This window comes from Solanum stenotomum, chromosome 12 (genome assembly GCF_019186545.1).
Source record: "Solanum stenotomum isolate F172 chromosome 12, ASM1918654v1, whole genome shotgun sequence".
Classification (NCBI taxonomy): domain Eukaryota; kingdom Viridiplantae; phylum Streptophyta; class Magnoliopsida; order Solanales; family Solanaceae; genus Solanum; species Solanum stenotomum.
This window is the reverse complement of record NC_064293.1, coordinates 5,481,666-5,553,754: the sequence shown is the minus strand read 5'-3', so window position 1 is coordinate 5,553,754 and position 72,089 is coordinate 5,481,666. Positions and strand designations below refer to the sequence as shown.

The following is a 72,089-nucleotide window of genomic DNA, read 5'->3' as shown; positions in this document are numbered from 1 at the left end:
CGTGGTGATGGTCGTGAACTTGGGGCAGTGTCTTGCTAAGGTTGGGGCAACCTTGGCCTTTAGCTTAGGCTTTGCCCCTTTGTCTTGGCACTTGCCCTTGTAACCCTCAATCAAACCCTATATGGTCTTCTAAACTACGTCATGTAACACGTACCTTGACGTTTAACCCCTAAACCCCTCATTCTAAGTATGGGAAGTCTTATCTATGACTATAATCCTAATATCAAACTCTAGAACCCTAACTTAAGGCTCTAGTTTAGTCTACTAGTTTTCGGGGTATTACAATACACCCCAAAATCTTACATTAGAATAGCTAGTCTTTTCTAGAATCTTACATCAGAAAGCCTTGTTAGAACCAAGCACACCCCCAAAATCATTCATTAGAATAGTTAGTCCTTTCTGTAATCTTACATTGGAATGCCTTGTAAAAACCTAGCACACCCTAGAATCTTACATAGGAATAGATAATTCTCTTTTAATATTACATCAAAATAACTAGTACTTTCTATAATCATACATCAGAAATTCTTATTAGAACCTTGCAGTCCTAGAATCTTACATCGGAGAGGCCGATGCAACTTTAGAATCTTAAATTAGAATTGATACGTCAGAACATAGCTGGTCCCAAAATCTTACATCGTATCATCTATACAAAACCCTTACCTATCCTAGAATCTTACCTCAGAATAGCTACCACAATAACTTTCCCCTTACAGAATCTCACCTCAGGTCAGCTACAATACAAGGGAAATGGGGTCCTGAACAAGTCTAGGTAATCAACTTGCCACAACCATCCAATCATACATACGAGTAAGGCAAATGTCATAATCTATCCTAGAGGGTCGCATCTAACCAATTTCATTTTGACACAAGCCCTGCGGGCCTCAAAACCAATATGTAAAGAAAATCTAGCCAAACCTTGCCTAAGGCTCCACAATATCAATACTAATACCATTCTACCCTATACATAGCTCACGAGAAGAAATTTAGCATCATACTGCTCATGACCAACCTAAAGAGCACTCAAAATACCCAAAATAAGGCTAATTCAATACAAATATGGAAACAACAAGGGTTCATGACAATTGAAAACTCAACACTTACCAAATTATCATGATAAAATAGTCAACATGGAAGGTCTAAGGAGAGTAAGTCGTAGACTACCTAAAAGCCGAACATGCAGGCTCTAAACCTCTAAAGTAGAGCTTCTCACTCCTAAGCTGCCTCCGAATGATTCCACATTATAGAAATAGTGATCTAGGAGTGAATACGATCATTTTCACACCTAATATGTAGAAATAAAAATGGGACTTAAAATGAGCCAAAATGGCATTAATTATGTGACCTGTGTAAGAAATCACAAAATTGACCTTGTCAATGGGCTTGACCAGCTCAAGAAACTTGTGCCTTGAAGAAGGGCACAATCTAAGCTCAAACAAGCCCCGAAACAGCCCATAAAATCTCAATAAAATAGAATTTTAAGAACCAAAATGAGGATATCAAAGAAAACTTACAGTTTTAATGCATGGACAGTGAACCTAGCAACATCCGAACCCTAACAATTCCCAATAAAATTTTCAATGAATTCCCTTCCATTTCTAGATCTCAAAAGATGATCTAAAGGAAAAAGTATACTGGAGTGATCTGGAAAATGTTGAAATTAATTTCCATTTCCTCATCGCGATTGCGGGAACCATGGGTTGTGGAATTCTCAAGCATGGACTGTATCCATTGACCCTTCTATGTGATCACGTGGATCAAAGTCCCCAACCGTGAAGACAAAAAAAAGGACCTTCATTAACGTGGCTCAATGCTTAGGGATGTAAAGAGAAAATTTGGATGCACCAGCTCAAATGGAGTTTGAAATATGCCTCGATGGGGGCTTGAGATTCTCTTGGAACCCTATGCTAAAAAATAAGAAAAGTCTTTCCAGAACCTAGCACACCCCAAATCTTACATCGAAATAGCTAGTCTTTTCTAGAATTGTATATCTGAAAGACTTGTTATAACCGAGCACACCCCCAAACTCTTTCATGAGAATAGTTAGTTTTTTTCTGTAATCTTACATCGGAAAGCCTTGGCAAAACCTAGCACACCCTAGATGCTTACATCGGATAACTAGTTCTTTCTAGAATCTTACATCAGAAAGTCTTATTAGAACCCAACAGTCCTAGATTTTACATCGGAGAGGCTGGTGCAACCCTAAAATCATAAGTTAGAATGGAGACATAAGAACATAGCTACTCCTAAAATCTTACATTGTATCAACTATACAGAGCCCTAAACTATCCCAAAATCATACCTCGGAACAACTACAACACTAACTAGCCCCTCATAGAATCTCATCTTAGGTCGGCTAAAATACAAGGAAAAAGGGTTCCTAAATGAGTCTAGGTAATCAACTCCCCATAACCATCCAATCATACATACAAGTAAGGCTACCTGAAGATCACAATCTATCCCAGAGGGTCACATCTAACCCAATTTCATTCTAACACAAGCCTAGTGGGCCTCAAAAAAGGCAATATGTAAAGCAACTCTAGCCAAACCGAGTATAAGGCTCAATAATATCAATACTAATACCATTATAGCCTATACATAACTCACGAGAATAGATATATCCTCATACTACTCATGACCAACCTGAAGAGCACTCAAAATACCCAAAATAAGGCTAATTCAATACAAATATGGAAACAACAAGGATTCATGACAAATGCCAACTCAACACTTAGCAATTTTTCATGAAAGAATAGTCAACAGTGATGGTCTAAGGATAGTAAGTCGTAGACTACCTCAAATCCAAATATGCAGGCTCCAAACCTCCAAATATGATCTTTTCTCTTTTAATCTGCATCCGAATGTTGCCACATTATAGAAATAGTGATCCTGGTGTCAATAGGATCATTTTCACACCCAAGTTGTAAAAATAAAAATGCACTAAAAATGAGCCAGAATGGTATTGTGAGACCCACACAAGAAATCACAAAATTGACTTTATCAATGGGTCCCGACCAGCTCAAGAAACTTGTGCCTTGAATAAGGGCAAAATCTAAGCTGAAATATGCCCCGAAACATCCCATAAACGCTTAAGAAATTAGAATTAAAGAACCAAAATAAGGAAATCAAAGGAAACTTACAGGTTTAATGCATGAACAGTAAACCTAGCAACGTCCCAATCCCCAACAATTCCTAACAATTCCCAATTAATTTCCTTCGATTTCTAGATCTCAAAAGATGATATGGAGGAAAACATAAGATGGAGTTATCTTACAAATGTTGAAATTAACTGCCACTTCATTCATTATCGCGATCGCAGGAACCATGGGTTGTGGTTGCATTGGTCAAGCATGGAATGCGTCCATTGAACCTTCTACGCAATCACATTGATCAAAGTCCCCAACCACGTAGACCAAAGAAAGGAACTTCAGGAACGTGACTTAAATGTTAGGGACGTAAAGAACAAAGTTGGGTACACCTTCTCAAATTGGAGTTTGCAAAATGCCTCGACGGGGGTTGATATTCGTTTGGAACCCTATGCACAAAAATACTATGTTACCCCACTAAATTTGATAACCCCATGTAACTTTGCACATCCTGTAAACTTACATTGGAATAGCTAGTCCTTCCAAAAATCTTGCATCAGAAAGTCTTGTCTAGACCTAGCATACCCCAAAATCTTACATCGAAATAACTAGTCTTTTCTTTAATCTTGCTTCAGAAAGCCTTGGCAGAACTGAGCACACCACCAAAATCTTTCATAAGAATAGTTAGTCCTTTCTGTAATCTTACATCGGAAAGCCTTGTCAAAACCTAGCATACCCTAGAATCTTACATCGGAATAGATAATACTTTTTGTAATCTTACATTGCAATAACTAGTCCTTTCTAGAATCATACATCAGAGAGTATTATTAGAACCTAGTAGTCCTAGAATCTTACATCGGAGAGGCAGGTGCAGCCCTAGAATCTTTAATTAGAATGGACACATAAGAACCTATTTTCTGCCAAAATTTTAAATTGTATGAGCTATACAGAACCCTAACCTATCCCAGAATCTTACGTCGGAGTAGTTACCACAGTAAGTAGCCCCGCACAAAATCTCACCGCAGGTCAGCTATAATACAAGGAAAAAAGGGTCTTGAACGAGTCTAGGTAATCAACTTGACACAACCATCCAATCAAACATACAAGTAAGGCTACCTAAATGTCACAATCTAGCCCCAAGGGTCACATCTAACCCAATTTCATGCTAACACATGCCCCACGAGTCTCAAAAGTTGATATGTAAAGCAACTCTAGCCAAACCTAGGCTAAGGCTCAACAATATCAATACTAATATCATTCTAGCCTATGCATACCTTACGAGAACATATATATTATCATACTACTCATGACCAACACAAAGAGCACCAAAAATACCCAAATTAAGGCTAATTCAATACAAATATGGAAAAAAACAAGGATTCATGACAAATGCCAACTCAACACTTAGCAAATTATTATGATAGAATAGTCAACAAGGAAGGTCTAAGGATAAAAAGTTGTAGACTACCTCAAAGCCAAGCACTAGCGCTCCAAACCTCTAAATCAAAGTTTTTCTCTTTTAAGCAGCCCTGAATGATGCCACATTATAAAAATAGTGCTCTTGTTGTCAATACGATCATTTTCACATCCAAGTTGTAAAAATAAAAATGGGACTAAAAATTAGCCAAAGTGGCATTATGAGACCCGCACTAGATATAACAAAATTGACTATGTGAATGGGCCCCGACCAGCTGAATAAACTTGTGCCCTAAAAAAGGGCAGAATCTAAGCTCAAACATGCCCCGAAACATCCCATAAGAGCTCAAGAAATTAAAATTAAAGAACCAAAATGAGGAAATCAAAGAAAACTTATAGGTTTAATGCATGAACAATGAACCTAGCAACGTCCCAACCCCCAACAATTCCCAAGGAATTCCCTTCCAATTCTATATCTCAATAGATGATACGGAGGGAAAAAAAAGATGGAGTGATCTTAAATGGTAGAAATTAACTACCACTACATTCTTCATCACGATCGTGGGAACCATAGGTTGTGGTTAGAATGGTCAAGCGTGGACTGTGTCCATTGAACCTTCTACGTGATCATGTGGATCAAAGTCCCCAATCGTGAAGACCAAAAAGAGGACCTTTATGAATGCAGTTCAAAGCTTAGGGACGTAAAGAACAAAGTTTGGTGCACCAGCTTAAATTGTAGTTTAGAAAATGCATCGACGGGGGCTTGAGATTCATTCAGAACCCTATGGAAAAAAAGAAAAACTATGTTACCCCACCAAATTTGATATTCTGGACTTAATAAAGATGCCAAAACTTCCACCGAAGGTAGTCTGGACAAATAGTGGGTCCCACATCAAAGGCTCTATTTTCGCTACAAGGTTGCTCAAAATTAGTTTGAAAGCCTCGAGATCTAAACCAAATATCCATCTAGACCAAATGCAATGTTCTAGAGCTAATGGAAGTCAGTTACCCAAAAAATTTAACCGAAGTCAATCGTTCAAATTTTAAAAGTTCCAAAATAGGAATACTTCCATAAAACACAAATAAACGATTTGGTGACCAAACTATATATCAGTCCCAACAAGTAATAATGACTTGAGATCACTATAAAAAAGCTCTAAATGCTGAAGATACAAAAAACATAGATAATGACCTAGAGGGCTATTACATGTACTACTAATACTTACGATTTAAGGGCATTAGTGGACATTTTTCCTTCGTTTACTTTAATTACACATGTTGAAGATCTTCGATGGGACTGCAAAATATCTCGAGAAGACTACAAGCAGCCAACGAGGTGATTTCAGAATTATTACTTTATGTAGAAACTACAAATACATTGCATCATCGCATACTGCACGATATGTCTTATATGTTTACAGGAATGTTACTTCTTATATTATTGTTATAAAAATAATAATTATTATTATTATAATCATCATCATCATTCATCATCATCATCATCATTATTATTATTATTATTATTATTATTTTATTATTATTATTATTATTATTATTATTATTATTATTATCTACACCATTATTTTCTTTGAGTATGGGTTTCAAGTTTATTTTATTTATTTTTACGGTATTACTATCATGTTCTCTATATTATAATGTATTTTTTGAGCTTAGTAGACCTATGATGCCTACTGAGTACCCCATGTTTTGATACTACTACTCCACTTCAACATCTTTTTCAGAGTACCCCATGCCTACTGAGTACCCCATGCCTACTTGTTTGAGGATCTTTTGTTGTTCGAATTGTGGTGAGCTCTTGGCATCCAGAGGCTTGTTGCTCTTCCTTTTGTATTTACTATCTATATTTTGTGTTTTCTTAGAAACTGATGTTTTTTATAGATTCATTTTGTACATTAGATGTTCTTGTACCGGTGACACTAGGACCGGGGTATTTATTCCTATGTATACATTTATTTTCTTTGTGGTTTCTTAGGTCCCGTATTGTATATTTTATACTGCTATTTATATATCTATTTATAGTGGTCCATTTATCTCTTTGTTTTTGGCTTACCTACTTTAGGTAGCGGGGTTATAATACGTTGTCATGCCTCAAATTTTGGATCATGACAATAAGCTATTAGAATGATCACTGATTGTAACACCCGGAAAACTAGTAGGTGAAACTAGAGACTTACGTGAGAGTTTTAGAGTTTGATGTGTGGATTAATGTTGTAAAATGGCTTCCCGTACTTAGGATGAGGGGTTTATGGGTTAAACATCAAGGTACGACTCCCCAAGGACAAACCAAGGGTCCTTGAGGAGGACCCTAAAGCCTAACCCCAAAACTGCCCAAAAAGGGCCACCTACGGATGGCACCTATGGATGGCACCTACGGCCAGTAGGTGGACCCACACCCTGTCGATGGGTGTCATGGGTCAAAAGCCAAATTGAGGGGCTACATACCATGGACCTACAGATCTGCATGATACCCCGTAGACCCACCCACGGTCCGTGGGTCATGGGCGTGGGTCGTGCATGCATCTCTGTCCAAGTTCGACCAAAGGTAAGGTCTTTTAAGTTATTTCCTTCTTAGTTAGTTTATTGTAGAGTCATTTTACATTATTTTAATAAACCTATATAAGGGTTTTTAGCCATTAAATAACCCTTACTCTTCATAAAGCCCAAACCCAAAATCATAACCAACTTTCCCCCAAATATTTCTATCTCTACAACTCCATAAAAGAAGAAAGTGGATTCTAGGGTTGAATGGGTTGTCTTTTCTACTCAATTTCCTTGTATTATGCATGTTCTTGATAAAATCCATGTTTAGTAAGAAAATGAGTTTTTATGATTGAAGTTCCTCATGTTGCTGTGCATTAAGTATGAGTTGCCTAATTGACTTCATAAGATGAATGGATGAAAATGCTTTTGTATGCTTTTGAAAGTAATTGCATATTGACTCCTTCATGATGTGTTAAGCATTTTTTAAAGCTTGAAGAAGGTAATTCCTCCAATGATATGAGAAATATTGAAGTTTTCATGCATAATGGGTCGTTAGATGTAGTTCCTACTTCCTTATGTTGCATTGAGTATGTTGAGATGGAGTTGATGTTTCCTCCCTTGAATTGAGCATTGTTTGATGTTTCATGAATGTTGGGCTGCTAGTCTTGAGTCTTTAATTCCGTAAGGTGCCTAGATAGTCATTTGAGGACGAATGTTTCCAAGGGAGAGATATTGTAACACCCTGAAAACTAGTAGGTTAAACTAGAGCCTTACGTAAGAGTTGTAGAGTTTAATGTGTGGGTTAATATTGTAAAATAGCTTCCCATACTTAGGATGAGGGGTTTAGGGGTTAAACGTCAAGGTATGACTCTTCAAGGACCAACCAAGGGTCCGTGAGGACGACCCTAAAGCCTAACCCCAAAACTACCCAAAAAGGGCCAGCTACGAATGGCACCTACGACCAGTAGATGGACCCACGCCCCGTGGATAGTTGTCGTGGCTCAAAAGACAAATTGAAGGGCTGTAGACCATGGACCTACGGACCTGCAGGACGCCCCGTAGACCCACCCACAGTCCGTGGGTCATGGGCTTGGGTCATGCCTGCAAATCTGTCAAAGTTCGGCCAAAGGTAAGGTCTTTTAGGTAATTTCCTTTTATATAGTTTAGTGTAGGGTCATTTTATATTATTTTAATAGAACTGTATAAGGGTTTTTAAGCCATTAACTAACCCTTACACTTCATAAATCCCAAACCCAAAAATATAACCAACTTTCCCCCAAATATTTCTCTCTCTAAAACTCCATAGAGGAAGAAGAAGAAGAAGAAGAAGGTGAAGTCTAGGGTTGAAGGGGCTGTATTTTCTACTCAATTTCATGGAGATTCTTCAATAAGTTATGGCAACTTTTCATCTATGGGTAGCCTTCACCCAGAGAGTCCCTTACTTGTGACTTTACCCAAAAAGCTAGGGTTTTACTCCAAGTCATGGATTCACTTAAAAAATGTTTCTAATGGTTTAATTGCTTTATATTATGATCAAATTAATGATTATTTAATGTTTTTAAGATGAATTCCTCAGGAATCCATGAATTCCCCCAATTTTTCCAAATCAAATCTTAAAGTGTGGGTATTGATTGATGTGAATAGAATGTTATCGAATTATGAATAATATGGATTGATTTATTGAATCATGTATTAATTAAGTAATTTCCATGGTTGTTATGTTGAATTTTCCCCAAGAAACCATGAAGTCCCCATGTCCCCAATTTATGAACTTGTGATGTGGGTGAATTATAGAAAGATGAATATCATGAGAATGTGCTTATAGTAATTGAACTATTTGAATTATGTTGTTATCCATGTCTAATATAGTAATTCTAGAGGTGTTGATGAATCATGATCATGATGTTTATGTACATGCTTTATGAATACTTGGAAAATAATGTTATTATGACTACAATGTAATTGTGATGATGTGAAAGGCTTTCCTCACCTAAATGAATCAGTAGATTAATGGCATCCCTTTTATGTGTGAATAAAAGTAATCTTGATTGATATACCTTGAATTGGTAGGCTAAGGACATCCGCTTCATATGTAATGAAAAGTGATCTTAATGAACCTTGAATCGGTAGGCCAATGACATCCCTTTCATAAATGACTAATGAAGTATTCTAAGACTTTGTCTTGAATCGGTAGACCAATGGCATCCTTTTCATGATGAGTTCATGAACTACTATAATGATGAACCTTGAATCGGTAGACCAATGATATCCCTTTCATAAGGATTCAATGAGCAATTCTAATGATGTACCTTAAATCGGTAGGCTAATGGCATTCTTTTCATATGTGTAATAATGTACCTTTAATCGGTAGGTTAATGACATCCATTTCATGTGTGTGTAATATTGTACCTTGAGTCAGTAGGTCAATGGCATCTCTCATGTGTATGAAAGTTAAAAGGGAATTAACTACTCCATGGGAATTTAATGCTTAGCACCGAGTGGATATTGTGAGGTGGAAGCTCTCCCCATGTTAGGTCGAGTTTCTAGTAACAACCTCTTTATCTCATAACTATTTGCCCAAATAGGTTATTAGCTAGTGGATCCACCTAAGCTGAAATATTACCAGTTTTACCTTTGGTAAGTAGACCAACTCTTTTCAATGTAGGACATGACACCGGATTTCATCATTTTCTCACATGGTCTATGTCAATTAAGGCTTATTCCCATCATGAACAAGAATGTGAGTTATGTACTATGGTTAATCAAATAGCTTTATGAAGTGTGGGTGGGGGTATAGGACTTCATCCATGCATTGCACAAATAGGCTTTGAGAGTGGTTGTGGTGTGTTGCTCAAATGTTCTAATGTCTTATGAAATGAATATGCTTGTAATGATGCTATTGAGAATGTTGATATGGAGGATAAATGTAAGGATGTATGCTTAACTTGGATTGTTGCCATATGTTGCTTTCTTTGATATGACTTGTTAAATATGAATGTTCCTTGTTTATCAGTATGAACTAAGGATGACATCAAAGAATGGTAAGTATGATAATGGGGGCCTAAAAGTGGTACTTAGTGTAGATGGGATTATGGGATCTTTATCTATACATTGCAGAAGTATAACTTAGGTTACTCATGAAATGGGTCTATTATGTTAAAATGTTTTATATGATGAATATGCTTGTGACTTATGCTTTTATACTAATGTGCATGACGATTTCTCAAACTTAGTAAAGTGCATTCTTTTCAACAAAAATGTCCATTTTAGAATGTTTTAAAGGTTTCTATGCATGGCTATCATACTTAGTGCATTTTTGTGCTAACCCATATTTTCTACATTTTTCACAAAATATAGGGTTCGGTGATATCGACTTCCATCCTCGTGGCTAGGATCATAGTAGATCAAGAAGAAGAATTTTGGTAAGTCCTCATAACATTCGAGGGCTTGACCACTATGTCATTTAAGTCTTTGATGTTATGTTTAGAGTTTTTGTATGGGCTGCGTCCCAAAGTTTTAGTCTTAATGGTTATAGATGGTTTGAGACAAAGTCTAGACTTTCGCTTGTTTTATAAAAGACTTCGATTGTAAAAGAAAAAGTTTGAAATTTCCGCACCATTTTCTATTAACTTATGTTATGATATGCTAAGAGACTTGTATGCAGCTTTTCAGAGTCATGTACGCCGTGTCACATCTAGGGGGTACTCCTAAGTCATGACAAACTTGGTATCAGAGCACAAGGTTTTGGGATGGTTCTAGGATTGTCTCAAACCACGTCTAGTAGAGTCTTGTTCATAGTGTAAAGTGCACCACATTTATGAATATGAGGATATTGGATGTTAGGAAATTTCACTTCTTCATTCTCTAAGTCGTTCCATAGAGTTTAACTCTATAAGGTTTCTCTCCTACTCCTTATTCGAGGGTCTTCAGGATATGACCACTTGAAGGGCTCATGCTACTAGGATCGAGGGAGAAAAGGTTGGTAGTGATACCAATTATGGCTATGTGACTAGATGGGGCTTGAAGTGATACATGTAGATGATATCCTTTGGTATGAATAGGTTGCATTATGGTTATGTGTATTGGTTGGTAGAACTCAACTTAGTCATGATGAGTTTTAGGGTTTGTTAGAGGATTTGATGAATAGGGTGTTTAAGTGATGCCTAGAGATGTTGAGTGAGTAGACTCCTTTAAAATAGGGTAGAAGCATAATTCTCCATGGTTTAGAATCATCTTGTGTGAAGGATTAGTGATAATTTGGGACAACCTTAGAGTTGAAAGAAATGGTGCTTAGAAAAGTTCGTATATGTTTACTCCCAAGGGGGAGATAATGTGCTTAGATAGCAAATTCGTTGAGTGTTCTAGATGTTCATGATTTGGATTGGCTTGAAATTCTCACCTTGAGAAGTGTAGTGAGTTTGAGAAGTTTGGTCTCGGTTTGGTAGGCTTATATGAGATCTTGAGCGATGTTGGTAAGGTTGCTTCTGAGCTAGAGTTCTTAAATGAGAACCTATCGAATTTAGAAGTACCAGTAGAGGTCTTAGACCGACAAGTTAAGAAATACAAGAGTGATGAAATTGCTTTCATGAAAGTGTGAATAAGTGATTTTTGAGTGAGGGTTGTAGGTGAGGGTGCTACTTGGGAGGCCAAGGGCCAATGAGATATCCTGATATCCTTATCATTCCTTCTATTCCTCATTAAGCTTGATATGATAAGTTTCCCTTGAATTGTTTCATGATTGAGGAGTATTGGATGTTATATGTGTTCCATAATTTCCTTGTATTATGCATGTTCTTGATGAAATCCATGTTTAGTAAGAAAACGAGTTTTTATAATTGAAGTTCCTCATATTGTTGTGCATTAAGTATGAGTTGCCTATTTGACTTCATGAGATGAATGGATGAACATGCTTTTGTATGCTTTTGAAAGTAACTGCATATTGACTCCTTCATGATGTGTTAAGCATTCTTTAAAGCTTGAAGAAGGTAATTCCTCCAATGATATGAGAAATGTTGAAGTTTTCATGCATAATGGATTGTTAGATGTAGTTCCTACTTCCTTGTGTTGCATTGTGTATGTTGAGATGAAGCTGATGTTTCCTCCCTTGAATTGAGCATTGTTTGATGTTTCATGCATGATGGGTTGCTAGTCTTGAGTCTTTAATTCTGTAAGGTGCCTAGATCGTCATTTGAGGACGAATGTTCCAAAGGGGGAGATATTGTAACACCCAGAAAACTAGTAGGTGAAACTAGAGCCTTACGTGAGAGTTTTAGAGTTTGATGTGTGGGTTAATGTTGTAAAATGGCTTCCCATACTTGGGATGAGGGGTTTAGGGGTTTAACGTCAAGGTATGACTCCCCAAGGACCAACCAAGGGTCCTTGAGGAAGACCCTAAAGCCTAACCCCAAAACTGCCCAAAAAGGGCCACCTACGGATGGCACCTACGGCCAGTAGATGGACCCACGCCCCATGGATGGGTGTCATGGGTCAAAAACCAAATTAAGGGGCTGCATACCATGGACCTACAGACCTGCAGGGTGCCCGGTAGACCCACCCATGGTCCGTGGTTCATGAGCGTGGGTCGTGCTTGCAAGTCTGTCCAAGTTTGACCAAAGGTAAGGTCTTTTAGGTAATTTCCTTTTTAGTTAGTTTATTGTAGGGTCATTTTATATTATTTTAATAGACCTATATAAGGGTTTTGAAGACATTCACTAACCCTTACACTTCATAAATCCCAAACCCAAAAACTTAACCAACTTTCCCCCAAATATTTCTCTCTCTAAAATTCCATAGAAGAAGAAGAAGAAGGTGAAATCCAGGGTTGAAGGGGCTGTATTTTCTACTCAATTTCGTGGAGATTCTTCAGTAAGGTATGGTAGCTTTTCATCTATGGGTAGCCTTCACCCATAGAGTCCCTCAAAACTCAATTTCAAACTTGTAACTTTACCCAAAAAGCTATGGTTTTACTCCAAGTCATGGATTCAGTTCAAAAATGTTTCTAATGGTTTAATTGCTTTATATTATGATAAAATTGATGACTATTTACTGTTTTTAAGATGAATTCCTCAAGAATCCATGAATTCCCCCAATTTTTCCAAATCAAATCTTAAAGTGTGGGTATTGATTGATGTGAATAGAATGTTATGGATTGATTACTTGAATAATGTATTAATTAAGGAATTTCTATGGTTGCTATGTTGAAATTCCCCCAAGAAACCATGAAGTCCCTATGTCCCCAATTCATGAACTTATGATGTGGGTGAATTATAGAAATATGATTACCATGAGAATGTGGTTGTAGTAATTGAACTATTTGAATCATGTTATTATCCATGTCTAATGTAGTAATCCTAGATGTGTTGATGAATCATGATCATGATGTTTATGTACATGCTTTATGAATACTTGGAAAGTAATGTGATTATGACTATAATGTAATTGTGATGATGTGAAAGGCTTTCCTCACTTAAATGAATCGGTAGGCTAATGGCATCCCTTTCATGTGTGAATAAAAGTAATCTTGATTGATATACCTTGAATTGGTAGGCTAAGGGCATCCTCTTTATGTGTAATGAAAATGATCTTAATGAACCTTGAATCGGTAGGCCAATGTCATCCCTTTCATAAATGACTAATGAAGTATTCTAAGGCTTTGTCTTGAATCGGTAGACCAATGGTATCCCTTTCATGATGAGTCCATGAACTACTATGAAGATGAACGTTGAATTGGTAGACCAATGGTATCCCTTTCATGAGGATTCAATGAGCTATTTTAATGATATACCTTGAATCGGTAGGATAATGGCATCCTTTTCATGTGTGTAATAATGTACCTTGAATCGGTAGGATAATGGCATCCTTTTCATGTGTGTAATAATGTACCTTGAATCGGTAGGCTAATGACATCCCTTTCAAGTGTGTGTGATAATGTACCTTGAGTTGGTAGGCTAATGTCATCCCTCTCATGTGTAAGAATGTTAAAAGGGAATTAATTACTCCATGGGAATTTAATGCTTAGCTCCGAATGGATATTTTGAGGTGAAAGCTCATCCCATGTTAGGCCCGGTTTGTAGTAACAACCTCCTTATCCCATAACTATGTGCCCACATAGGTTATTAGATAGTGGATCCACCGAAGCATAAATATTACCGGTTCTACCTTAGGCAAGTAGACCAACTCTTTTCGGTGTGGGACATGACACCAGATTCCATGATTTACTCACATGGTCTAGTCGGTTAAGGCTTATTCCCATAATGAACTAGAATGTAAGTTATGTACTATGGTTACTCAAGAAGCTCTATGAAGTGTGGGTGGGGGTATGGGACTTCATCCATGCATTGCACAAGTAGGCTTTGAGAGTGATTGTGGTGTGTTCCTCAAATGTCATAATGTCTTATTAAATGAATATGCTTGTAATGATGCTATTGAGAATGTTGATATGAAGGCTAAATGTAAGGATGGATGCTTAACTTGGATTATTGCCATATGTTGCTTTCCTTGATACGACTTGTTTAATGTGAATGTTCCTTGTTTATGAGTATGTACTAGGGATGACATCAAAGAATGGTAGGTATGATAATGGGGGCCTAAACATGGTACTTAGTGTAGATGGGATTATGGGATCTTTATCTATACTATGCACAAGTATAACTTAGGGTTACTCATGAAATGATTCTATTATGTTAAAATGATTTATATGATGAATATGTGTGTGACTTATGCTTTTATACTAATGTCCATGATGATTTCTCAAACTCAGTAAAGTGCATGTTTTTCAACAAAAATGTCCATTTTAGCATGTTTTAAAGGTTTATATGCATGGGTATCATACTTAGTTTGTGCTAACCCATATTTTCTACATTTTTCACAAAGTGTAGGGTTTGGTGATATCGACTTACATCCTCGTGGCTAGGATCATAGTAGATCAAGAAGAAGAAGTTTGGAATGTCCGCATAGCAATCGAGGGCTTGACCACTATGTCCTTTATGTCTTTCATGTTATGTTTAGTGGTTTTGTATGGGCTGTATCCCAATTTTTATTCTTAATGGTTATAGATGGTTTGAGACAAATTCTAGACTTCCACTTGTTTTATAAAAGACTTCAATTGTAAAAGAAAAAGTTTTAAATTTCCGCACCATTTTCTATTAACTTATGTTATGATATGCTTAGAGGCTTTTCGGAGTCTTGTATGTCGTGTCACATATAAGGGGTACTCCTGAGTCGTGACACTAATATATAAAAAAAAATGCACATAGATAATTAAAATTTATAACAATTCATGCTACTATGTTATTAAATAGGATTAGTGATATTGTTTTTGTCACGCCCCGAAGCTATGCGGACACGGGACCTAGGATCACGAGTGACCCCAAGCTAACCCTGCTGGCATATCATAAGCATACTGAATTAATTGAAGTAGGAAAATATTGTGCCGAAGCTAGATCATAAGATAGATTGAAATGATGGGGAATACCCATTTACTGTCTGAATATATGAAAACTGAGATTTTAACAACGGCTGAAAAGTCAAACTCAAATACTGAAGCTGAAACTAATTATGTCTGAAATAAGCCTCTAACTGACTAGAAGTGTTGGGACATGCCCCAACTAAATCTAACAAGAACTGAAACTAAAGATTAAAATAGAAAAGATAATCATGTCAATCGTCCTCGAAGAATGAGGACTCACCACTAATGCTGCTGAACTGGAGATCGGGAATCGATCTATACGTGATCTGGAAACTGAGGACCTAAACCTACATCACAAAGAGATGTAGCGCAGAGTATGCGTCAGTACTTGAAAAGTACTGAGCATGTAGGATAGAGTAAAGTTGAATAATAAACATAACTGAACAAACATATAACTGAGCAATGATATAAGGTAAGCATGAATGCTATACTGAAAATACTGAAAATGAAATGACTGAATGCAATGACCAAGTTTATAACATGCTGAGGCTGAAATCTAACTGTAACTGATAACATGGTCAATGCAATAGAATTTGGCCGTAAGGGAGCTACTAATAATCGACATAAAACCACAGGAGCTAAATGTGGAGTCTGATGTATACGCCCTATCGAGAGGACCCAATATACCCTGCTAGAGGTATAGAGGCATGACTAGTGTGATCACTAAATTGATGCCTACAGAGGGGACTTAAAACCTACGGGGCACGTAGTTCTGGGACTTGAGGGTGACTGACCATAGTCCACTCGGTATTAAGCTACTCCTAATTGATTATGAAATTAACAATTTATGATTTGAATTTCTGTAATACAAGATAGCTCAAAATGCTGACATGCTAACTGAAAATGCAACATTAATATACTGATAAAAAGACATTCAAATCTGAGGCATGTACAACTAAGATAACTGACCTAGCATGTGTAATTCATGAACTAAAAGAACTACATAGCTAGGGTTTCAAATTTATGAAAGAATCTATGCAAAACAATACTAATATCATGATAATCTGATTAGGAACATCAATTAGCTAATTCATAATAATTTGCTGAAATTCTAGAAACCCTAGGTCTAAATAATATGGAGGGAATCAAGAATCTGACTGAATTCTAAAGACCTAATGGGTGAAAGGAACTCACTAGTGAAATTCAACATACCTGGTGACGAAATTCACAGAGAAATCTTTCGATTTTGGGGATGGAACTGATGAAAACTCGCTACGTTCTTGAACTAGGGATGCTCGACTTTCTCCTTTATTTTGCTCTAAGTTTGATGAATTTTGGTGAAGAATTGATTAGGATAAGTTCTAATCAGTTTACTAGGCTAAAACTGACCAAAACCACGTAGTTTAGGGGTCCAACACATAAGTAAAAGACCAAACCACCCCTGACTTAAAAGATGTTGAAGCCACCGACGGACAGTGGATGGACTGACGGTCCATGCTGGTCGGCCGTCATTTACCTTCTGAGACTTGATTTTTGAGGGTCTAACCTACGGCCCTAGACCACGGACCGTGGCCTGACCTATGATCCGTAAGTCCTGGCGCGGGCTGACCCACGGCCCTGGACCTCGGACCGTGGCCTGACCTACAGTCCGTAGGTCCCGGCGTGGGTGGACCCTTAGCTGGATTTTTGGACTGCTTCTGGAAAGTGTTGCAGGTGTGCATCCACAGACCACCAGAACGGACCGTGGGTGACCCTACAGTCCGTGGGTTGCACCTGCAACTTCTGCAAATCTGTTGGTTGATCTGTTTTCGGATACGGGGTGTTACAGTTTTGCTTTTAAGCAATCAAAATTGTGCATCGCTAATTTATTTTTAAGAAAATATTATATGTTGTGAAAAAAAAATTATAATTTTATCCATTTAACTATAAGTGAATAAAATTCATTATATAATTAAACATCCAATTATAAATTTTTTCAAAACAAAAAAAATAGAAAAATATATTTCTTACAACAGATGGGAAAACATGAAGAGAATCATTTACAAGTCAAACAAAACAAATATGTAAGTATTGTGTTTTCTTTCAACAATTTTGTGCCAATTTTTTTTAATGAATTATCAAAATTTATTCATAGAGAATTATTTCCAAAAATATCCCTAGAAAAATTTCTTACTTTCACTATTTTTGTAGAAAGTTTTTAGTATTTCTTGTAAAAAATATTGTAACCCCCTGAAAATTTCCAAGCTAAGGCCCAAACAATTTTTCATTTGTGTGTAAGATTGTATCAGTTGATTCTAAAATTATCCTTAGATTTTAAGGACAATTCTTTAGTGTGAGAATGAATTTGTATATGAATTAATGTCACAAGGACCCCCTAGCACAAAGTTGAGTTGAAAGCTTCCTTACCGATTAAATTTTGACATAAGATTCTACATAGGTCAACTTCAAATGATCACATCTCTAAGCACATAAGTAATTTGGTGGCCCATGACCTATCAAATTGAAACTCTATGAGTCCTCTTTCCAACACCACCAAATTTTTTTCATTTAGAGTTCGGAGTAAACAACTATGGCATTTTACCAAATATTTCCACATCAGAGTTTCATGAAGTCAATTCCTACGATCTACCTCTACGAGCCGTAGAAAATTCTACGGCCCATACTGTCAAGTCGTAGGAAAAGTTCAAACAGTCAAATTATGGGTCCAATTCATACAGACCCATTCTACAGGTCGTAGGAACTTTTACGAGCCATAGTTTGGACCTGTCGAATGAACTTTTGAGCCTGAAACTTAAATATAAATTCTACGGATCTACGGTCTGTAAAAAATTCTAGGGGTCATCGATTGGATCCCTAGAATGAAATTTTGAGCCTTAAAATTCAATATAAATTCCACGGATGGGATCTACTATCTTTAGATCAAACCACGAATCGTAGATGTCCCTATGAAATGTTTTTTACAACAATTTAAGAGGAGTAGTTCAAACTTTTCTCACCCCTTCTAAGCCTAAACCCCAATGCTTTACACCTAAATGAGGTTTTAAATAATATTAATCGACCTTATTACTCTCATTAACATTTCCAAATCTTAGAGCAAGGGTCCAAGAGGAGAAAGCTAGGGTTTTCAAGTGTTCTTCCAGTTTCATCAAGTGCTTTGTTCTTCCATGTATGTGCGGATATTCATAGTGTTAGACTAGTTAATCCTCACGCCCTACGTCTAAATTCAGTTAGTAGTAAGTTAATCTAGTGTTCTTTCCTAAGTTATATGAAACTCTTAACTTATGAGATTTCGATACTTTATGCATTGAACTCCTTGAATTATTGTTTATTCTTGTCGTTCCACATGAAAACTATATATTGAATCTTTCCAAAAGTATTTTGAATTGGTAAGTTCCTTACATTGATTTTGAAAACTAAAGAGAGTTTAAGAGAAATTTTAAGCATGGTTTTCAAAGAGAATTTAAGGGGACATGATTGGTTTCGAAAGTGTCAGTTTTACCTTGAAAAGAGAACACTATTTTCATAAAAGTACATAGAGTTTTCAGAGTAATTTAAAACTACTTAGTACAACTTTAGTCACTTCTTAAAGAAGTCTTTGAGAGATTATCTCAACCCAGAGAATAATGTACATGAGCTTTTCAGTTATATATATATATATATATATATATTTGGGACTAGTATTGAGCATCGATATGGGGTAGGAGTTCATAAAACTCAATTCCCATAAACTACATAACCCGTGTATAATAGGATTATACCGACATTCAAAGGACTCTTCATTGCCTCAAGAAGACCCTTTTAATGGATCCATCATTTTAGTCACCTTCTATACTACAACTAGATATATGATAGCTCTACCAACGTGGATAAAATGTTGTATCATCACAAGGCTCATAGTGATGGTTGTTAGTTAAAAAACTTTCTGGTAAAGTAAAGAGTATTACACTACAACAAATGTGATATATTGCTACGAAATAATTAGCTACAATATAAAATTTGTCACTAATTGTTCATTTTTCGTGACGAAAGTTATATTTTGTATTTAAATACATGAGGAACATACTTTTAGTGACGAAACACAAATATTTGTAGCTAAGTTTTGTCCATTATAATTTCCTTCCAAAGGATAAGTTGGCGCCATTTATTGAGTACTATTAGCTACAAATCTAAATTTATCAGTGACACATTATTTTGTCACTAAATGAAGTAGTACCCAATATATGACAAATCATTTTTTATCCTAAAATTAATTAAATTTTGGACATAAAATAGTTTCGTCACAAAAATTATGTTGATACAATAGCAACGAATTATAAATCGTAGTTAATCATTGAAGAATTTAACCATAAAATTTATGTTTTAATTGTGACCTTATTTTTTGTCACTAATAATTTGACAATTAGTGACAATTATATCATTGTCTCTATTTAACCTACAATTTAGCCAAAATAATTTTTGTCACAAAAAAATAGAATTTTCAATTGACTACAACTTTAATTTCGTAGTTGATGAATAGTGTAATTATTGGCTACGAAAAATATAGGAAAAACTGCATATCTAAGCAAACATAGCTTGTATATCTACTCAACTAACCTATAGTTTTGAAAAGGAAAAACTACCTTATTAGATATACATCCATACCACATATACTTATTCTTCCAATACTTTCAAATAATTAGATATCTTACCACTAATTAAGAGTTTCCTACCATCTTTTGAGGAAGATATATACACCTATATATAGCGTTTCATCTACCAGATATACTAGAATAATAGTGAGTGAATCAAGCGAGATTGGAAGGGAGATACTCATGTATCCCAGATAAATAGGAGAGTGGCAAGTGAGATGGGAGGGAGACAAGCGGGATTCGTTTATGTATCCAAGATATATGTGAATCCACTTGGATACAGTGTATTTAGAACAAATTACACCAAATTGACCCAATGTATCCCAAGATCCATGTATATGGAAATATCTGGACGCACCAAAATCTTATAAGATTCGTAATATTATAAACTAGAGCGTATCTAAGTAATTAGCTCATAAACTAGTGAAATTTATGTAAGTTTTCCATTAAAATGAATAATATGTGAAGGTTCTAAACTTCATTTAATTTGAAGTATACATGTAATTAATGGCAAACAGTTTAACTACATATTTAAATAATACTGTTATAAACCATTAAATACATTCAATTTGTTATAAATAATTTTATCCTTGGATATTTATATAATTTTAAAAATCATATTTTGGTCGCAATGCAAAATGGTATTCTTTATCTATAAAAAGTAAATCATATTACTAATGTTTTAGTTGTCACAAATTAATTGTATTCAGTGATAAATCTAATTTATTCCAAAATAGCCTTCAATATTGATAGCATAATTATATTTTTAGCAAAAAATTAACTTAAATGTATCTAATTGAGACAACATAGAGAGACAAATTATTCGTCAGTAACACCATATAGAGAAACAAATTATTCATCACTAATACCATAAAGAGAGACAAATTATTCGTCATTAATATCGTATATACTATATCACAACTAATTTTCAGCCACAAAATTAATATCTTTTAGTGACGTAATAACACTCTTTTAACTACAAATTATGCGTAGCTTTAAAGACAATTTATATCGTCACTAATTAAATTTATAATTAGGGACAAATAAAATTTGTCAGTATTAAACATATTTTTAGTGACGATATGAGTTTCTAGCTACAAAATTTTACGTTTTTTAAGACGATCAAATTCGTCATAAATGCTACATATTTGGAGATGAATTTTATTTTTGTAGTTAATAGAATCTTTTTAGCGACAAAACACTAAATTGTCTTTGTAAACTTTTAGTGACCCACGTTTAGAGACGAAAGATTGACGAAATTTTTTTCGTCATAAATTTTTTTTTGTGACGAAATATTATCTTTAAGTGACAAAATAATTTGTCACTGATAATCAAACTTCTTGTAGTGTTATATATATTATGCTTATGCTTTACTTCAGTTGAGTTATATTTCATCCTCTCAGTTTAGTTATTATTTCACTCAGCCATATTATATACTCGTATATTCAATGTACTAATGTCATTCTAACTGCATCATTTTATGATGGAGTTATAGGCATTTAGGATCATCAACAAGCATTTCATTGAGATCACCCGGTCACTCATAGCTTTCGGAGGACACCAGTCTTTAGTTTAATTTTAGCAGTTGTTTAAGGTTGTTTTGGGTCTTGTCCCAACGCTTATCTTAAAATAATAAAGGCTTCACATATAGATAGTATTGAGAGTCTTTCAGTATTGCTATTGATATGTTTTGTTAAAGCTATAACTACTGTCATTCAGTATTTTCAGATAGTTTAATTGAGTACATTGACTTAATGATTTAATTCAGTTTGAAAGTCTATATCTACTTGAGTCAGTCTTCCACTATGTAGTCAGTCAGGTCAAGTGTTCACTTAGGGACCAACAATGGTTCTTGAGTGTTGCTCACGTCCAGGGTGTAAGCTTGGAGCGTGAAAAATATTTACCGATATTTATAAGCAGAATCAAAATTTCCAAGTAATTGACTTAATTATTTTCTAAGTCATAAGTAATGATAATCAAAGATGGTTTCTCCATCGAACTTTTTGATTGGTTAATTTGCAGGAAGCTAAATTACTTGAGACTTTTGTATAATCTCCATGAAAATTGTCAAGTAATTCACATTTTTCTGGTAATATGCATATTACATAAATGAATGGAATATCCAAATGCTACAACATATAGTCATTTATTCAATATACTAGCTACCTCCTTTCTTTATAACAATATATATTTCCATAAAATCAAAAATTCATACTTGTTGATTTCCATTTTCAATCTAAATGGAATAACAAATTCTAGACTCTGGATCTACTAGGTTCTATATATAGGTATTACCTTTTTATTTTACAAATGTTTTGCAACTTGCATTTCTAAGCTTTCAATCACATGCTCCAATTCAATAATCTCCTCAACAGATGAGATTTGTTGCTTGAAGTGGTGAATTCCAGATTCAATTTTATGTCCCATTTCCTCCAAACTTGCATGCATTTTCATGTTTTCCTCATGTGCATTCTTCCATTTCCTCTTCATTGATCGATAGCCATCAAGTGACCTCAACAATTGTTTAGAGAGTGCCTTATTTGTTTCTACCTTTATCTCTTGTTTTTCTTTACTACCTTCATGTAATCTTCCTACTAAACACTCATTTTTATCCTTTAATTCATTAATGAGATCCTCCATTTCATTGACTTCATGAACCTTTTTTGATAACTCCGATGCCATAATTTCTTTTTCCTTCCCTAAGCTCCAACACATGACTTCAAGTCTCTTTCTTGCTACCAAGCTTGCGTTTAGCTGCCTCTTTAATCCTTCTTTTTCATCGATCATTGCCTCATCCTGCTTTTTTTCCTTTCGAACATTATTAGTAAGCTTAACATCTGTGTAACACCGCCTTAGTTTAGATTCGGATGATCTCTTGTCACCAAACGATTGACATTTCTTAATTCGTGTCCTAACATTATCAAGAATTGTCATCATAGTTGCCACCCTCAACATTTTTAGGCCATCTGTGTTTTCTTTATTACAAGCATCTTTTTGGTCTTGAATTAACTTTAACAATAACTTAAAATTTGCTGCAACACCTAAAAGAATTAGCAATTGGAAAAAGAACAATGAGAAAATATGGTGATCAAATTATTAAAATTATGTCAATACTCTGCTTTATAGTTGATTACAAATAATTTAAATTCTTATAAATATATGTTGGTGATGCACATGTTTTCTTCTAATAAAATAAATGTCTTAGGTGTTAAACTCTTTTTTTCTTCTTCGTATTTATTATTTAAGAAAATTCTTATTCAGATGATGGAGGAGTAACTAAAGAAAAAAAAATATAACAAGCCAAACATAGAAAGAAAAATATAAATTAAGATAACCATCAAGAAAAAATATAAGAGAAAATATTACCTTCTAAAGAAGAATCATTATAGGATTGTTCAGACGTTGGAGAAGGAACTAAATCATGAAATGAATTTTCCTGAACACTATTCATGGTACAAAATGTCAATTCTATAAAGAAGCAAAGAAAATTTGAAAGATGATTATGAGGAAAATATTGAAATGAGAAGAAAGGTTATTCTTCTTAATTTTGTGTGTTTTCTTTTTGTGTTTTAATATTATTAGAGAGATCCAAAGAAGATAGGTTGCTTTGCAGACCTTCTCTTTGCTTCTCTCTTCCTTCTTTCTACCATTCGTACATGAGATTTGTTTTTTCTTTGTCTTTATTTTAGTTATTTTTTGTTGTTTTTTTAGCATTTTTCTTCTTTGTAATTCATTGGTGTTAGATCATCATCAAATGGTTGGCTTAGGAAAGTTATTGTTGTTAAATGTTTGGTAATTATTTAATGTATTCATTGACAGTTAGTTTTTTGATTTCATGTTACGTGAAGGTATTGACATATAATTTAAAAATAAACAAAAAAAATTGACATCTAAGTCACATATATAAAAAGTATCAACATTATCTTTTTTAAAGAGTATAGGTGAGAATCTCACATGTCTTTTCCAGTTCTTTGCTCTATATAAAAAATATTTTTTTATATCAAGTAGATCCATGAAATTAATATTATCAAGGAAATTATATAATTAAATTACTACTTCTAAAAATTACATGTTATTAGTGTACAACACTTATACTTTAGAATTAATTTCAGAAATTTACCTTTATATTTGCATTAATCTGTAATATTGTGTACGTTAATATTAACATGACTAGTCAAATAATGATAAATAATTGTGAAATTGAGAGAAAAAGGTAAATGTATACTTATATAAAAGTTGGATACATCAATAAACATATAAATTTTGCACGACTTTCACTTCGACACCTAAACTTAAAAATGTTCATATTGAACATTCAGTGTATTCAAAGTATATCCCATTAGACCCACATATTTGTATGAAAAAAGGTGTTGCTCACTTTTCTTAGGAAGCATTAATGAGTCTCAAATAATAGTTTATTTGTTTATTGGGAAAATTTATTATTTTCTCTATCACTAGTAATCACGAAGTCATAAAAGTTATAAGTAATTTTCTTAAAAATATCATATAAATTTAGAATATAAAAGATATTAAACTTTCATATACAGTAAAATCTCACTAAATTAATATAGTTAGGACCATGAAATATTAGTATTTTGTAGATGTATTATTTAATCGATAAATTGATATTTATTAATTTAAAGAATGTTTTGAGATTCAACCTTCTGATAATAGGATAATAAGAGCTTTCTAGATGAATTATTGCAAAACTTTTATCTTAGGATATTAGAAGGCTTATGAAGTGAGACAAAATGATCCATGAAAAATTAATGTTTTGGATGATATCAACATCGCAATGTCGGCTTGGACGACAAATTTAATGTTCAGCCAGAGACAATAACAAATTATTTTTGACACTTCAGTAAAATTTGTTTGAAGGATGAAATCTCAGAGAATTTGAATGAACCCACTTGTGAAAACATCAATTATGAACCTGAGGTCATGATTACTGAAATAAAATGGACGTCAATAACCTATTGGATTACCATGTGAAAATAATACATGTTTAGAGGTCCGGGACTTAGAAGAAATTGTGGATCTCATAAAAAAAATATTGATGATGAAGTTGAAGATGATACAATACCTTTGAAACCAATTACGCGTAAGGGAACACTTATCGGATCTAGAACTCTTTGAAATTTTATGGTGCAGTTTGAAAAGACAACATCAAAACTTTTGGAAGCAAAGAGAAAAGTTAGAGAAGAACTTCAATTATATTTAAAGTTTAACTGTAACACCTCGGTCTTAGAAAGTGTTAATTTTAGAAAGAACTAAATTAGAAATAGCCAATTTGAGATTTGTGCAAGTTAGTCTTCAATTATGAATTTTGGGTCAACTTCAAACGACCATAACTTTCAGTAGAGAATGAGTTAGGTGGCCCATGAGATATCAAACAAAAGATCTTTGAGTCCTCTTTCCAACGCCATCGAGTTTGCTAAATTCCGAGTTTGAATGAAGGAGATATGCCCGTTTGAGTACAACCTGTCTAGTTAAGAAATTTTGTCTATTTTAAGGAGGGGTATTTTGGTCTTTTCCTTACCCCCACTAGTCCCACACGTTTTTTCACCCAATTAGGGGTCAAAGCTAATTAAATTCAGTTTACGCTAAAGTCTAAAAACGTTTGGAAGGATAGGGCAAAGTTCAAGAAGAGTAAAGGGACAAAAGCTTCAAGCGTTCAAGATTTCTTGGGATCTTTGAGGAATGTTGTCAAGGGTTTGATCCTTTTGAGGTATGTAAGCTTTCATAGTGAAGGGTTTGTTCACCCTCACGTCAATCATGAGTTTCCAATTCCGAGTTCACCCATGAGATTGAGTATATTGAGTTCTTGATTGAGTTCTTTGAGGTTTTATTGCTTCATTCTTTAATATAAAGTGTTGATGAGATCTTAAGGTGAGAGTCGTACATTTGAGGATTGTTCTTGAGTAATTATTAGTAGGTCTTCATTTAATTGTGTTGGGTTTATGAATCTAAGGAAATTTTGAGGAAAACAATTTATTCTAGGTGGATTAGAACAAAAAATCGAAGAGGAAAAATTCATCGAATTTTCTGGGCAGGTCTGGGCGACGCGCCACTGATACACCGTGGGGGGGGGGNGGGGGGGGCTGGCGTTCCGCGCCTGTAGTGCACCATAAATGGTGTAATGAAGTTCAAGGGTTGGCGCCCCGTGCTAGGTTTTCCTTCCGCCGTTCCTTTTCCGTCGTTCGTCCCGTCAGAGTTCTTTTAAAACTTATCTTCACTCTATTCCTGATTATAACTATCCAAACTACGTCTAATCATTGTGAAATCCTATATATCCTAATCATAATTCTTTAATTCATATTTCAAATTCAAGATAGAGTTAAGAGTAAAGTTCGAGGGAGTTCTTTGAGTCGTTTTGAGAAGTCTTTTACAAACTTTTAAAACTTATTTTAGGACTTGAGTACTTGAGCATGAGGATGAGGAGAGTTGAGTTTATGTTTCCCAAATGAATATCAGGGAACTATATTCCCGAGTGGAAATGTTTATATTTAAAAAAGAGAGGAAACCTTGATTTCCAAGTCAGTTCATGCGGAATTTCTGAGCATAATCTCTTTTAAGAGAACCTTTTGAGTAATAATCTCAAAGTTTGAGGATGAGGAAATTTTTTAAACATATGAGCATGAGTTATATTATTGGGAGCAGTATTGAGCAAAATGGGGACGAGTTCAAACAACTCAAAGTCCTCATAAACCATGTATGCCAACATGGGTAAAGGGTCATACATTTTAAATGATTCCTTATTGATTTTTAAGAATAACTTAATGGATCCACTTAGTTGAGGATGTCTTATTATCTGGCAAGGTATAAGACAGTTCTGGCAGCGTGGGCGAGACGTTGTATCATCACATAGTTTATAGTGATGGTTGTCGATTAGATAATCTCCCAAATAAGAGTAAAAAGTTTACTATTGTATTTTATATACATTGAGTTATTATCTCTACTATTTTAAAAGCTTTCTTTATACTGCATCTTTATTATTGCTTTTATATTGAATTGAATTGAGTATTTCTGAGTTGAGTGTCCTTGAAGCTAAGTTGAGATGAGGTGAGTATGTTTTTCCCTTTTTATCAGTTCAAGCTTATGTCTGTGCTTTAGAGTTCCCCTTTCATGCTCGTACATTCAATGTACTGACGCCATTTGGCCTGCATCTTTTTATGATGCAGATATAGGTATTCAAGGTCATCAACAGGTACTCTGTTGATACCACTTGTTGTCCCAGTTAGCTTTGGTGAGCCTCCTTGCTTCCGGAGAGTTCCATATTTACTTTTAGTCTTGTTAGGATATCGTGGGTCTTGTCCCGACTTCCATCATAGTTATTAGAGGGTTCATAGACACTAGTGTTTTGAGAAGTCTTTTTCATTTTCAATTGTTAATGTTCAAGACATGAGTTGCCTCTTTTTGCTAGTTGAATGTTTTTCTAAATATTCTGAGTAATTTAATTTGAGACTTTTTGAGAAACCTTTACTTTTGAGTTCATCTACTGTTGAGTAAGTCTTCCGTTGAGTACTGAGCCAGGCCAAGGGTTCGCTTGGGGACCATCACTAGTTCTTGAGTGTCGGCCACATCTAGGGTGTAGGCTCGGGGCATGACAAATTTGGTATCAAAACACAGAGTTCAAGAGTCCTAGGGTGTCTATTAAGTCATGTCTATAGAGTCTTGGTTATTGGTGTGAAGCGCGTCATATCTATAATTAGGTAGATACAACATTTAGGAAATATCTCACTTTTTTCATACTCTTTTCGTGTGATAGAGTTTAACTATATGAAAGTTTCTTTCTAATTTGTGCTTACGCGTATCTTTCAGATCATGCCTCCACGAAGAGCTATTCAAGGTCGTCCTTCTAGGAGAAATGTTGATCCCCAGGATCAAGGGGTCCCTAATACACTAGAAGTGTAGCCCCAAGAAGAGGTCTCTAATTCTGAGTTCTGGGATGCCATCCAGATGTTGAGTGAAGTTGTGACCAACCAAGCCGGTCAACAGAGAGAGATTCGTCAGGATGTGGCTAATACATCCAGGATCCGTGAGTTCTTGAAGATGAACCTGCAAACTTCATCGGTTCAAGTATCATTGAGGATTCAAAAAACTTTGTGGAAGAGTTGTAGAAAGTATTTGAGGTGATGCATGTTGCAGATGCTGAGCATGTGGAGTTAGTTGCATTCCAATAGAAGAGTGTTGCTAGAATTTGGTTCAACCAATGAAAGACGAGTAGAGCTGAAAGAACACCAGTTGTGAGATGGGCTATGTTTGAAAGTGCTTTCATGTGGCGTTTCTTTTCCCACGAGATGAGAAAGGCAAAGGTAAGAGAATTCCCTTACTTTTAAGTAGGAGTCCATGAGTGCATGAGTACAACCTCAAGTTCACTCAAATGTCATGTTATGCTCCGGAGATGGTTGTTGATATAAGGAGCAGGATAAGTGTGTTTGTGGTTGGGTTGTCTCGTCTATCAATCAAAGAGGGTAAGGCTGCAATGTTGATAGTTGAAATGGATATATCAAGGCTTATGATCCAGGTGCAGCAGGTTGAGAAAGATAAGTTGACATATAGGGAAGAGTTCCACAACAAGAAGGCTAAGACAACAAATAATGAGTCTGAGCATCCGAAGGGTAATTGTAACGACCCTCAAAATAATGTAGGATGAAGTAGATCCTCACATGAGTTTTATGCATTAATAACTTGTTAAAATAATGAAGAATAGCCTTGTAAGTCAGTTTTAAAGAGTTTGGAAGTCAAATGTCAAGGGACGACCAAGACGTTCGGAAACTAGTCTTTTACGTATTGGTGTGTTCTAGTATGTTGGTCATGTTTTTATGTGTTGTTTGGAGTCTAAAATCAGAATGTTTTTAGGGTCAAAATATTCGGATACGACGCCCCGGGGGCCACCCTAAGGGTCCCTGAGGAGGACCCTAACCTTGGCCAAGGAAGCTGTCAAGGCAGCTTGAGATTGTGCTTAGAGGGAGCATGTCCGCGTCACAGACTAGCTCCACCAAGGGCCAAATGTTTGTTCCGCATCGGGGACGCTACTGTCTCGGATTTAATTTATGAAAAACTTGTGGGAACACCTCCGTGTCGTGAACTTGTTTCCTGACGAAATCTGCGAAAATAAAACTCAAGTTTGACTTGTTTAAAAGGTCCAACTAAGTGAGGGGGTAGTTTGGGTACTTTGGAGAATTATTATAAACGGTTATTCTACCTATTTTAGGGTATTTTAAGTTGGTTAAAACCCCTAAACCTAAAATTAGACCTCATTCTTAAAATTGACCCTTCCCTCTCAAAATAGATTCTCTCAAAAACTCCATTGAAGACCTTAATGAAGCTCAAGCTAGAAGATTGGTTTTCAACTGATTTCTTCTTCAATTTCATGGGTCATCAATAATTAAGGTATGGTGACTCTTGATTCTTGAATAACCTCTAATTCAAGGAGTTCTATCACAGATTTTCAAAAGTGATTCAAAGACCAAAATTCCCAATTTTCAATCTAAACATGGGTTCCTTGTCAAACGATTTTCTAAATCATTCTATTGATGAATCAATGTGGAATTAATGTTTTTAAGACAATTTTCAAAGGAATTTTAGAAGAACCCATGATCCCCCAAATTCTCAAAAATTGGCCTATGATGTGGGTCTTTGTGAATATGATCTCTATTGATGAAATTATGTTTAGATTAGATTGTATTGATGTTTCCTATGATTATCTATACTTATTCATGTTGAATTGTTGGTATATTGATGAGTTGAGGATTATGGCCTTATGGGCAAAGTTATGGGTTGATCCCTTTGTTTACGGAATTGTACTTAGACTATGTTTATGATATTGAATTACATTGTTGATTCCTATTACTATATATGTCAATTGATTATAAGTTGTTGAGGATTGATCCATGGTGATCATGGCTTGGAGAATTGGTAAGTTGACCTAACTTCTAGTCTATAGTATGAAAATTGATGTTGTGTGGTTTGATCCACTTATGGTGGAGGTGTTTACTTCTTGTCTATCTATGCATCTTGAGATCATGGCCTTGAAGGCAATAGATGTGAAGTGAATTGATGATTATGATGCCTATGTTTATAAAGTTGTGCTATGAAGGTTATGTATGAAATCCTCAATGCTAGCATGATGTTTAAAGTGTGTTGATGATGAGGAGTATAATGTGAATGATAATGTTAGGGATAAGGTGTGGTCTACATGATTGATTATGTTAAGTACTATTATGGAATGACCCCTACTTATATGACCCCTATATGAATGTTTGATCATATACATGTTAGCAGTACTTATTCAATGTTGAATGTGTCCTTGTCTCCTATGATGAAGTGTGGGTGTGTGGTCTAGAATCCCTAAGGGCTTTATATGTGAATTGCTCATGAATTGGGGACATTGTGAATGTGTTGTGACCCTTTAAGAGAAGAACACTCAATATCGATGTTGTTGCTAATATGTCGCTATGAGGACCAATATGCACACACACTCTACATGTATAGCTATGAATATGATGTGTTATGGTGTCTATTGAATGGTTAACTCTTATATGCACCCCTACATCTTATTATGCATGCAAAGTGTATGATTAGCAAAGTATGAATAAGTGTTGTATAAAGGTGTTTATGTGAAAGGCTTTCTCACATATGTACACACACATGAATGAATGAATAAGGTTTATGATAATCTAGTGAAAGTGAGTCTCTTGAAAGGTTTCCTCAATTGTACTCTAAACTAGACTATGGTATGATTATGTGAAAGGTCATTCTCACATAATGTAGGTTCTATGATGAAAGGTCATTCTCATCTTAGAAACCTTTGAGCTATATGATATGCGGGATTAAGTCCATAAAGCCTACTTTATGAACTAATGTTAAATAAAGGCTTAAAGATGTTTAAAAAGGGAGTTGGAGCTTAGCACCGAGTGAACATGAAAAATGAGAGTGGGGGCTTCGTGTTTAGCAAGTCCAGCTTTCCACAAAAGAACCTTCACGTTTAGCAAGTTTGGGTTCCCAACATAGATGTTGTCTCATGAGATGGAAACCTCCACGCTTAGTAAGTCAAGGTTTTCTAGTAGCAATCTCCTTGTTCCATAACTACGTGCACCCGTAGGTATTAGCTTAGTGGATCTACTAGATAGCTATTATGTATGTAGGTCCTACTTTGGCAAGTAGTACCCTCTCTTTTTGGTGTGGGAGTAGAACACCAGATTCCATGTAGCTCACATGGTCTATGTTGGTTATGGAAATGTCTCCCGAAAGTTAAGAAATGAACTAAGATAAGAATATGAACTCTAGTCATGATTTTGAAGAGTTGCTTAGTATAGGTAGGACTATAGACCCTACTTATGCATTGCACAAGTGTACTCTAAGGGAGGTTATGATTAGGCTCTTTATGTAATGAAAACTATGGTCTATGTATGTTAATATGAAAGCATGTTAAGGTTGACTTTACTTATGTCAAGACATGAAGTATGATTATGCATGTGAATTACACTTATGACTTCTTAATGGGTTTGCTTAGTATATATGGGGGTATGGGACTCCATGTGTACATTGCACAAGTGAGCTTGTGAAGGGGTTGTGAGGGTGGTTTATCTATGATATGAACTAAATGGGTTATGACTAATGATGTAGTAAAGGAATGAGTCCTTATATGATGCTATGAGATATTTTGGTCTTATGTCTTATGTTAAATGAAGATGTTATGACTTGTTGAACATGATGTGCCTAGTTTATGGTGGCTTCCTAGGAACACTTGGTATGAGTAGTATTATGGGATGCTACTTGCACATTGCACTAGTGTGACTTGGGGGTTGTCATAGGTGATGGTTCCTATGTGAAGACTATGTATTATGGTGTGCTTATCACTCTATGAATATATGCGGTTGGATTGATGAAGGCTATATGTAAGTTCACCTTTGGTAACCTTAAGGTGATACATTGCACCAAGTATTCCCTAAGGGTTGCTTGAGGAAAGGAGATAAGATAAAGAGAAAGGTAATGTATTGTATGCATTGAATGTGCCTAAAATGTTATAAGTGGTTCTATGTGCTATTATGAATGGTTTCCGTATGTATGATGATGTATGTGGTTTATACTGTGCCTATGTACTAAATGTTCTTAAAGTTTCTCTAAAAAGGCATGATGCATAGTTTCCAACTAAATGTCCTTTTAAAAGCATGTTTTGCATGGTTATCATACTTAGTGCATTCTTGTACTAACACCATTCTTCTTCATCTTTTTACACCAAGTGTAGGTGGTGGTGGCTAAAGGGCCTTTCGTAGAAGTGATGAGCTTGGCTTACTATTTCCAAGTTTGAGTGTGTCCTTAAAGATTCAAGGACCTTTATGTTAAAGAGTTTCCTTAAGTTCTATGTACTAGATAGTAGTTTCTTTTGTATTGTAAGGGTTGTGTCCCTCTTGTGTTGTAGTCATGTTTTAAGATGGCTACCTTGAGACGTAGTACTCCATTTTTTGTATTAAAGGTTTAAGGAGGTGACTTTTATGTCTTGTGTTATATTATAGAAAAGTTTTAAATTTTTCACTATTTTTCTATGATAAATGCTATGACGAATGCTAAGGGCTTGTATAAGACCACTGAGAGGTCGAATATGCCGGTAACGACTAAATCACTCATCTTTTCAACAAAAGCCAAATTGTACCTGCTCCATCATCTGCTAGTGAACCTGCACCAAAGAACAAAGGTGAGTTTAGGAATCAGAATTCGTAGAACTTCAGAGCTCAACTTGCTCAATCTCAAGGAGTCTAGCACAAGGAACCAACTAGACCCCTACATGTGGTAAGTGTGGTAGGAGCATGTCATGATGGCTCCATGGGTTGTTTCAAGTATGGTCAAACAGGTCACTTCATGAGAGCGTTCCCTAAGAACAGACAAGGTAATGGTAATGGGGGAAGTAGAGCCCAATCTTCTTCAGCAACTCCGGCAGACAGAGTTGCACCTAGAGAAGCTACTTTAGGGACAGACGGAGGAGCAAACCATTTGTATGCTATCACCAATCGCCAAGAGCAAGAGATTTCACCTGATGTTATCACTGGTAGGATCAAAGTCTTTACTTTTTATGTATACGCATTGCTTGATCCATATACAAGTCTATCTTTTGTGACTCCATATATTGCTATGAGATTTGATATCCTTCGAGAGCAACTTCTTGAGCCTTTCAGTGTTTCCACACCTGTTGGTGTGTCTATTCTAGCTGAGAGAGTTTATTGTGATTGTGTCATCTCTGTCAATCATAAGGACACCATGGCTGACTTAGTCGAGTTAGACATGGTTAACTTTGATTTTATTATAAGTATGGACTGACTTCATGTTTGTTATGCCTCAGTTGATTGTAGAACTCGAGTAGTTAAGTTCCAGTTTCCTAATGAGACAGTTATAGAGTGGATGAGTAGTTCAACAGTGCCTAAGGGTCGCTCCAATTCATATTTTAAGGCCAAAAAGTTGGTTTCCAAGGGGTGCATCTATCACTTAGTTCGAGTTAATGAATCTACTGTTGAGACACCTCCTATTCAGTTAGTTCTGAGTGAGTTTCCAGAGGTCTTTCCAGATGATGTTCTCGGAGTCCTTCCTTCCTGGGAAATTGACTTCGGCATAGATATTCTTCCTAATACTCGACGTATCTCTATTCCTCCATATAGAATGGCTCCAGTTGAGTTGAAAGAGTTAAAAAAGTAGTTGAAAGATTTACTTGATAAGGGTTTTATTCGACATAGTGTCTCACTTTGGGGCACTCCAGTGTTGTTTGTGAGAAAGAAAAATGGTTCTCTTAAAATGTGTATTGACTACCGAATAAGTATCCACTTTCGAGAATTGATGATCTTTTCAATCAACATCAGGGTGCCACTTGTTTTTCTAAGATAGACCTCAGATTTGGCTATCATTAGTTGAGGATAAGAGAGAGTGATATTCCCAAGACAATATTCAGGACCCGTTATGGTCATTATGAGTTTCTTGTTATGTCTTTTGGCTTGACTAATTATCCTACAACGTTCATGGATTTTATGAACAGAGTATTTAAGCCATATCTTGACATTTTTGTTATTGTATTTATTGATGACATTTTGATTTATTCGAGGAATGAGGAGGACCATGCTAGTCATCTCAGAGTAGTTATCCAAACTCTCAAAGATCAGGAGTTGTATGCCAAATTTTCCAAGTGTGAGTTTTGGCTTGAGTAAGTGGCATTGTTAGGTCACATTGTATCTAGTGAAGGGATATGAGTTGACACTCAAAAGATTGAGGTAGTGCAGAACTGGCCTAGACCCACATCTCTGACTAATATAAGGAGTTTCTTAGAATTGGCTGGTTATTATAGAAGGTTTTTCGAGGGATATTTATCTATTTTTTCCCCGTTGACCAAGTTGACTCAGAAAATAGTTAAGTTTCAATGGTCTGAGGGTTGTGAGAAAAGCTTTCAAGAATTGAAAACATAGTTGACTATTGCCCCAGTGTTGACCTTACCAGAGGGTACACAAGGCTTTGTTGTGTACTGTGATGCGTCTAGGGTTGGAATTGGTTGTGTTTTGATGCAGAATGGCAAGGTTATAGCCTATTCTTCTAGATAGCTTAAGATTCTCGAGAAGAATTACCCAACAAATGACCTAGAGTTAACTGTTGTAGTATTCTCTTTGCAAATATGGTGTCACTATCTCTATGGTGTTCATGTAGATGTGTTCACCGATCACAATAGTATTGAGTATGTTTTCAGTCAGAAAGAGCTTAATCTCAAAAAAAGGAGGTCGTTGGAGTTACTCAAGGATTATGACATGAGTATTCTATATCACCAAGGTAAGGCCTAATGTTGTTGCTGATGCTTTGAGCAGGTTGTCTATGGGAAGTATTGCTCATGTTGAGGAAGGCAAAAAAGAATTAGCCAAAGATGTGCACAAACTTGCACGATTGGGAGTCCGATTGTTGGATTCCAATGAAGGTGGAATGGTTGTGATGAATGGGGCTGAATCATCACTAGTGTCTGAAGTGATAGAGAAACAAGATCAAGACCCTGTTTTGCTTGAATTGAAGGCAAATGTTCATAAGCAGAAAGTGATGACTTTTGAATAAAGGGGAGATGGTATGTTGAGGTATCAAAGTAGATTGTGTGTACCAAAGGTGGATGAACTTCAAGAGAGGATCATAGAGGATGCCCATAGCTCCTGATATTCGATCCATCCTGTTCCACAAAGATGTACTGCGACTTGAGAGAAGTATATTGGTGGAGTAGCATGAAGAGTTCTATTGCAGAGTTCGTTGCTAAGTGCCCAAATTACCAACAAGTCAAGGTAGAGCACCAAAGGCCCGGTGGTATAGCTCAGAACATAGATATTCCAGAATGAAATCGGGAGATGATCAACATGGCTTTTATCACTGGTTTGCCGTGATCTCGCATGCAACATGATTCAATTTGGGTGATTGTAGATTGGATGACTAAATCAGCCTATTTCTTACCGGTAAATACAACTTTTTCAGCAAAAAATTATGCCAGATTATATATTTAAGATATAGTCAGATTTCATGGAGTTCCCATGTCCATCATTTCATATAGAGGTGCACAATTCACCGCACAATTTTGGAAGTCTTTTCAGAAAGGTCTGGGTTTGAAGGTAAACCTTAGTACTGCCTTCCATCCTCTGACTGATGGTCAAGCAGAGTGTACGATTTAGACCTTAGAGGATATATTGAAGGCGTGTGTGATCGATTTCAAGGGTAATTGGGATGATCACTTACCTCTAATAGAGTTTGCTTACAATAACACTTATCTCTCTAGTATCCAGATGGCTCCTTATGAGGCTCTTTATGGGAGAAGATGTAGATATCCTATTGGATGGTTTGAGGTTGGTGAAGCTGGGTTTATAGGGCCATGCTTAGTTCATCAAGCTATGGAGAAAGTGAAGATCATTCAAGAAAGGTTGAAAACAACGTAAAGTCGTCAGATGATGTTAGGTGAAGAGATTTGGAGTTTGAGTTGGATGATTGGGTGTACTTAAAGGTTTCACCCATGAAGGGTGTTATGAGATTCGGTAAGAAGGGAAAACACTGTCCCCGGTATATTGGTACTTACAAGATATTCAAGAGAATTGACAATGTAGCTTATGAGTTGGAGCTACCACTAGAGCTAGTAACAGTCCATCTGGTGTTTTACATTTCAATGTTGAAGAAGTGTATGGGCGATCCTTAACGCATTAAACATACTGAGGATATTGGTATTAAGGACAACCTATCTTATGAGGAGATACCCGTTGAGATACTTGATCGTTAGGTTCGCAAGTTGAGAACAACATCAGTCAAGGTCTTATGGAGGAATCAGTTTGTTGAGGAAGCTATTGGGAGGATGAGGAAGATATGAAGAAGAGATATTCACATCTCTTTTCTTCCGGAGAAATTCCAAACCAAGGTAATGAGTTTTTTTTAAAACATTCCTTAAATTGATATGATATGTTGTGTTAAATTGCATGTTGGGTGTTTGAGTTGGGTGTTAGATGTTCCTACCACCAGTTCTATTTAGAGCGATCTCATTCGAGGACTAATGTTCCCAAGGGGGAGATATTGTAACACCTCGGTCTTAGAAAGGGATAATTTTAGAAAGAACTAAATTAGAAATAGCCAAGTTGAGATTTGTGCAAGTTAGTCTTCAATTGTGAGTTTTGGGTCAACTTCAAATGACCATAACTTTCAGTACAAGATGAGTTAGGTGCCCATGAAATATCAAATGAAATATCTAGTAACATTCCCTTGAGATGTTACTGCGGATTTTGCTTGGGTATAATCTTTCCCGATTTGAGTCCTTTTTCCAACGCCACCTAGTTTGCTAAATTCCAAGTTCGGATGAAGGAGGTATGTCTGTTTGAGTACAATATGTTTATTTAAGAAATTTCATCCGTTTTAAGGAGGGGTATTTTGGTATTTCCTTACTCCCACTAGCCCCACACATTTTTTTCACCCAATTAGGGGTCAAAGCTGATTAAAGTCAGTTTACGCTAAAGTCTAAAAACGTTTGGAAGGTTAGGGGAAAGTTCAAGAGGAGGAAAGGGAGAAAAGCTTCAAGCGTTCAAGATTTCTTGCAATTTTTGAGGAATTTCGCCAAGGATTTGATCCTTTCAAGGTATGTAAGTTTTGATAGTGATAGGTTTGTTCACCCTCACGCCAATTATGAGTTTCTAATTCTGAGTTCACCCATACGATTGAGTATATTGAGTTCTTTGAGGTTTTGTTACTTCATTCTTTAATATGGAGTTTTGATGAGTTCTTGAGGTGAGAGTTACACGTTTGAGGATTGTTCTTGAGGAATTTTGAGTAGGTTTACGTTGACTTGTGTAGGGTTTACTAATCCAAGGAAATTTTGAGGAAAACAATCGATTCTAGGTGGATTAGAACCAAAAATCGAAGAGGAAAAATTCATCGGGTTTTTTGGGTAGGGCTTGGGGCGACGTGCCATTAATGCACCAGAAGGCTGGTTCGCAGAGCCAGGAACGTGCCAGGGTCGCCTGGCCTCGTTCCTTTTCCGTCGTTTGACCCGTCTGAGTTCTTCTAAAACCATATCTGTAACACATCGGATTCAAAAAAAAAGGTAAATTTTTCAGATTTTAAGAATCTAATGCCAGTTCTTACGGTGCCATCCACGGCTCGTGGAACGAACCACGGACCGTAGGTGATTTCTGTGGTTATCCAGATAGTTTTCCCACAAAAAGTTCTAGATCCACGGACCGTCGATGGACCCAAGGTCCATGGACGAGGTCCATCGATTAAGGCCTCAAATTTTTGTTTCTGGTGCCAGACGACGGACTAACAAGATGGACCGTTGGTTGAACCACGGTCCGTTGGTCGTCACCATCGTTGATGTCGACAGTTTAATTGTTAGGGGCTTTTAGGTCTTTTCCTAATTAATTTATCTTAATACTATATAGTTTTGCCCTTCACCTAAAGAACTATATAAGTGTTTTAATCCCCAAATTTCCCCAATTGAAATCATTCTCTCAAATTTACAAAAGAAGAACAAGTCTTCCTCTCAAAATATTTCTCTCTCTAGAAAGCTTGAAGAAGAAGGGATCAACCTTTTCAAGTCAATTCTCCAATTCCTCCATTGAAGTCAAGCAATTGGCATTAAGATATAATAGTTTTTATTTATGGGTCCCTTTCCTTCATGGAGTTCCTAAATTCTCCAATTTACAAAGATAGAATTCCCTAATTGAGTTAGGTTTTCTTCCATGTCATGGGTTCCTTTGATTATTGATTTAATTGATTGATTTATGATCTTTCATGCATGAAATGAGTTAATCTCGTGTTTTATGATGATCCCCCCATGAACCCATGTAATTCCCATGTTTTTCCAAGTTATGACCATATGATGTGATTTTTGGATTATGAAAGAAGATTTTTATGAAATTAAGCATGTTCTCGTGAAACTTAGCTTGGTTCGAGAGAACTAGTTGAGGTGTATTTGCATATGTTTGAGAGAAATGGTGGATAATTGTGATTCCAAGGCATATATGGTTATATCCATGATTGAGTTGCATGAGATTGAGTTACAATGGATCGTTTGAGTGTGAATTAGCTCCCCATTCCCTAATTTCCCTTGATTCCTTGAGTGAAAAGATCTTTGCCCCCATCTTTAATTGTTACTAAAATCATCTTCTTATTATATATTTGTATTTTTCTTTTACATTCAAACTAGTAGCTTGTAACCTTTTAGCTTCTCAATTATCGATATATTGTTCCTTGTGGGATTCGACCCGGCCTCATAAGTTGGGTTATTAGATTGCTAATGATTGCTTACTTGTTCAATCATTTTGAAAGTAATTCGAGCGTTATCAATATGCACCAAAGGTCCTTCTAGATAAAATCGACGTTTTGGAGCTAACAAAATTGTCAAAATTACATTATGAAGTTGTCTACCTAAAGTTATGACCGAAGTCAACTGTTAAAGTTTCAAAAGTTCCAAAATGTGAAAATTCACATAAAATCTAAACGAACGACCAGGTGACCGAGATGTTAGTCCAGTAAGTCATAAATGACTTGGGGTTGCTATAGGAAAGATTTAACAGTGGAAAGAATGCAATAAAGAGGAAATAACATAGAGGGTCATTTCAATTTCTCAACCAAATTGAATGCATGACACTTTATTCTTTCAAATTAAAAATGATAATCTCAAATCAATGATATTTACTTGGAGTTGGTTAGTATTGTTAAAACATCGACCATTCGATGAGTTTAACTCTCGATTCCAAGTTATAAGCTCTTTTCTTAGGTTTTACACCTTTTAACTCAACCAACTTAAATCTATGACATGTTTTAATGTTTGCAACCATAATAAATCAATTACTATAAAGAACCAATAAGGTATATAATCACAATACAAGTTTTAGTCTAAACACCTTTAATTTAGGTCAAGTTTTCATGGATTCCACAACTCTTGGTTGTGGAGTTTAGTTACTCGTGGTAAGTGAAGTAATGTATGCAATTGCATTCATTGAATAAGAACTTACTTACAAAAGTTAAGGCAATCACACAAGCTTTGATTTCAAAAATCAAGTAAACTCTGAATAAACTTCCATTATTCACACAAGCTTTAATGTTTGCAACCATTATAAATCAATTAATACGAAGAACCAATAAGGTATATAATCACAATACAAGTTTTAGTCTGTAAACACCTTTACTTTAGGTCAAGTTGTCATGGATTCCACAACCCTTGGTTGTAGAGTTTAGCTAGTCGTGATAATTGAAGTAAAGTATGCAATTGCATTCATTGAATAAGAACTTACTTAAAAAAGTTAAGCCAATCACACAAGCTTTGATCATTTCAAAAATCAAGTAAACTCTGAATAAACTTCCATTCAAGCATACAATGTTCTTCACTAAAACCAAGATAATAAATAAACCCCGAAAAATGCTATTTATATTCCTAGGAAATTTGATATTTAAAATAATAAAGTTGGTCCACCGAAGTCCGCTCTACGGTTTGTCTAATGGCCCGTCATAGGTGTGACAGTCTATCAGTGACACTACATTCCTTTATTAGTAGATTTGTTGGAAAATACTTAGCAGCGGTCTACTTGACGGCCCATCATAGATGTGATGGTCCGTTGGGTGGACCGTCAAATGCCTCTTTTTGTTGATGCCACTATTTTTATCCAATGATGAGCCTAACGGCCCATCAAAAATACGATGGTCCGTCAGTTCTCTCGCCAGAATCTCTTTAGTCAAGATTTAGCTCCATTTTGGTTTTTTTCTATTTTGCGTGATTTCCTATCTAACATAGTAGAAGGACATTAAACGACACTAATGTTGCTTAAGAACTAGCACTTTTTCATAGTAAAAAGCGTTAAGTATGTCGTCCAATGCCGACATATCCATAAAATGTCTTGACGCAGAAACTAAAAAGAATTGTTACGTCAATGGATCATCTTTTCGTGAGAAAAATGGGGCACGACATCTAATATTGGATATTAATAACTTATTTGACCAGCTACATGATGCGGTAGTATTTTCAAAGATAGATTTGTGATCACCTACCACCAATTGAGAATTAGGATAGCAAACATTCCATAGAATACTTTTAGCACTTGTTACAGCTACTACGAATTCCTAGTTATGTCTTTTAATTCGAAAAATACATCAATAATATTTATGAATTTTCTGAACTGTATGTTCAAGCCCTATTTAGACTCATTTGTGATAGTGATCATAGATCACATCCTACTCTACTCGATGATTAGGAAGCAATATGAGTAGAATTTGAGAGTTGTGCTTCAAACTTTGCTGGGTCAACAATTGTATAGCAAGTTCTCTAAGAGAAAGTTCTGGCTTGAGTCTATGAAAGTCTTGGGGCACGTGATATCCATGAATGGGGATTTTTTTTTTCTTTTGGGCGAGGTGCACGTATTGTTAGCCTGTATGAGGAGTTCTTTGGCTGCCAAATATATATTATAAGACCTATAATTTACCCATTCCACTTCCTTCCATTTCCCTTTCTCATCCAGTTTAAACCTTTTTTCTATTTTTCCTTTCTCCTCGCAACATTTCCTTGCATTTTTTCTACTTGTTAACTTTAAAATAATTTTATTTTTGTTTGATATTTTATTTTTTTAATTTTTTATTTGATATCTAGTACCTGCGATTGCAAACTCTTGCCTCGTGATTTCAAGAGTCAACCTGGTTGACTTCATTAGAAATCATAGTTGACTTCATTAGAAATCACAATCCTCTTTCTCCTATTGCCAATCCCTTTAGGTTTATTTTTTTTATTATCACGATGCATTATCTAATGATTACGATGATGTTATAAAAACCAATAGATTATACACATTCAACTCTGAATCTCTTGAAACTCACCTCAAATTGTATCAACAAGTTTTAAATGACTAAACTGAAATATAAACATGCTCAAATCTCAAATTTAAAAGCTAATATAGAAAAAATGAAGAATATATTGTTACATGATTAAATTTGTAAATGAACTTGTTTAATACACACATTCTGTTGTTATTACCTCATTCATTATCACACAAACCTTGTCATAAATTAGTGTTTAAATAGAAAAACTTTCTTTGACTAAATAATTTTAATAATTGTGAAGACTTATTTAATAAAAAAAAATTTAACATAAAAAACTGTTTCCCCATTAAAAGGTGTACAATGAGAATGTGACACATATTATTCTTCCTTAATCGAAATCCAATTACTAAATTTCTTATTTTATTAGCCTTTCGATGTTAGTTGTTATAATATAATATATTTTGAAACATGCAGTCCCAGGCACTACCTTCCTCAGTTCGTTTCTGTTTCTTGCCATGACAGCTTCACCCTTCCCCGAAAGCACAATAATATCTACCTTACTATACGTTTTTTTCTTTTATCATATATGATAAATAAATAAATATAATAAATAGTAGTAGTATCATTTTTCTTCAACCAAAGAAGAAAATCACCATTAAAGACTTTTCCCATCAGTTTCGCCGCCCTTGTTGCTTTTCTTTCTTCATAATCAAAATCCAATCTTTTCTTCTTGTTTTCTTCCTTGTGAAAAGTAAAAGATCCATTTTTTTCTCTCCGATACACCCAGAAAGTGATATGTAACAGAATCCAGCTTCCAATAATAGCAATTTCATTTCCAAAAATACTTTTCTTTTAATGGATTTTTGTGTTTTTCGTTTCACTTCCCAAAAGGGTTTTTGCTTTCTCAAACATACCCTTTGCTGTCCAACTTCTCATAATTTTTTCTAAATTTTGGGATTTTCTTACCTTTTTTTTTTTTTTGTGGGGGTGGGGAAAAGGTTAAAGATGAGTGTAGCCAAGTCCCAGGTTTGGCAACCTTGTAAAAAGAAGAGGATTTAGCTTTAGGCATATAATTATATTAAGAAACAAAAAAGATTTTCTGAAAAAAAAGAGAGGATGGAATTGGTATTGGTATTGATTTAGAGTAGGAATTTAAAGATCTATACGGAGATTGGATTGAATAAGGGAGATGGGTTCAAGATCAAATAATGGAAGTGGGAGGACAAAAGTGGGAAGGTATGAGCTTGGGAGGACATTGGGGGAGGGTACTTTTGCAAAAGTGAAATTCGCAAGGAATGTTGAAACTGGTGATAATGTGGCCATAAAGATTCTTGATAAAGAGAAGGTCATGAAGCACAAGATGATTGGTCAGGTAAATTCTACATTTATATTTTCTTTCGTTTTTTTCTCTCGACTCTGATGCTTTCTAGTGTTGATCCTTTTTTATCTGGACTTTTATCATGAATATTGTGGAACACGATTGAACTTCAACTTACCTCAGGTCTTAAGTTTGCCATATTTTATTTTCTTCATGTTTGACCTGATATGTATGTCTAATGGTTGCCTGAAATTCAAGGTGATTTAGCCTTAATGAATTCTAAAATCTTTAAAAGACTCATTATTAATGGTGATGCTGTTTATTTATTTATGTTTTATGACGTTTCAATGACAACTTAAATACATGAATGATGCTTATGAGTTTTGCAGCGATTGGACTCCGACTTCTGAAAAGTTGTCCCTTTAAAATTGATACATTCTACTCCTACATGTGAATTTTTTTTAGTTTTCAGGAGCTTTAGTTAGAATTACCATGTGAAATCTTTGTTGTTTCTGAATATTGGAAAGTGCAAATTATAACATTGCTTGTCCTTTGCAGATTAAACGGGAAATATCAACCATGAAACTTATAAGACACCCCAATGTAATCCGAATGTATGAGGTTAGTATTCGCCTTTTATCTCTGGCTTTTTATTACCCCAGACCCTTCCCTTCCCTTCCCTTCTCTCCCCATGCCAATGAAAATGAAAAAGCAAAAAATGCAATTATAAAGGGAAAAAAAAAACAGGGAGTGCAGGTAGTTCCTCTTTTGCTGATCACTTATCTTTTGGGCCTGGATAACCAGATTGTTAGATCAAAATAATTGGTGCAGTTTTCCAAGTACTGCTTCACTGTTTACCTGCTAAACAATTCAAACTTCTATCGCGTAGGTCATGGCCAGCAAGTCGAAGATATATATTGTTTTGGAATTTGTTACTGGTGGCGAACTGTTTGACAAAATTGTAAGATGCTCTTCCTTGAGTAGATAACTGCTATTTTCATTCTTGTCATTTGCAACAGGAGATGTGTAAGCTTTTGCCATTTTGTTGAGGTCAGGCCAGTAAAGGTAGGCTCAAAGAAGATGAAGCAAGAAAGTATTTTCAGCAGCTTATCAATGCAGTGGACTATTGTCATAGTAGAGGTGTATTCCACAGAGACCTCAAGGTAAAGAATGAACAGTTCTCCAGGAGATTCTACAGAGCGAATGATAATGAGATTTGGTTATAATCCTTGCTTTTCTTGATTTATAGCCTGAAAACTTGTTATTGGATGCCAATGGTGTTCTTAAAGTTTCGGATTTTGGATTGAGTGCGCTGCCTCAGCAAGTTCGCGTATGACAACTTCTTATCTCTTGCAAAGTCACTCTACTCTATTTGATTGATCAGCAGCTGCCAGCAGCTGCTGTATAAGTTTGCCAACACAAACTGCATAACTGAATCTAAATGTACATAAGTTTGTTGATATGTCATTTTAGGAAGATGGACTACTACATACAACATGTGGAACACCAAATTATGTGGCTCCAGAGGTGCTCGCTCATTAGTTTGTCCCATCATTCATTTTATTTCTATATCCTGTGAGCAACAGTTTTGATTCTTATTTTTGCTTCTTGCTACTGTAGGTTATCAACAATAAAGGTTATGATGGAGCTAAGGCTGATCTGTGGTCATGTGGTGTAATCCTTTTTGTACTTATGGCTGGTTATCTGCCTTTTGAAGAGTCAAATCTTGTGGCATTATATAAGAAGGTGTGCTTATTTATTACTGGTCATTCCAAAATACACGCTGTATTTTATACATTTCCCCTGAAAGAGAGAATGTTGAGAGAAGTGAATATTATTGGCAAAAGTCTTAGAATGACACATGATGATGTACCGATTTGATTGCAGATACATAAAGCTGAATTTACATGTCCACCCTGGTTTTCCTCTAATGCAAAGAAACTGATCAAAAGAATCTTGGATCCCAATCCACAGACGGTATGTATGTGTATCTCCCTCTCCAATAGAAAGGAGGAAATAAAGCAGTAAAGTTACTTGGTGAAATTTTGTTTACGTCTTAATGTGTTTACTGGCTCTTTATCTGCACTTGCATTTAGCTGCTCATTCATTTCCAAAGTTTACTGGGAATTTTATCATTTGATCACAGCGCATCACAATTACCGAGGTCATTGAGAATGAATGGTTCAAGAAAGGGTATTGTCCACCTGTTTTTGAACAGGCAGATGTTAGTCTTGATGACGTGAATGCTATTTTTGATGAATCTGCTGTAAGTAAACTTGTTTATGCAAAATGGGTCTGCCAGAATTTTGAATTTGTTGTTTAATGAGTGCTCATGTGCTTTTCCACAAACACAGAACTCTTCGAATCTTGTTGTTGAGAGACGGGAAGTACGGCCTTCTGCACCGCTGACTATGAATGCTTTTGAGCTTATTTCAACTTCTCAGGGTCTCAATCTCAGTTCTCTGTTTGAAAAGCAAATGGTACGTGTTGGTGAAGCTTATGATCTTACACACAGCTTCTCAAGTGGCACAGTTTAACATTCTTATTGACTGATGTTCAAGTAAATAAATGTTTGGTCACATTTTAGATTGGAACCATACAATTTTTTTGAAGTTTCACTTTTAAGTTTTAACATCTGCGAATAATGTTGAGCCTGACAGAAATTAGTAGTTCAAGGATATGGTAAATATGAACATTCTTCACCATTGTCAAGTCTCAGTTCAAACGAGTTACTATTTAAAACCAAATGTTGCATAGGTATCTTACTTGGTTTCTGCAATGCACATTTGTACTAAAATGGAAAATACATGTTAAAGTTTCCAGATGTACAACAAAAGCAACACTCTTTCAAACCCAAAAGACCCAAAAGGGAGAAACAAAAAGAATGAACATGTCGCACATACAATTTTCAATGCTTGGTTTTCAGAAGGATCTAATCCAAGCAGTTTAAAGATGTGGTACTAATCTAGGTTACTTTTACAGGGGCTGGTCAAAAGGGAGACAAGATTTACATCGAGATGTCCTGCGAATGAAATTGTTTCAAAAATTGAAGAAGCTGCTGTACCTTTGGGATTCAATGTGAGGAAAAATAACTATAAGGTGAATGGGACAAGTCATTCTTATGTATTATACTTCGGCATGTTTGGAAATTCACCCTGGTAATTGGATTTAGTGTAATTACACTCTGTGATATGTTTGGTTGGATATGTAATGATTTGGTCACCAAGTAATTGGGTGTAATTGGTAGGGGGTAATTACACTCTCCAATTTTCAAGGGCTGGAAATGCTGGTAATTACAAGTGGGTTACTTTTTAATTTCTTCCTTTTATTTTTATTATATTTTTTTGTTTTAATTTATTTTTAGTTCTATTATTTTAAATTTATTTTTATTTTTTATTATTCTAATATTTTCTAAACATATTTGTTTTATTTTGTATTATTTATATTTCATTTCATTCTCATTCTCAACCTTTACTTCATTTGATTTAGTGTAGTTTTTCGTATTATCTATTTTATTTGTTTCTGCCATTTTTTTTTTTCATTAGCATAAGTTTGTTAGTATTCTAATTTTTAAATCAAAGTAATATTCATTGTTGAATTAGGTTATAGACGTACATTTTTCTTTTCTTTTAAATCATATTTATGTACATTATGTGGAAACTTGACATAAAAGTATTATGTTAAAGTTTTTATTTTAAATTTAGAACTTAATGTTATATTTTCAGTTTCGTTTGTTTTAGTAATATTGACTAGATATTTCACATTGCAAGCCATTTATTTTTTAGTTAGACCCTATAGATGATCTTTCTGTCAAATGTTTTAATAAATTTATGGCTTAATATTTATAATATTAATTTTTTTTTGTCAAACATGCATTTCATGATGTTTATAGAAATCTTGTACTTTTAATTTTTATTATTAATTTGGTTAAAGTATACTACTTTGAAAGATATAAATCAATTTTTTTTTTTGTAATATTAGTTAAGAAAATATGTTTATTAATTAATATATTAACAAAAGATAATATGGAGTACTTAAATATTTAATTTTATATCATTTATAACAGCCTTTATTTGTCTAATATAAATTTTTAGTTTTAGATAATTAATTTTTATTTTTAAAATTTAATATAACCTTACAGTTCACTTGTAATTACATTGTGGCACAAACAAGTCATCGTAATTACTAGGTTGATAATTACTATCCTTCCAAACAGACCCTTAGTTTTCTCTTATTGTCAGTCTTGCAGAAGTGTTGTGATTTGAAGAAATGTTGCTCGGAGTTGTCAATAGGTTTTCAGGCAACTCAAATACTCATCTCAGCATTGTAATGTTCATATTTTTCCTTCCTAACAACTGCTAAGTTTCTTCAATCAAGCATAGTTATTAAATGTATGAGCAGTTGAAATTCTTTAGGATCTCAAAAGTTCAATACTCTAGTTGGTTCTTTGCTATTATTAAAATTTTATTCGCGATGCATTTTTCTTCTCTTTTTCTATTCTACATAATAACTGCTCAGTTTTTTCAATCAAGTATAGTTATTAAATATATGAGCAGGTTGAAATTATTTAGGATCTCGAAGTTCTAATACTCTAGTCGGTTCTATGCAATTGTTAAAATTTCATTCATGATAAAATTTCCGTCTTCCTCTGTACCAGATTAAGCTTCAAGGTGAGAAGAGCGGGCGCAAAGGTCACTTGAATGTTGCAACTGAGGTATGTTTGTTTGAAGGACCTTCAGGGTTGCTAAGTTTTTCATTGTCATTCAAACTTTTAATACAACTTCCGACACTGAGTCTGCTGTAGATTTATGAGGTGGCACCTTCACTCTACATGGTTGAGCTTCGCAAGGCTGGAGGAGATACCTTGGAATTTCACAAGGTAAACCAAATTGGAAGTTCTTTCCGTGCTCATTGATTCATTAACAGATATACATGAGAACTCTCTTGTGTGGTTTGCTAACTAAGCTAAGTGGAACCTCTAGTTGAAGTGAAGCAGATAGCTACCTCTGCTTATTTGTGGATTTTGGTTAAATCTATTCAAGTATTTTCACTACTGCTATATGCATAGAAGACTTGACGTGCTGTTTGACATTTGGTCTTACAAGGCAGTTCTTTGTTTTTATCTATTAATCTTTAAAATGGTTATGTTGTATTGATGGACTTGAGCTATATCTATATCAGGTTTGTCCATGCATGTGCCTTTATGCTGATACAGTTAATGTTCTTTTCTTTTCTATACAGTTTTACAAGAACCTGTCCACCGGATTGAAAGACATAGTTTGGCAACTGGGGGATGAAGCAGGAGAGGAAGTAAAAGATGGTTAGTATACTATACTATGATGACTGCACTAACTGATTACCTATTCCAGAGTGTGTTCTTTTTTTCCTTTAATTTAAAAATTGGTCAAGCTATGGATATGCCGGTATTTGCTTTACTTGTATATATGATGGGAACAATTGGATGCATGATCTTCTTATGTGCCAATGGCCAAATAGACATGAAGGTGGTCATTGCTTTTTCTTTTCATTTTTTTTTAAGGGCGGGTAGGGGGTGGCTAACAGGAGGAGCCTTAATCTTTATTAGAGTTAGGAACTAAAATGATGCCTTTTTTTGTCAAAAGAACAGAACCAATGTAAAAAAAAGAAGTGAACGCTGTTACTTATAGGGGCAGCCCGATGCATTAAAGCTCCCGCTATGCGTAGGGTCCGGGGAAGGGCCCGACCACAAGGGCCCATTGTACGCAGCCTTACCTTGCATTTCTGCCGGAGGCTGTTTCCAAGGCTTGAATCAGTGACCTTCATGGCAGCAACTTTTCCCCTTCCACACTCTTATAGCGCATGAAAAAAGGGCTTAACGGCCTTTAGTGGGGCTGTCAGCCAAATCATAGATAGCGCATGAAATTGAGATTCATGCACTTAGGTAGAAGTGCTTACTTTTGTTTTTTCACATTAGGTTAGTTCTTCTGGGGATAAAACATCATTTTGGTTCAGAACTCATCTTTACTGGAAGTGCAACGTCTCCTAGCATAGAAAGTAATCGTGTCTGATTGTGTTTCTTTCACGTGTCTTTCGTAAACAGTCTCTCTACCTCCACGAGGTAGTGGTAAGGTTTGCTTACACTCTACTCTCCCCAAACCCCACTTGGTGGGATTCACTGGTATGTTGTTGTTGTGCATGGAAGTTGCAGCTATATCAAAGGGACTTATAGAATGCTTTACACAACCCCCTCCCATTCCCTTTCTTTACATGGAAAGAAATAGATCAAAAGTGAAAAACATTTAAAGAAAGCTTCAACAAATGACTAATTTCGAGTTGTTATCCGCAATCATCAAATTTATGTTTCCTTGTCCTTTTAATGGTGCAGGCATTGTCTCAACTTGATTTTGGAGTGTGATGTCAGTGGGTTACCGATGTGTATAACAGTGTGCTGTTGGATATTAGATACTCTGTTGTGCTGTAAAATGGACTTGTTTGATGTCAAACATCAAGTGTTTTAGCATCAAGGAGTTTCCAATTCAATGTTTTATCAAATGATTCAGGCTCGTAAACTTGAAAGAATAAATACATGTTTTCCGCTGCCATTATTGTAGTCTTATTTGATAACAAGATTATAAATATCGTTATCCAAAATATATGCTTTTATTGAACTAGATGTGGTACTAAAATGTTTTCTATATCATTTTGCTCGATCCAGTTTCTGGATTGCTATTTTTCTTTTTTTTACAGAAATATGTTACGAGCTAATTTGCCCCTAAAAATAATCAGTCACTGTTTCTTAACAGAGGGTACTTGTTACTCTTTACATCGCCATTTGTCACTTTCCATTCAAGGATTTCTCAAAAGCTGTACGTTGGAAATTTTAAAATAGATAACTAGGCATACTTTGCTACCATATATTATACTATTATTATCTCTACTTTTAAAATATTTATCACTAATTAAGACTTCTATGTATTTCAGATACATGTGAATTAACTTATTTGGTATAATGTATTTGAGATACATGTATTTGGACACATATCTGGAGGTTTCAAAATTTGGTAAAATATGTAATATTATAAATTAAAGTGTATCTAAGTAAACCAGTAGAATTTATGTAAGTTCCCTGAAATTTTATCATATAACTAAAAAACTTTAAATTTCTTAAACATTCGAACAACAATTTATCAAAAAGGCCCAAATAGGTCCATTTATTTTTTAAATAATGTAGGACCACTTATTTAAAAGAAGTACCTCTTTTTTTTTAGTATGAATCTGTTATTTTTGGATATAACAAATTAAAAATTGAAATATTTCTAAATATAAAAAATGTGACATTCTTTTCTAAATCAATTAATTAAAAAAAAACAGAGTAGAGTGGATGAGAGAACAAAGAATAGTAGATCATCAATACCGAAAAAAATAATATAGGCATTAGCTTTAGTGAGTTGAAGAGTTAGAAAATACATTAGAATAGCAAAGCAAACAATTTACAAATAAAAAAGAAAAAAAAAAGACTACTTATTATATTCAGAAATTTAGTCTATCCAGTTTTTTGGCTTATCAAGTGATTGAACTCTTCATCAGTAGTCTTGAGCATTAATGACAATGGAATTGAAACTCCATTGTCTACAAGTTGAATATGCCTTGGCTTTATTCTTTTATCCAAACTAAACGCAAAGTACTGAGGAAAATCTTTCAATTCATCCAATTCACCTTCCATTTCTTGTGAAAAGTAATCAAATTTTGGCTTGAAATTATTCTGAATGCTGAAAGTGAATAGTCCTGGACACCTCAAAGTCATTTCTACAGCTTCCCTTCTTGTAAATCCTAAGCTTACCAAATAATGAAGCTTTGGTATTAACGTATTTTCGACACTAGAAACGAGTAATATTGGATCTTGATAAGCTAAATGATGTACATCTGTGAATCCAAGTCTTTGAAGATAAAATAGAGTTGGTTTAAGCTGATCTTTAACACTACATATGAGCAATCTTGGACATTTGTTGATCACCTTTCTGAAATAGTCTTCAGGGACTCTCAAGTCTTTTGAGAGGAAATTGAAAACTGGGTTGAGTTCAGATCTGATATCTGAGGTTAAAATTGTTGGACACATCCCGAAGATTCTCGCGAAGTCTTTCTGGTAAAGTCCTTTGGATTGAAGGAAAGTGATGATATCATGAATTGCGTGTAAAGAAGCGGTGTGAAGACAGGGGTTTTGGGAGAGTGCTTTCCCTGAATCAACACCCATTATTTCTAAGCATAAGATTTTCTCCTTGAATTGCAATGAGATGTTCTTGTGAGTTGGTTGATAAAGTGGGTTTTTTTGAAGAATTGATTTTGGTTTTGTTGGTGATAAAAGACTCATTTGTTGATCTGAACATGACGACGACGACGGTGATGCTGATGATGGTGATAATTTCTGAACAGAGAAGCATAAACAAGAATGAAAAGATGTTGCTGCACTAGTCATGTTTGTTGTGCTACTAAGTATTTTGCAAGTTTAGTCTCTTATGAGAAAATAGATTCCTTTCTATCAATCTGTTGATTTTTATAAGGCCACTTGGCAGTTTCCTTTCAATTTATTGGCTCAGACTTGATTGTGTAGATTGGGTAAGCATATTGTAAACTAGGCTTTTGATGCACCATGGGTTTTGGACAAGTAATTGTAACCATCCGTTTCTAACAAGGACTGATTGGATTATTCTATTCACACACAAAAATAAAGAGGAAATTATAATCATTTTAATTTATGTAACTATATACTTCGGTATGGTATTCGGTATATACTTCGGTGTGGTTATGTAACTATATACTTCGGTATGGTTGTAGATGTGAAAAATAATAATTCCTATGAATATCATATATGTGTTATTTATGTAACTATGTACTTCGGTATTTCGGTATGCTGTTTCTAAATACCAGATACCATATCGAATACCAAAAAAATGTTAAATGTATATCATATACCATACCAAATACCATTATACCAAAATCATGATATCAAAAATTTTGATATGGTATGATAATTTCGTATAATATCATACCATGCCCAGTCCATGAGTTGTCATCTCAAACTGTGAGATTGATCAAGAGAAGGTTGAATCACTAACCTCAGACAACATATGCATCCCATGAATCGTGAAATGTGTCATAACTTGTCATTCCAAGTAGTGAGATTTAGGCAGTTAAGGCGGAAGAAAAGGGTGAACGAGACCCACAGTTCACAACGACGAATCATGGACCCATTGACAAGTCGTGAGACAAGTCATGGGATGCGTTGCAACCTAATATCCTAGTTTGTTTAGAGTCAATTGTTTATGTCTATAAATACTTTCCTTAGGGTTTATTTTACACATTAATCAGTATTGAATGTTGTGACATACGTTGGAGTGAAGGAACTTTTGATCATTTTTCTTAATTTCTGGATATTATTGGTATTGTTTGGAATTGTTTAATGGTTAATACAAGTTTGTTTCTTCTACCCAACTCTTATACGTTGCTTATAATGAATTCGAAGAATCTATGATCTGAATCTTGCAAGGATGAATAGTGAAATCCCATAATTAGGGATGTGAGAAAGTTCATGAATTAACGAATTTGACCAGGAAAAGAGATTAACAACAGAGATTTGAGGCTACTAACACTTATCTTATGATTTGAACTCTCACAAGGACAACGTATCCAAAACAATTAATGAAGGTTAATGGGTTGGGGATTGATAAGTTATTTCTGGTTTCTTTCTGGAACAAGTGTTGTACTCAGTGCCTTTTTGCACTTCGTAGGCAATATCATAGTAGCATCATGAGAGAGCTCGTAAAACCTCATCTTATACTCAGATAAAGTCATGGAGCCCTGCTCCAACCTCAATAACTAATCTTAGAGTCTATCTCTAATGTTCAATGGGATAAACCTTGCCAAGAAGCCGCCTCAGAAAAATCTGACCATGACATCGAAATAGACCCAGCTGGCCTAGTCTCTCGGGAGAAATACCACCATTGCTTGGCTGGCCCATCAAGCTAATAAGCGGTGAAGTTTGCTTCTCTCCACTCCACTAAACCTAAAGTATGTAGCCGCCCATAACAAGTAGTAAGAAACTCATGAGCATCCTCCCCATTCTCGCTAGAAAACCTCGAAGGTGAAGGTCCCAATAACACCTCGAGCATCTTCTGCTCTCCTAGAGGCGTAAATCCGACCATAATCATTAGCTGGGCACCCCTAGGTGGTACCTAAACATGAGGTGCCGCCGCTGAAGGCTGACCTAGTGGGGATAGTGCTAGTGCAACTATAGGTGGGGTGTGCTGATAACGCTCAACTACACTTCATCCAATTCTAAGTGTAGGCGGTCGTAATCAAGTATAAACCCAACGAAGAGTTGGGATTGATCCCACAAGGAGTGATATGGTAGATAATTCAGTTACGAAGTAAACGACGTGTTCTAGTCGGTTATAAGAATAGACGTTATCTAAACAAAATGGACTGGAAGCGAAAATACCGTAAAAATGGCTTCAACTACGAAAACATGGGGTAATCAAGTAGAGAGGGATTATTGGGGATGTGATCGATTAAATGCCAATTTCTCTATATGGGTGATTATTATCTACTTAAAAACTATGAATCTTAGTGAGTAGGCTAGGCTTTAGATGTAGTAGCCATATCTCGATCTACTACCACGAATCAAGCGAGTTCTCTCAAAGTTCGACGAGCATAACAATATGAACAACCTAAAACCTTAATTAATCTACTCTCTCGAGTTAGATTGGTATGATCGAATTAAGATTCACTTTCTCAAGATGAATCAACAATAATCCAATCACTACAATCACCAATTGATAGTTTTAATTCTAAAACCTCTTTCTCAAGCAAGCCTAGAATGCTAAACTAGAACTGTATTTGCAACTACACTTCATAAATTAAAACACAACTATCAATCAAACCCACTTCAAATCAACATTTAAATCAGTGAATACTAACACCCATAGGCTAATTAGAACATTCACATAATCACACCCTCAAGAATGGGGGTTTTAGCCACACATCATAAAAAGCAATAAAATGTTACCAACTATGTTCTTCATCAACTGGGTAACAAATTGTAAGTCTTCACAATGCTTGGAATCAGTTCAAAATCAAAACCCAACTTAAAATTCTACTTAAAACTACTAAAAACAGTGTTTAGATAAAAAAAACCCAGAGTTAGAATATGTGGGAACTTTTTTGGAACCAGAGAACTCCCTTTTCATCTTTTAAAAATTGTACTCTTCTAGATTTTCAGCTTTTGAACCAATCGGCGAAGTAAGTCGAGCATCGCCGAACCAGTCGGCGATGCGCCAAATGTCCTCGTCCATCACTTTCTTGAAATGACTCTTCACTAGTCAACTTCTGTAACTTTAGGCGATCAAGATCTCCATCGCCGATCCATTCGGCGGCGTTCTGCCAAGTTGCACATTCCATCGCCGAGTTGGTTTTTTCCCAAGGCTGGCCTTCTGGAACTTTTGGTGAGCTGAAGAACCACTCGGCGGTTCACCGAGTGGTCTTGGAGATCACCAGCTTTGCTTTCTTCAACCTTTTTAGCTTTTTCGCTCCTTTTTGCCTGGTAATGTCCTTGCCTTGCTCCTTTGCCTTATTTCTGCAAATTAACACTTTAACATCAGTTTAGAGCATAAAATAGGCATTGAGGACACTAAAACTATGATTATTAAGCCCTAATGAGATGAAATCCCCGACTTATCAATATCCCCAACTTAAACTTTTGCTTGTTCTCAAGTAAAACACAAGATCAATCAGTTCAACAGAGAAACCTAAAAATAGTGCTGCTCAAGACTCAAGATGCATGCACATGAGGTTCAATCTACTCACACAATGTTCAATTCTGCACTCCAAGTTTCAAACTATGACTAGCCATCATCAAATAGAATTTAAGCTCACAATGCTTGCTTCAAATGCAAGCTCAAGCTCAACAAGAGTATTTGAATGCCCTCACTTCAAGAATGATTCCATGCTCACACAAAGTTCATGAAAATTTCAGAATTTTGGAATCAAAAGAAACTCTCACACTCTCAAAGATAAACACATGCATGATTTTTCCCATAGGCTTGCCCGTATTTTCCAATCAACATGACATTAAGCTTAATAAAGATCACAAAAGTCTTTCAAGGCTTGTAACGGGGCTGAGAGTAAAGGTATGATCATTATGGCTTAGTGACTTTTACCTTCATCAAGCATGACCTGCATTTCACTTTTTTTTTCTCCTTTTCTTTCACTCTTTTTGATTTTAACAATCCATCCTATGTTCTTTTAAGCATGACTCATTGAATACCCCATTTCTTTGATCCATTGTACAAACTTTATTTCAACAACTCTTTTATTTTTCAATCTTTTTCTTCTTTCACTTTTCTTTTCTCTTCTTTTTTTTATATGGAGGGGTTTCATCTTTTTCCACATGATCCTTCAAGGGCTAATTTCTCAAACTTCTTGACTTTCCTCCTTTTTCACCACACCCCCAACTTAGGCTTTTAGCCTAAGTTGGCTATTCAAAATGACCAATGCTTCATGAAGATTTTAGGTGAGAGAGAAAGAGGTTAAATGTGTTCAAGTTTCATCCTGAGAAAAGGGTAGGCTCAAACGGTGCCAAGCAAGGTTCACACTCTCACAAGGTGGTCACAAAGAGGTATAATAACAATTTTGGTTCACTCTCCACAAATTGTGCCTAAGATCATCTCTATCATTCGCCTACGCTAGTCGATTGGACAATCGAGACAGTTTCTAGGTATTATAAAGCAAACATTCCAAGACAACCTCACCACACATGACATTCAACATAATCATCAAGCAAGACTCTATAATTTTATCGAGCGTGCAACGATTGTCACGCCCCGAAGCTACCCCCAAGATGCGGACACGGGACCTAGGATCACGAGTGACCCTAAGCTAACCCTATTGGCATATCATAAGCATACGAAATAAACTGATGTAAAGAAAAGACTGTGCGGAAGCATAGGACATGAGATAAAGAAAAATAATGGGGAATACCCATTCTAAATCTGAAATAATTAATCTGAGAAGATTTCAATAACAACTGAAGATGAAACTCAAAACAAAAGCTGAAACTATCTATGTCTAAAATAAGCCTCTAACTGACTAGAAGTGCTGGAACATGCCCCAGCTAAATCTAGCAAAACTGAAACTAAAGACTAAAATCAAAATAAACATGTCTGACGTCCTTGAGAAATGAGGACTCACCAGAGTTCTGATGCTACTGAACTGGAGATCGGGAACCGATCTATGCGTGATCTGGAAGTTGAGAACTTGAACCTACATCACGAGAATATGTAGTGCAGAGTATGCGTCAGTACTTGAAAGGTACTAAGCATGCAAGATATAGTAAAGTTGAACATTAAACATAACTGAAACAAAGCATAAATCTAAGCAATGATAAGAGATAAGCATAATACTATACTGGAAATACTAAACATGAAATGACTAAATGCAATGACCAAGTTTATGACATGATGACACTGAAATCTAACTGTAACTGATAACATGGTCAATGCAATAGAATCTGACTATAAGGGAGCTACTAATAACTGACGTAAAACCACATGATGTAAATATGGAGTTCGATGTATACACACCATCGAGAGGACCCAATATACCCGGCCAGAGGTATAAAGGCATGACTGGCGTGATCACTAAGTATAATGCCCACAAAAGGGACTTACCTATGGGGCACGTAGTTCTGGGACTATGAGGGTGAATGACCCTAGTCCACTCAGTATTAATCTACTCCCAATTAGAATGTATATAAGTAACATTATGACTAAAATGCTGAAGTACTGAATAGCTCACTTACTAACATGCAAACTTTGAGAATGCATCAATTATGACTAATAATGTGACATTCGTAAACTGAAGCATGTATATCTGAATAATCCGACCTAACATGTACAATTCATGGACTAAATGAATATATACAACTAGGGTTGTGAATATCATACAAGAAACTAAGAAACTATATGATAAATCTGATTTGGATGATTCTAATAGCTAAAACCCAACAATTTCTAACATTCAAGAAACCCTAGGTCTAGATAATATAAAGGGGATCAAGATTCTGACTGAAAACTAGGGACCTAATGGTCGAAAGGAATCCACTAGTGAAATTCCACATACATGGTGATGAATTCCACGCAGAAATCTGTCGATTTTGGGGTTGAAACTGATGAAAACCTGCTGGGTTATGGAACTAGGGATGGTAGACTTTTTATCCTCTATTTTTCTCTAAGTTTGATCGACTTTTAGTGAATGAAAAGACTAGGTGATATACCGTGAGTTTACGATATTTTTTAATACATTTCACTTAAGAGTTGTGTGTGTCTAGAGCCATTTTGTATTGGTATTAATGTGTTTTTATCATGATTGCAGGAAATAAGTTCGGACGTGGAAGTAGAGAGACACAACTGAAGATTGTTACAGAAAAGGGCACCTACGGACGTGACCTATGGACCGTAGGTCCAGTCACGGTCCGTAGGTAGTAGGCGTAGATGGGAAGAGATGGCTTGAAGGAAAAATCAGGGAATTCTTGACTAAGTGTGGAACCACGACTACAAACGACAAATCGTAGGTTGACCTACGGGCTGTCCGACAGCTTCGTCGAATGATTCAGAGAAGGGGGTTCCAGTACCTGATTTCAAAAGTCTAAGTATGAAACTAGGGAGGAGGATCCACTTACCGTGGATTGAGTCATGGCCCGTACTGATGATCCATCAAATGTCACTGAGAGGGGAAGATTTTGAGCTGTGGAAAATTGCCTAAGTCCCAAACCATGGAAGGGACCTACGGACCGTAGGTCAGTCCACGGTTAGTAGGTCAGTGTCGTCGACTGCAACCAGGTCCAAAAACTTTATTTCCTTATTTCGTTTCCTTTTTATTTGGGACATGTTTTTCTATATAGAGGGCATGTAAACCTTGTTTTTGGGGTTAGACACTATTACTTTAGTTCTAGTTTTTGGCTTTGGAGATTAACTTGCAACTTTAGCAATTCTTGATTTCCTAAGTTGGTTTTGAAGATTTTTTTCTTGGAAATTTAAGTTGAGATTCTGGGTTTCTTCTAATTATTACGTAAGTTCATGATTTCTTCATCTAAAAATATGAATTGTGTTCTTGCTACTATGAGTAACTAAATCCACAACTAGGGTTGTGGGAACCATGAACGATTAACAAAGTATGAAAGTAACTAAGTAATTCTTGAATAGTGTTGTTGCATGCATTGATAATTCTTTCATTTAAAAGTCTTTTTAGCGGTGGCCAACGTTAGAACTCGCCTTGTTGCTACTTGCCGGACCAAGGAGGTAGTTAATAAGAAAAGAATTATCAACATAGATTTAGTGTGATACTATCTAATAGTCTAATGTCAATTGGTGCGAGGGTGAAAACTAATCCATACATTGATCTGATGTCTAATATGAGGTAAAGGTAAGGGTTAATAAATTATACACACGTAGCTGGACCAAGGTGCGGGGTGAAATTCTCTAGTTGCCGGACCAAGGAATTAGAGCTACATAACTTATCACTTTGCATGTAATACTCTAGGAAATGATTACTATTACTAGGATTACCGTGTTATGAGCTTATGGGGAACACGTACACCCTAGTTTCCCTCTCTCAGTGATAACAACAAAGTTTGAATCTTGCTCACTTGTTCTCTAAACAACAATCAATTATTTGTTTCACAACCTTCCCCCCTTTACTTACTTGTCTCGGAAATACGTTGACTAAACGAATATAATCGTAGGTTAAGCTTAAGTCTAAACCATATTCATCGTGGGATCGACCCCAACCTTTAAGTTGGGTTCTTTCCTTGATATCGATCGCTTATACTTCTTTAGGGAGGTGTAATTTGAGCGTATCAAATTTTGGCGCCACTGCCGGGGAATAAGGCTTTTAGATTAAGTTTAACTACATTATTGAACTTTAGTCAATTATTTTCTAATTTTACTTTTTCTTTTGTTTTTGTTTCTCTCAGATTCCTACTCTAGTATATGCCAAGTACACGGAGTCAAAGTGAACCACTGACTCCTTACAATCCAGAATTGAATAGAACTTTGTGAAGGATGAATAATCAAGGTGTCCCAGCCAATCCTATCGAAGGAAATCTAGGTGATGGAGTTGAGTTTCAGCCTCCTAGGGTTAATAATGAGAATGCTGAAAATCAAGGTGGTAATATGTTGGGAGATGCATTGAGGCTACAGAATCCACCAGAACCTAGGCTGTGTGATAACTATAAGGTCGACTTCAATGCCACTGAATCTGAAGGACCTATTGTTCTACCTCCTCTACCTCCGGGGCGTACATTCGTGGTAACAAGCAGTCTGATGCAGATGCTTACAACGAGGGGTTTGTTCTCTGGTATGGCATCGGAGCATCCACATGGGCACATGGCCAAGTTGAGGAGTGTTTGCAAGAGTTGCGTAAGTTGACCGGATTTAGACATGGATGTCATTGGGTTGAGAGTCTTCCCTCTATCATTGACTGGAGATACTGCTATATGGTTTACTGAGCCTCTTTATAACTCAATTCATACATGGGATCAATTGTGTAAAGTGTTCATAGCAAAATACTTCCCAGTGTCAAAGAAGTTGAACCACAAATATAAACTCAACAACTTCGTAGTGCTACCTGGAGAGTCTATGAGTAGTTCGTGGGACAGGTTCACTGCTTTCATAAGAAGTGTTCCAAACCACCATATTGATGATGAGTCACTGAAGGAGTATTTCTACAGAGGCCAGGATGACAATGGTAAGGCTGTGCTTGATACTATCGCAGGAGGATCATATGGTGAGTTCACTTTTGAGGAGATCGTTGATAAACTGGAGAAGATTTTCTGGAACAATAAAGCATGGAGCACTCGAAAGTCAGACATTGGAAGAAGCACTGTTGCAGTTCAATTTGCACCTAGTCAATCTGCCGATGACATTTGTGAGGAGATGGCTCAGATAAGAATAGAACTTGGGTTGGTGTTGAAGCATGTGAGCGGAGGAACCAAAAAGATAAATGTTGTGAATTATTGACTAAAAATCCACCACCGATTGAGGAGTGCTTATATGAAGAGGATACTTATGCAGTGAATGATTAGAATGGGGTTTCTTAGACAACGCCTAAGGTTCCAATTCAGATAATTGGCGCCAAGGTCAAGGAAATAAAGGTCGAAACTATGGCAACTACAATCGAGAGGGTCATTATGTCAGGAATAGGAACTACAATCGTGACAACAACTACAATCGGAACAACTATAGAAACAAAAACAATAGGGGTTGGCCATTGTTCCCCTTAAAAATCGGGAATCTGGTAATAGGCAAGCTGGGGGTAATATGTCACGTATTAAGGATATGATGCAGAAGATGATGAAGAGGTTTGATTCGACTGATGAGAATGTGAATGAGATGTGAAACGACTTGTCTGGAATAGGTCAAAAAGTTGATGCCCATGCAGTGTCCATCAAGCAACTTGAGAAACATATGAATTAGTTGTCCACTACAGACGTCAGCCTGACACACTTCCTAGCAACACCATTCAAAATCCGAAGAATGATGGGCATTATATGGCAGTCACTACTCGAGGGGGTAAGTAGACCATTGATCCACCCATGTCGTCTGAGGTTGAAGTTGAGGTTAGTAAAGATGATGATAAGATCGAGGTTACTGGAGAGTCCAAGAATGCTACAGAAAAGAAAGTGGAGATAACCACGAAAGTTGTTCCCATGCCTAGACCTCCACCTCTATTCCCACAGATGTTAGTGAAGAAGACTGAAGAAGGGAAATACCGCATGTTTATTAGTATGTTGAAATAACTTTCCATCAATGTTCCGTTGATAGAAGCCTTAGAGCAAATGCCTCGATATGCAAAGTTTATGAAAGATATGGTGACTAAGAAGCGGGCCGTGAGTTTTGAAGATGATGATAGGTTGAAACATTGTAGTGCTATTGCTATAAGGTCCCTTGTGCAGATGAAAGAGGATCCTGATGCCTTCACTATTCCTTGTACCATCGGGTTGCTGCATTTTGCAAAGACATTGTGCGATTTGGGTGCTAGTATTAATATTATGCCATTGTCTATTTACAAGAAGTTGGGTTTGGGAGATCTAAAACCGACTGCGATGCGATTGCTCATGGCCAATAGAACTGTGAGGAGGCCCATTGGTGTGCTCCATGATGTACTAGTGAAGGTGGAGTCGTTTATCTTTCCAGTGGATTTTGTGATACTTGATTGTGAGGTTGATTTTGAGGTTCCCATCATCCTTGGGAGACCATTCCTTGCCACTGGGCGCGCCTTGGTCAATATAGAGAAAGGGCAGATGAAGTTTCGATTGAATAATGAAGAGGTAACTTTTAATATTTGCAGATCCATAAAATAGAGTAGTGAGCTCAAGTCGGTATCAGTGGTGAATCATATTGTACAGAGTGGTTCTGAGGTGCCTATAAAAGAGAGATTAGGTGTTGATGCACTAGCAGCGGTAATGATGAACTTTGAAAGTGATGGTATTGAAGACTATGATGAATTGGTCGCCGCACTTGATAAGTTTGAATTCCGTTCAAAACCAAAGAGATTGGAGTTTGACATGAAGAATCGCAACTCTCCACCTGCAAGACCGTCTGTTATGGAGGCTCCGAAATTGGAGCTTAATGATCTACCATTAGATTTGAGGTATGTATTCTTGGGGAGAGATGATACTTTACCGATCATCATTGCGGCAGATTTGAATGTGACATAAGTTGAGGCATTGGTTTCCATGTTGAAGAGGTTCAAGCGGGCTATTGGGTGGACTATTGCAAACATTATTGGGATCCCTCCTGACATTTGTTCTCATAAAATCCAACTCATGCCGGATCACAAGCCTAGTATTGAGTACCAGAGAAGACTAAATCCGCCTATGCAAGAGGTAGTGATAAAGGAAATCATCAAGTGGTTAGATGCTGGAGTTATTTATCCCATTGTAGATAGTAGTTGGGTTGTCCTATTTAGTGTGTGCCCAAGAAAAGGTGGGATGACTGTGGTTCCAAATGCAATAAATGAGCTTCTTTCTATGCAGCCTGTGACTGGATGCAGAGTCTGCATGGACTACCAGAAATTAAATGCTTGGACAAAAAAAGACCATTTCCCTATGCCGTTCATGGATCAGATGTTGGACCGACTTACTGGTAAGGGTTGGTATTGCTCTCTTGATGGTTATTTGGGCTACAATCAAATTTCTATACCTCCGGAAGACCAAGAGAAAACCACTTTCACTTACCCTTATGGGACTTTCGCCTTCAAACAAATGCCATTTGGGTTGTGTAATGCTCCAGCGACCTTTTAGCGTTGTATGATGTCGATATTTTCTGATATGGTGGAGGACACTATTGATGTATTTATGGATGATTTCTTTGTGGTAGGTGACTCTTTTGATCGTTGTTTAGACCATTTGGCCAAAGTACTAAAACGATGTGAAGAGGGCAATCTTGTGCTCAATTGGGAAACGTGTCACTTCATGGTGAAAGAGGGGATAGTTCTGGGTCATCAGATTTTTGAGAAGGGTATTGAGGTTGATAGAGCGAAAGTTGAGGTAATAGAAAAGCTTCCACCACTTATCTCTGTTAAAGGTGTTAGAATTTTTCTTGGGCATGCAGGTTTCTATAGGAGGTTCATCAAAGATTTCTCCAAAATTGCACATCCATTGTGCAAACTGCTTGAAAAGGAGTATAAGTTTGATTTCGATGATGCTTGTTTGAGAGCATTTGGAGAGTTGAAGGAAAAGCTAGTTTTCGTACCTATCATTATTTCACCGGATTGGGGGCAACCGTTGGAGGTAATGTGTGATGCAAGTGGAGTGGCGCTTAGTGTGGTATTAGGACAGAGGCGAGAGAAGATTCTTCATCCCATTTACTATGACAACAAAGCTCTAAATGTGGCTCAAAAGAACTATACAATGACTGAACAAGAGCTTCTTGCGGTGGTTTTCGCATTCGAGAAATTTTGATTCTACTTTATTGGTACTATGGTCATAGTGCATACTGACCATTCTGCATTGAGGTATTTGATGGCTAAGAAGGATACAAAACCGAGGTTGATTAGATGGGTGTTGTTGCTGCAAGAGTTTGACTTTTTGGTAAAAGATAGAAAGGGGACAGAAAATTAGGTTGCCGATCACTTGTCCAGATTGGAGGAAGAGACTATGCTCAAGCTTGGTGATAGGGCTGATATTAATGATGCTTTCCCAGATGAACATGTATTGGCTGCTTCTCATGATCCGATTCCTTGGTTCGCAGACTTTGCTAACTACTTAGCAAGTGATCTGGTGCCATCAGATTTGTCTTTTCACCAAAGGAAAAAGTTTATGCATGATGTGAAGAAGTTCTTGAGATGAGCCTTATTTGTACTAAAGTTGTACTGATGGGATTATTCTTCGCTGTGTGACCAAGGTTGAGATGTTGAGTATACTAGAGGTGTGTCACTCATCGCCTGTTGGTGGGCATCATAGTGGTATTCGGACTGTGCATAAAATTTTGCAGTGTGGGTATTACTGACCTACCATCCACCAAGATGCTCATGATTTCACCAAGTCATGTGACCGTTGCCAAATAGAAGAGGAATTTCAAAGAGGCAAGAACTTCCTATGAATCTGATATTGGTGATAGAGTTGTTTGATATATGGGGCATTGATTTTATGGGTCCATTTATGAGCTCACATGGGATGAATTATATTCTTGTTGCAGTTGATTATGTGTCAAAGTGGGTGGAAGCAATTGTGCTTTCACAATGAAGGTAAAAGTGTCACCGCATTCCTGAAAAAGAATATCTTCTTCAGATTTGGCACACCTAGGGAGATTATCAGTGATGGAGGTTCCCACTTTTGTAATAAGTTGTTCAAGGCGCTACTTGAGAAATATGGCATCCGCCATAATGTGGCCACTTCTTACCATCCGTAGTCTAGTGGGAAAGTTGAAGTGTCCAACAGAGAGATCAAGCAGATTTTGGCTAAGACTGTGAATGCTAATAGAACTGATTGGTCAAGGAAGTTTGATGATGCTCTATATGCCTATTGCACCGCATTCAAGACTCCTATAGGTATGTCCCCCTACCAACTTGTATATGGGAAGTCTTGCCATTTGCCGGTAGAGCAAGAGCATAAGGCTATGTGGGCGCTAAAGAAGCTAAATTTGGACTGGGGCGCCACATCGAATCAGAGAATGAGTGACTTGAATGTGCTTGATGTGTTTCGCCTAAGAGCTTATGAAAGTACAGCCTTGTACAAGGAGAAGATGAGGAAGTATCATGATCAAATGATTGAATAACGAGTTTTATTCAACTCTAGGTTGCGCTTGTTTCTGGGCAAGCTTAAGTTCAAGTGGACCGGGCCATTCTTAGTCACGCAAGTGCTCCCATATGGAGCGGTCAAGCTCAAAAACAGCGAGGGAACAAAGTTTAAGGTAAACGGGCAACAGATCAAGGTCTATCTGGGAAAATAGGAGAATGTGCAAGAGGTGGTTGAGGCCTACTATCTTGATGAAGTCTGAGTAATCAAGAGGCCTTCGTCGTGCGGCGACGTTAAATCAAGCGCTGCTTGGGAGGCAACCCAAGATGTACAATCTAGCCAACTATAGGTTTTTGTTTTCGGTTTAGTAGTTTTCTTTGTTTATTTACATTTTTGTATTCCTTTAGATAGGTGCTTTATTTTTGTTTTAGTGTTGGTTAGATATAACATAGGGTCCGTGTCTAAAAAGTTTCCAGAAAATGTAAAAAGAAAGGCCTAACGGTTGCTACATGTCTGTTGTAGAGGTCTACGGACCCCATCGACGGTCCGTAGGTTAATCCACGGACCGTGAATGGTGTCTGTAGACCCCAAGTAAGTCCTTTGATTTTTTCCAAGTGTTGAGTAACCTACGGACCCGACCTACGATTCGTAGGTCGACCCACGATCCGTCGACGGGGTTTCATGGGTCCAAAGTTAGGGTTTAGTCGACCCGACCCAGACCTCTTTTAAATAAAACTCTTCATTTTCAAATCATTCCCCACTTCCCATAGTACATCCTAACTGTTTCTAACCCCTCTAAATCCCATAACTCTCTCATTATATCCCCAAATCACTCTCATCTTCCATATATATCATCACCCATACCTTATTTCCATTCCTTTCTTACCCACAATCTGATCACTCCCATTCCCAAGAAGAGTTCAAGGTTCAAGTTCTGTGTCCAAACGGTCTGAAGGAGTTTGAGCATCACACAATCACCCACTTCCATTGCTTCTAAGGTAATCCATTTCAACTTAACTCTGAATTTTGATATTCATTGTTCAAAATATGAAGTCATGACGTGAATCTTGACCTTGGGTTGTTATTGTATGAAATTGCATGTTAAACTAAAGTTAGAAACACCCTTGGGACGATAGAATGTGATTGTGTTGTCGTTGTAATAATTTTAATCAGAGAAAAAGAGTCTAGATGCAAGTTTTGACTTAGGGTTCCTAGTTTCATATGCAATACATGTTAAAGATTGAGTAATTGGAACCCTAGGGATGACAAACTATCATAAATTATGTTGAAATGAATAATTAGACTTAGGATGATTGTTGTATTTGTCAAAAAATGGTGTCACCAATGAGGCATGTTTGATACCTGACACAGACTTGACCCGCGAGACCCCGTCTACTGACCATATGTCAATATACGGACCGTAGATCAGGTTCGTGGGTCTGCACATAACTAATAAATGCTAAGTATGGAACCACAGAAGTGGACCACGGTGCGTAGTTCAATCTACGGACCATTCTACACATTCGTGGTTTACATCAGTGACCCCTCTTTTGGGTACCCTGATCTACTGAGGGGACCTACGGACCGTGGATCCATCCACGGGCCATAGGAACCCACCGTGGGTCGGCATTTAGCTACTGTCCAGAAATTTTTCAAATTTTGTTTTGGTTCATTCTTAGTTCTAAATTTTTTTCGAGTGTGTTATTGGTTTATTTTGGTACTAATTAATCCTCCACAGGTACCATGGCTCCGAAGAAACCAGTGACCTACACAAAAAGGTGCAAGACCAAGTGCGTGGCACTAACTTTTCGGCTGATTGATGAAGATATGGATGCGGAGAAGGATCCCGCTTATGTCCCACCAGCCACAAGGACTTCCCCCCACTGCACCCCTGACTACTCGAAATCAATCCAAGAAGGTGGTTCCCGACATAGTCATTGCCTCTCAGTCTGATGAGTAGGATACACTGATCGGATCACCGGTTGGGTCTTCTTCCAGTTCTAAGTCCGTCTCTGCTTCTGGTTCTGAGTCCGCCTCTGCTTCCGATTCTGAGTCCGCATCTGCTAACGGGTCTGCTTATAGCTCTGCAAACAGCTCAAGTTCACATAGTAGGGCTGCCACATCTGATGAGGCTACTAGTACGGGGGACATTCTTGTGCCACCTAACACCGAACCTGTTCCAGTTGCTGAGGAGCCTAATACATGGTGCGTTGAGGGCCAGTGGCAGATTTACAGGAATGCCCGGTCCGCTTACTGACAAAGAGAGAATTGCCCACATTATTATAAAGGAGCGCATGGTACTCATAGGCAGCCTGCATACCATGCCCAACATCCACCGGCTTTTCCAACAACATAAGTGTGAATGGATGGCCCGGGAATGAGGGACATATAGCGATGAGATCATGATGGAGTTCTATGCTTCCTACGCAGCCACTCTAAGAGGCTCTATTCATAAAAATGCAAAGCTCACAGCCCATGCACCACTCAAGGCTACACTAGTGCGTGGGGTTTCGATGGACATATTGAAGATCACTATCAGCCGATTCCTCTACGGTCCGAGCACCACTTGGGCACTCAACACCGCAAAATTTGACTACATATGGGACATTATGAGGAATGGAGCGTTCCAGCGGAATGCAGAGTAGAGGGAGGCTGTATTACTTTGGCTGGCCAAGTACATAGTTGTGGACGGAGAGCGCGCGGAGTAGGTCAGCACACTTCTCTGGGGTATTCGGAAGGCCACCCTAAATTTGGTAGCCAAGTTCTTCTGGATTTTGGTAAGGAACATGATATCGCCCCCTAAGGACGATAATGCGCTTACTTGGGATAGAGAGGTGATGGTTGCGACTTTGGTAGTTGGGTTCGAGATCGACTTTGCCCACATGCTGTTGGCAGAGATTCATGAGAGGGAGTTCAGGACTACCACTACTTTACCCTTCCCGTGTATGATCTTCCAGTTGTGCAGGGATTCTGGGGTGCCTATTTGGCATTGTGACAAATTGGTACAGGCGACTGAAACCCTTGACATCGGCCTTATTCGGAATGGGGCAAACGTAGCTGCCCCATGATGTGGTCCGCAGATTGAGGTTCCGCCATTAGGAGCATATTTAGTAGCTGATGTGGAGCAAATGCAGGGTAAGGACCTTGCCCCTCCAGCCCACACTGATGATGCCCCGGCCTCCCCATCTCAGGCCGCCAGTCGGGCCCCTAGCTCATCCAGAACCATCCCTCAGTCAGGATACACTGTCGTGCCCCTTGCCCGTGTTTAAAAATTAGAGGCACAGATGGCCACACTGCTTCTTCATGTGAAACGTTGGATGTATCATTCTATCTTAGAGTCCGAGGCCAGGATGGAGAGAAGGATAAAGCACATGATGGACCCGAAGGTCTAGGCCGTTAATAAGCGCCTGGATTCCTTCGAGTTGAGAGTCCTCGAGCGACTAGTCCCCACCACAGATTTCTCCTCTTTTTGGACTGAGTTGGATTGTCTTCGGGCTGATCTTGATGCCATCCTAGTTCCATCCATGGATGCGCCATAGTTCGCCCCTACTGCACCAGCCGATGATACAGTGTTAGATGCTCTTTTCAATAAGGACATACCGCAGTCCGAGTCTACCCGTGACAGAGGGAAGAGGCACCATCCTAGCCACACTTGTGATGCCATTGAGGAAGCAAGGGAAAATAAGAGGGAGCGCCAGCAGATTGCACAGACTAGGAGAGCTTCTATTGTGGATGAGGAGTAGCGCTAGCAGAGGGGTCGTGAGGGTGCTCTTGGGGCCTCGAGTTCTATGCCCATTACTGAGGTTGTTGCTACTCTGAGAGATGATGCAAGCACTACTGATGGTGCTGAGATGATAGATGAGAGCACTACTGATGGCGTTCCCCATGTTGATCTAGGGGGCTCGGGGAAACCAGACCCACCCACTTGTTGAGTTCTTTGGTGCATTTGCACTACAAGTTTGCTTAACCTTCACCCTTCTCTTTATTGCTTATTTTTGTGTGCTTTGAGGACAATAGCACTTTATTTTTTTGCGGGTGGGGTAAACGGATTATGAGTGATAGGGTGAAGTCTGAGTAACCCAACTCATGGTCCTCTCTTGGGGTTTTCTTGCCTGTGTTCTTTTCCCCCAAGGGACTGTTTTTTATTTCTATTGAACCGACATGTGTTAGGATTGTATGTATTGGAGCATGAGAAAGAATAAAGCATGATGGCACGAGCATGAAAGAAAAAAATGATACCCATCCAAAAAAATAATGTGATATGTGATAAAATCTGTAGGCTAGAATGAGTTGAACGTGTTGGCTCTGAATGTGACATGATAAGAAGGTTCCAAGAGTGTGTGAGGATAGTTGAATGGTCAGATAGTTTTATGCCAATCTAAAACTTGCTCCGTTGGTCCTGCTAGGATAATCAAGGCTAGAAGTTAGGAACTGATCATAGGTGATTGTTCAAATTAGTCCAGTTAAGCCTAAAATGATCTAACCAAACGGTAGCATTGTTCCCTTTGATCCAAATATTTTAACCTAAAATTGACCATTTCTTTTGATTCGCCTAACTCACCTTCCCTTAAAATGTTGTCTTGGCCCTGGTCTCTCCTTGGACATGTGCTCCTTGACTTAGGCCAAAAGCCTAAGTTAAGGGTGGCTAAGTCAAAAGTGACCTTGATCTTGGCCCTGGTCCGACATCGGACATTGTGCACCTCAACTAAGGCAAAATGCATAAGTTAAGGGTGGTTGTGAAAGAGGAAACCTAATGAAAAAAAGGGTATGACAAGAGTTTAGTGTTGAAAAGAGAAAATGAAAGAAAGAGGATGTGACTTTGTGCGAAAAAGGCAAAATAATGTGATAAGTGAAAGCGTGAAAAGAAATAAAAAAAAATAAAGTGAAAAAGAAAAAAATATATAAACAAGTGTCACAAAGTCAAAAGTCGCACCCTTGGTTGAAAAGAGAGGGTAAGAAAAAGGTATGAAAAGTTGCTAAAAGTAGGTCAAGGAAGAGGTAAAAAGCTAATGTAATGTCAAGGAGGGCAGAAATTCACTAAAAAGTACCCAAATGTACCACACCTGACCCTGAGCCTATGTTACAAGCTAAGAAAGTCCTATAGTGATCCTAGCAACTAGTTTGGAGAGTCTAAGCAGTGAAAATAAGGGCAAGCCTATGGTATTGAGCACTAACTGTACTTGAATTTACTTCTGAGCGTGAGTGTTGAATGAATCCTTGTACTCAAAATCATATTCATTGTGTGAAAAAAGATTTCATTTGAAGTAAGGGCACTAGTTGCATCGTCGAAAAGTTGGTACTTTTGTGATTGTGAAAAGTGTATGTTGTGTGTCTATTGGTCGATCTTTGTCATGTTTAGATCCACATGAGTTAGCTTGTTGAGTCTAAGAGAAACGATTTGCACTAGAAAAGAGAGTTGGGATAGAAAGCCATGTGATTGCTTGAGATTTAATGTATGCTTCTACATAAGTGTCGTTTAGAGTCTTAATGCGTCGCTTGAGGACAAATAATGAATTTAAGTTGAGGGTGTTGATAAACCATGAGTTTACGATATTTTTAATACACTTCACTTAAGAGTTGTGTGTGTCTAGAGCCATTTTGTATTGGTATTAATGTGTTTTTATCATGATTGCAGGAAATAAGTTTGTACGTGGAAGTAGAGAGATACAACTGAAGATTGTTGCAGAAAAGGGCACCTACGGAGGTGACCTACGGACCGTAGGTCCAGTCATGGTCCATAAGTAGTAGGCGTAGATGGGCAGGCATTGCTTGAAGGAAAAATCAGGGAATTCTTGACTAAATGTGGAACCACGACTACAAATGACGGACCATAGGTCAACCTACGAGCCGTCCTGCAGCTCCGTCAAATGATTCATCGATGGGGTTCAAGTACCTGATTTCAAAAGTCTAAGTATGAAACTACGGAGGAGGATCCACGGACCGTGGATCGAGTCACGGCCTGTACTGAATATCCGTCAAATGTCACTAAGAGGAGGATATTTTAAGCTGTGGAAAATTGCCTAAGGGACCTACGGACCGTAGGTTAGTGTCATCAACTACAACCGCGTCCATAAACTTTATTTCCTTTTTATTTGGGACATGTTTTTCTATATATAGGGCTTGTGAACCTCGTTTTTGGGGGTTAGACACTATTACTTTAGTTCTAATTTTTGGCTTTGGAGATTAACTTGCAACTTTAGCAATTCTTGATTTCCTAAGTTGGTTTTGAAGATTTTTTATTGGAAATTCAAGTCGAGATTCTGGGTTTCTTCTACTTATTACGTAATTTCATGATTTCTTCATCTAAAAATATGAATTGTGTTCTTGCTACTATGGGTAACTAAATCCACAACTAGGGTTGTGGGAACCATGCGTGATTAACAAAGTATGAATAGTAACTAAGTAATTCTTGAACAGTGTTATTGCATGCATTGATAATTCTTTCGTTTAAATGTCTTTTTAGCGGTGGCCAACGTTAGAACTCGCCTTGTTGCTACTTGCCAGACCAAGGAGGTAGTTAATAAGAAAAGAATTATCAACATAGATTTAGTGTGATACTATCTAATAGTCTAATGTCAATTGGTGCGAGGGTGAAAACTAAGCCATACATTGATGTGATGTCTAATATGAGGTAATGGTAAGGGTTAGTAAATTATACACACGTAGCCGGACCAAGGTGCGGGATGAAATTCTCTAGTTGCCAGACCAAGGAATTAGAGATACATAACTTATCACTTTTCATGTAATACACTAGGAAAAGATTACTATTTGTAGGATTACCGCGTTATGAGCTTATGGGGAACACGTACACCCTAGTTTCTCCCTCTCATTGATAACAACAAAGTTTGAATCTTGCTCACTTGTTCTCTAAACAACAATCAATTATTTGTTTCACAACCCCCCCTCCCCGTTTACTTACTTGTCTCGTAAATACGTTGACTAAACAAATATAATCGTAGGTTAAGGTTAAGTCTAAACCATAATCCTCGTGGGATCGATCCCAACCTCCAAGTTGGGTTCTTTACTTGATAACGTTTGCTTATACTTCTTTAGGGAGGTGTAATTTGACCGTATTACTAGGGTAGATCCTAATTTGTTTACTAGGCTAAATCTGACCAAATCCATGCAGTTTAGGGGTTAAACGACGTAGTTTAAGGTACGCATAGGAAAAAGGCCAAACGATCCCTAACTTAAAAGCTATCGGGGTCACTAATAGACTGTGGATGGACCGACGATCCGTGATTTTCAACCGTCTTTGGCGTTCTGGACTTGATTCTGGGGGCTCGATCCACAGACGAGGACCACGGTCCATGGTCTGACTTACCGTCCGTGGGTCCGGCCGTGGGTTGACACTTAGAATAATTTTTGGGCTGATCCTGGGTAGGGTTGCAGGTGGTGAACCACGGACCACCAGAACGTACCATGGGTCACCCTACGGTCCGTGGGTGGCAACCGTGGGTTGTACCTTCAACTTTTGAAATCTACGTATTGGTCTATTTTTGGATACGGGGTGTTACAATATCTCCCCCTTGGGAACATTCGTCCTTGAATGATGACTAAACTAGCTGAATATGGAGGGGAAGAGGTGCAACCCTACCACTAAATACTGAAACTGATTTCTAACTGAGCTAAGTTCCAAGAATATGCAAATACGCTGAAAATGAAAAAATGAATGAAGGAACAAAATACTAAGACTGAATCTATGCATGAATGACTGAAAACTGAAGAGGAACTATTACCTCAAGATAGAGTGGAATCAGAAGGAAAGAGGTGAGGATACTTGGTTTTCATGGCTGCGTCTGCTTCCCAAGTAACTCTCTCTATGAACTGACTCCTCCACAAAACCTTGACTGAAGCGACTTCTTTGTTTCTCAACCTTCGAACCTGACGATCAAGGATTTCAACTGGCACATCCTAATAAGTGAGGATATCCTTTACAACCAGACTTTCTAAAGGTACAATGGATGCTAGATCACTCACATACTTTTTCTTAAACGAAATGTGAAAGAACGGGTGCACTGTTGCTAGTTCTGCTGGTAACTCTAACTCATATGTCACTTTTCCAACTCTTTTCAAGATCTTGTAAAGGTCTACATATCTAGGACTGAGCTTCCCTTTCTTGCCAAATATCATCACCCCCTTCATAGGTGACAGTTTCAGGAAAACCCAATCATCA

At 36.8% G+C, this 72,089-nt stretch overlaps 3 protein-coding genes across 3 annotated transcripts; 1 reads left to right on the top strand and 2 right to left on the bottom strand.

The window, feature by feature from the left end:
* Positions 1-22,343: 22,343 nt before the first annotated feature.
* LOC125846768 (uncharacterized) lies at positions 22,344-23,490 on the bottom strand. The gene is made up of 2 exons (XM_049526363.1): positions 23,406-23,490; positions 22,344-23,080 (listed from the first exon to the last, which is right to left on the bottom strand). The coding sequence occupies exons 1-2, from the start codon at positions 23,488-23,490 to the stop codon at positions 22,344-22,346; spliced, it is 822 nt and encodes a 273-aa protein (XP_049382320.1).
* An 18,433-nt stretch (positions 23,491-41,923) lies between these two features.
* On the top strand, positions 41,924-49,156 carry LOC125846766 (CBL-interacting serine/threonine-protein kinase 23). The gene is made up of 15 exons (XM_049526361.1): positions 41,924-42,699; positions 43,204-43,266; positions 43,535-43,606; positions 43,701-43,808; positions 43,895-43,975; positions 44,119-44,172; positions 44,266-44,391; positions 44,533-44,622; positions 44,792-44,911; positions 45,000-45,125; positions 45,628-45,744; positions 47,303-47,359; positions 47,450-47,524; positions 47,887-47,965; positions 49,010-49,156. Exons 1-15 carry the CDS (start codon positions 42,517-42,519, stop codon positions 49,024-49,026), a joined length of 1,368 nt encoding a protein of 455 aa, XP_049382318.1. The 5' UTR covers positions 41,924-42,516; the 3' UTR covers positions 49,027-49,156.
* An 881-nt stretch (positions 49,157-50,037) lies between these two features.
* LOC125846767 (transcription termination factor MTEF1, chloroplastic) lies at positions 50,038-51,265 on the bottom strand. Its single transcript, XM_049526362.1, has one exon. The coding sequence runs from the start codon at positions 51,095-51,097 to the stop codon at positions 50,168-50,170; it is 930 nt and encodes a 309-aa protein (XP_049382319.1). The 5' UTR covers positions 51,098-51,265; the 3' UTR covers positions 50,038-50,167.
* Between the last annotated feature and the right edge of the window lie 20,824 nt (positions 51,266-72,089).

Coding starts and splice junctions, on each gene's coding strand:
- LOC125846768 (XM_049526363.1), bottom strand. CDS start 23,490: ATGAATAGTGTTCAGGAAAATTCATTTCATGATTTAGTTCCTTCTCCA. Junction 23,081..23,405: donor TAATGATTCTTCTTTAGAAG/GTAATATTTTCT, acceptor TAATTCTTTTAG/GTGTTGCAGCAAATTTTAAG.
- LOC125846766 (XM_049526361.1), top strand. CDS start 42,517: ATGGGTTCAAGATCAAATAATGGAAGTGGGAGGACAAAAGTGGGAAGG. Junction 43,267..43,534: donor ATGTAATCCGAATGTATGAG/GTTAGTATTCGC, acceptor TCTATCGCGTAG/GTCATGGCCAGCAAGTCGAA. Junction 47,525..47,886: donor ATACCTTGGAATTTCACAAG/GTAAACCAAATT, acceptor TTTTCTATACAG/TTTTACAAGAACCTGTCCAC.
- LOC125846767 (XM_049526362.1), bottom strand. CDS start 51,097: ATGACTAGTGCAGCAACATCTTTTCATTCTTGTTTATGCTTCTCTGTT.